General features: G+C 39.5%; 1 protein-coding gene across 2 annotated transcripts; it reads right to left on the bottom strand.

Annotated features, from left to right (window-relative positions):
- Window positions 1-18,966: 18,966 nt before the first annotated feature.
- Window positions 18,967-54,292, bottom strand: LOC101867710 (SAM domain-containing protein SAMSN-1). Of its 2 annotated transcripts, none has more exons than XM_005151621.3 (8): window positions 54,112-54,292; window positions 36,476-36,547; window positions 35,765-35,920; window positions 33,173-33,293; window positions 31,597-31,748; window positions 29,596-29,802; window positions 28,474-28,624; window positions 18,967-20,122 (listed from the first exon to the last, which is right to left on the bottom strand). In XM_005151621.3, the coding sequence occupies exons 1-8, from the start codon at window positions 54,166-54,168 to the stop codon at window positions 19,920-19,922; spliced, it is 1,119 nt and encodes a 372-aa protein (XP_005151678.1). In that variant the 5' UTR covers window positions 54,169-54,292; the 3' UTR covers window positions 18,967-19,919. The 2 variants fall into 2 exon arrangements, with proteins under 2 accessions (XP_005151678.1, XP_030907195.2); XM_031051335.2 differs by lacking the exon at window positions 54,112-54,292 and adding an exon at window positions 50,630-50,685.
- Between the last annotated feature and the right edge of the window lie 17,797 nt (window positions 54,293-72,089).

Genomic DNA, 72,089 nt, shown 5'->3' with positions numbered 1-72,089 from the left:
AAACAATATTGAGAAAGTCTGGATTGGGGATAAAACTGCTTGTGATGAAAGAAAAAGGCTGCATTTGTTGAATAGTGGATTAACCAGCTGAACTGTGATTCAACTCTAACCCACCACCTTTGTGCCTTTCCACGTCTATTTTCCACCTCCTTTTTTTTTAAATATAGAACAAATGTTCTGTCTGCTATTAAATTTAAGTTATTCTATGTGACTGTAACATTCTGCTTTTCTATTTGATCAGGCTCTGTTCCATCTGAATGGCAAAATGAATAGAGGATTGAAGTAGTTAGAGAAGGAACAGCCGTATTAGACCGGAGTCCATCATCCTGTAAGAGTATGATATAATACTGTGACAGAGGCCATATCAGATGTTAAATTGATGTAATACAGAAATGTTTTACACTATCTGAAATTATAATGAGAGAGAGCACCCTAGGAGTGGGTTTCTTGTCAGTGCAATATCCAGGTTATCTGGAAAGCAAGAGGTAATGCACAGACTATTACAACAAACAGGTTAGTTTGTGCCATAAAGTCCTCTCCAGCATCAGCCCTGTATGTTTGGCACTATGAGGTCCAAAGTGACATGCTCTTGCACGGCCATGCTGTGATCTGTTGGCTCTCACTAGCCAAGTGGGAAGGGGCTGATTCAGTCTTTATGGCTTGAAACACAGTCCATCAAAGGCAAGTGGAGTTTTGCCTGTGATTTTGGAGCAAAGTGCTGCCAGGCTCAGCGCAGTGCTGGAGGGAAGGATGGGGCTCTGTGCCGCGGTAGGTGGCACTCTGTCCCCAGTCAGCCCCTTCATGCTGCCTCCCAAGAGGCCCTGGGCAGCTGGAGATGCTAGGTTTTTGCTTAGCATCTGAAGGCAACTCGTCTTGCTGGAGGTGAAAAATCCCGTGGTATATTTGCAGAAGAAGAGATAAAAACCTTTTGGCATCCTGGCTGGACCCAAAATTAAATGGATCTATTCTGCCTAATTTCTCCTGCATTTTAATTGATGCAGCCTAATTTCTCCTTCATTTTAACTGATGCATTGCTTCTCCCAGGCTGAAGCAGGCTTTGAAAGAACCCTTTAAATGTATATTCCCTCATCTCCCACCACCGAAGGTGACGTAAACTAGCATTTAACAATACTTATTAAGTTTGTACTGCACATTAATACAGTTGTGGAAGCTAGCACTGTAAAAATACACTGTTTCAAAACTATTTTCTGTAGAGTTTCTTCACCAGAATATGAAATGATGGAATAGAAATGTGTTTTACACTCTTCTGCTGCTAGAGATATAATTGTGAGACAAGGAATATCTTTAGTTCAGTGCTTCAAACTCACAACAGTTTTTCTCTCTCAGAATACTTGTAACAAAAATACATTGCACCAGGTGCCCTGGTTTCATTTCTGCATGCTTTTTTCTCAGAGGTTTCACATAGCTCAGAAACGGAAAGTCAAACTACACAGTATGCATTTGCTGCTGATGGGCATATACACAGGGGTAGACTAATGAAAATACCACATTTCTTCTCAGTATAGTGTACATTTCTAGTGCTGAGTAAATACTTAACACAATGGCTGAAAGATCTTGTTACTAAGGCAACCAGCTCCCATGTTCTCTTTAAATATATGCATGCTACTAAAAAAAACCCTTATCAAGATTTTGTAAACTGAATACTTGAAGAGATCTGTCTTATAAAAGGATAAATGTTGTGTCCAGACTCAGGCTGGACTTTTGGGTTGACAGTAAGGGTAGGAACAGAAATTGATGGAAAGGGTAATGATTTTCAAGTTGCAGAGTATTGGCTGACTTGTACAATATAGATGTTAGGAGAGAACTTTTCTAAGGCCTGTATATGCCATAAGTGCCTTCAGAGATCTAATATATGTAAATATTTCACAGTGCCTCCTTCTGAGGCAGCTGTTTTCACTTGCTATATTAGGCAGACCAATATATTCCTCTAGTATGATAATTCTTGTTACTACTGAGCCTAAGCAAAGCAGTGCCCAGCAGCATAGAGTATGGTGTGTAGTCTCTACATCCTGCTATTAGTAATTATTTCTGTATAAATATCTTCAGTATTAGAACACATCATGTACTGTAGCATGCAAGTGTGCATAACTTGGTGCTGCTCCAAGAGAGGGAAGAGGGCAGCTGAGGCACTACTTGCACAGTAGTTCTCATCCAGCTGTCTTGGCTACGACTGACTGCTTTTGCTATAAATGTTTATTTTGAGGGCCACTCAGCTGTACTTTATACCCAATGAAAAAAGAAGAGTTCCCTCAGTGGGGGTTTAGTGCTTATGCTGATGCAGTGTCAGTTTAATTCAGCCTTTCCTCATCAGAGAGGTGCTGCAGTCCCAGGCCATCTTCATAGCTCTCTGCTGGACTCTCTCCAGTAGTTCCTTGTCTTCTTGAACTGGGGTGCCCAAAGCTGGACACAGTACTCACCAGATCAAAGGGGAAATATAACCTCTGGTGACCTGCTGGCCACACTCTTCTGCTTGAGTGGACCTCAGACTGGACAAGTTTACAACTTCTTACAAATCACCGTGCTTTCAGCAAAGTACTGCAGGTAATTATAAGGTCTCTATATTCAGGTTTTTAGAAGTTGGCTTGTTCATTTGTTTATTTTTAAGAATATTTAAATAACTCCAGCTTAGTGCCCTATCCCAGCAACAAGGGACACTAAATGAAGTTATATTTGAAGGTGTAATTCAGCCCCACATACTCACTGGCAGTGAATGTCTATGGAAAGCCCATTATCGGCAGGTATAAAAGGTGTCACAGAATAAGCTTAAGAAACAGACAAATAGTATTAGCTGAGAATTCCTCCTCCAAGTGAAGTCTTAACCCCGGTCCATCTCTCACAGCTGCTAGTACTGAGGCAATTCACAAATACTTTTTCCATCTTCTGTGTTATGTCTAAAACATTATTGTCCAGAATTGGGGAAATTCACCTGTGGGCACAAAGATGCCTCACTGCCTTTTTTTAGCTTTTAACCCTGAGGAAAGTGTCTCTCCCATCTTCTCAGATCGTGTAATAGGGCTAGGAGGTCCTTATCCACATCCCTCAGCTAGGTTATTCTCTTTCCATGGCTTGGGTCCAAGTACTTTCAGCTCATTTCCAACGCCTCAAGAAGTGACACCATTCTGTTCCCACTTTTAGAAAATACCAGTGACACACTGAGGCTGAGAAAAATCATTGCTCTTAAATAAACTGCTCTGGAAGAAACTTTTCTTGTCTCATTTCTTTCCCAGCCTTTTCAGAGGTTTCACTCGTGTGGTCTTAAAGACAGTGCTTGTAATTAGGGAAGCTCTTCATGCCAAGCACAATGAATACAGTCCTTTTGCCAATTATCTCCCAGCAGGGATAATAGTATTTTATTATCCTTAAATCCAGAATTTAAATGTATTTTAACCAAAGTGCCCAAACCCAATGCTTAACAGCAATGTAAATGAGGTCTGTCCCATACATAGTTTTCCTGGCTCACCAGCAGACACTTGAGGAAAGCACCTTCCCCTTGGAGGCCTCCATCCATCTGGAGTTCCAAGCAGCCCTTAGGCTGCGCTTCTTCGTTTTCATCAACAATAAGCTCTTGCTCTCAAAACCTTCAGGGAACGTGGATTACACATGCATTGAAATGGGATTTTTAGTAACAAGTGGCCAAGTGTTCAGACATCTCCTCTAAAGTCATTTGTACTTCTAGTGAAAAAAGAGCCTAATCCCAATAAGGAATCTATTTCTAAATTAATAATAATTTTAAAACCCCCTCAAGTCTAAGATACATTAAAATACAAGGTGACATTTGAATATGTACTGTGGGTCAGACTCTGATGCTCTAAGGCACATTGAGTACTGTATTACTTGCAAGTAGTTCCATTAATTTCTGTGACCCAGTTATGGAGTTAGACACCACTTAGCAAGAGAAAAGATGTTAAAAATCTGCCCACAGTATTTGATGCTAATTTGATTTCTGTACTGCCTCCCAGATCCAGGCACCCCATTCTGCTTTCACCACAGTGCAGTATCTCTTTCATAGATGCTGACATCTCTAGACGGCTGTCAGACTTTGTGACAAAGAATATTCAAATAACATTGTAGCTGTGTCAATAAAGCAGATATGCATCCATTCATGAGGAGGCTATTTTTTCAGTGATTCTTGTAAAATTCCTTGGATTTTTTGTAACTTTGGTACTCAGGTTTCTGTGACTATGGTAACTTCTGTGCATTTGCATATTGTAGGCTGTGCAGCCACAAAACTGCATTGGAGATAATTGATTTTCTCCCCTAAGTAATTTGGTGCTCTTCACTTCAGAGATCATCCTTTGGATTATCGACTCCTCATTATTAGTCATTTGCAAAATTATTGCTATGACTGTGAGGTTCACAGCCCTGTCACACTTTTGGCTTCTTTTCCTCAGGGTTTGCTTCCTGACCAGGAGGGTTTTAATCTTTTTGTACTTGTGAAAAAACCCAAAAAGCCGGCTAACTGTGCTGGCACCTTCTCCCACAAGGCTGACATTTCAAATCAGTTCTTTATCAACACATGCTTCTTGCTTTTACGATAGCCTCAAAAAATGTTACAAAGAGCATGGTCAGTGATGATAACCTCTGCAGAGCACTGACCTGCAACAAGGAGAGGAGTGTTTCCAGATTACTACATCATATTAGCAAATAAGTAGTTTTGCTTGCACTTGACTACATTGTCACCCTTTTCAGTGTTTCACAGTTGGATTAACAATTTGCTTATGATAGCTTTAGACCATTTTTTTCTGTTTCAAATGAATTTATAACTTCATCATAAAACCTTGCTCTCACCTAAATGGTGCATAAACTGTCTGCCTGCAATTAACTGTATTATTTAGTCCAGAATTTTCAGAATTGTCCGAATAGCCATCACAGATTCAGAGCAGGTGAGGCTTGGGTTGGATATTCTTTCAATGACAAAAGGTGAAATTCATGTTTTAGAAAATAATCACCAAATGTATCGAGTGCTGTTGCTTATGCTGATTTTCAAGGCATTTAGGAATTCACAGAAGTGCTGTTGATAATCTAAATATAAGGAAATGTTTGAATTTCAGATACTGCTGCTTCTCTGTTTGTGCTCTGTTTTCATAGCAAGAAAGGGACATTTGTCAGGCTCTGCAGCGTTCAAACACTGCAGGTAGTAGTAGGAGTAACTCAGTGCTTTCATTACCATCTGTGGTTCCCCGCTTGCTCCTTTGATGATTTCTGGCTTGCAGTTAAGGTAATCATTGAGTAGGAAGGACCTGGTTTTAGTTGTGCAGTTATATCTGAACTAGGCAAAGGGGTTAATATGATGCTAATAACTTCCACGTTATCTTTTCTTTTGGTTGTACGTCAAGCTCAGTGAACTTCCTGCTGAGATCATCATCCTGTGGGTAGAAGCATGCAGAACTGGGGCCCAAAACTATATACAGTTTTACTGATGTCCCAGTCATGGCTTCTGTAGTGCTGGAGAAAGATTGATGTGGAGGCACGGCATTTTGGCTCAAAACATGGGATATCAGTAAAGGCTGTGACTACTGATAACATTTCTTCCATTGCATATTGTTAATTTCAGCGGTATTCATATACAAGCACATGCATGTGTGTATACGACCTTTCATTTTCCTCTGCGCTGTTAGCTTTCTGCTTGTTAGAAGTCCTCATTGTCTGCCTGTTAGGGGCTCAGGAATATTGCCATGTGCTGGAGGATTCTGAATTTCATAAGCCATAGCCTAGCCCTGACAGACAAGTCTCTAATGTCAGGCACACATTTCACTGGTTAGAGTGATTCCACAAATTTCTTTGTAAACTTGTTCCGTTGCCTAACTTCTCCAATAGTTATAACATTTGCCTAACATTAAAACTAAATCTCCCCTTGATGCATCTTAATCCCATCACTTCTTGTTCTGTCCTTATTCTCTAATGAGAATAATTGGTCTACATCCTCTCCATAACAGCCCTTTGCATATTTGAAGGCAGTAATGCTTCCCCTCAGTCCTCTTTCCTTCAGACTGAGCAGGCCCTGTTCTCGTAACCTTTTCTCAGAGGTCTTATTTACTAACTCGTTAATCATTTTTGTTGCTCTCATCTGAACTCTCTCCAATTTGTCTGTCTGTTTTAAAATGCAGTGCCCCCATATGAATGCCATTCTCTGAAGGAGGCCTAGCTGATGCTAAGTAGAGCAGAATAAATATCTGGCTTGTTTAACATGAGATATTCCTCAGTGTGGCTCTTGCCTTGTCTGCCAGAGCTCGGTCCTCTGGCCTCTCCATCCATTTGTTATCCTTTATAACACCACAGAAAACAGGAGCTTTCTAATGCATTGTTTTCAGGGCAAAGACAAACAAAATCCCACTTTCCAAATGGGAGGCACTCTCCTCCCTGTCTGCTTATAACACAGAGGACCTGGTGGCTGAGCTGTCAGGTCTTGGAGAGGTCCAGGAGGCTCTGAGGTCACTCATCCCACCCCACAGGTGCTCCTCGCCACAGGCCACCATCCTATGGCCTTGTGCTCCCTTTCCCCTTGCCTGGCCAGGGGCTGTGACCTCCCATGCCTTCCCCTCACCTGTGCTAGTCACAGTGGCCCTAACCCAGCCAGGGCATTTTCTCTGTGTGCCACTAATGGAGACCAGTGCTGCTGTGACCAGGGCTTGAAAGCCCCAAGCCCCTGGGAGGCTTTGTTTGGGGAGGTGGTTTCTGCTTGTCTGTCTCACACAGGCATGAGGCTGGAAATTTCACCAGTGTCTCCCTACATTGTGCAGTTTGACGTTATTTCTTTGGTAAATCCAAGTTCTGAGCCCAGGATGGCTGCATCAAGCCCATATCATGGGGTGGTGAGTGAACAGCACTGACTGAGGGACCACGTCTGGGTGAGATGCACCCCATCATTTGCAGCAGAGGATTCTCCCTTGTCCTTTTGGGCTGCCAGGAGTCAAGCCTTGCAACTTGGCCATTGAGTTCTCCCTGTCCACTGCAGCTCTGGAGACCTGCACAGTAAGCCTTGCATGGATTGGAAAGATGGGTCTGGCGAAGAGGGTATGGCTGCCACCTGTACGCTGGAGACAGAAGTATCAAGGTCAGAGAAGGAAGAACACATTTATTTTCCGGTCACACCCAGCAAGCGAAAGATGTATTTATCTTAGTTCAGAAACAGATATTGATGCAAGGATTTTTATTGTGGTTTTGTGGCCACACCATGAACAGTTTGCTTGAGCATCATTCCTGATACTTGGGCACTTGGTATGGAAGATTTGAGGGGTGAGGCCCCTTTGCAAGGGCTGCCTGGCAGCATGGGAACCTCACAGCTGGTGTCTTGCTGCTCATGGCAGGTGGGTACTGTTTTGAATCTGCCTTGCAGGCGGCAGCTAAGAGGTTGTTTTCCAAATTTTGTGCCAGCTTACACCAGTGGGATGTGAGGTGCTGATATCCTCAGAGGTACATGACCCAGGGAGAGCACAGAGAAACACTACTTTGCTTAGGAGCCTTTGCAAACCATGGGTCTCTTTGTGTTGCAATTTATGCCCATAATACAGGGACAGCAGTACTTCCCAAGGAGTGCCATCTCACATACTTAAAACGACTTGACAGGCTTTGGAGCTGAATCCAGAGCCCTCTCTTTCAAACATCCGCTTTGACTTTGCAGAGCTTGGAGTCGGCCCTGGAGACACTCCGACTGGAAGCGCTGCTGAAGATGATTACTTCTTTCAGAGAGCAAGACAATACCTGCTGACACACTGTTTTGCCTGCAAAGAATTAAAAACTCAGCAAATGAATTCTGCATAAATGTTCCAGTCTCATACTTTGAGGGGGGAATGCAAGCGGTAAAAATACATCCCAGGCTCTGTGTTCAGCAAAGGCGCTGGGCTAGAGCTTCAGCTTTGCTGAGTCCACGTTTTTTGAAGCTGAGTGAGGAAATGGTTATGGCTTCTTAACTCGTTGACTGGCTGCCAGCCCACAGCCAGGTTGGAGCAGCCAGGGAGTTGCTGTGACATGTAGCATCCAGTGGCATCTCCAAGGCCTTAGATGCAATGAATACGGATGGGCAGTGATAGAACCTGGGTGCACCCCCCATGCCCTTCTTTCTTTTTCCCATCTTCACCACCCCTGCTGACATGCCTCTTGGAGCAAAGGAGGCAGAGGAGCAGCAGCATGCTCTGAGGGAACATTTGAGTGCTGGCAATCAATCATGCATGCAGGTAGCACAGCTTCTCTCTTTTACCTCTGCACCTCTTAAGCGATGCAGAGAATGTGCCCACAATTTACGAGGCTCGTGCTGAATGCAGCCAGCGTCATTGACTGCTACATTTTTCCAGACCGGTGCACCAGTATGCTGCTTAATAGCTCTGGCATAATGTGCAACAGTACCGAGCTCTATACCTTAGAGCTAAATGAGGAGACAGGAAGAGATGAACAGCATAGTTGTTTTTCATGCTGCACACAGTGAAATTACACAGGAAGTAAGTCACCTCTTGAAGAGACTAGACAAAAGAGGAGTTATTTTTCTTGGTTAAATTAAAAAGAATGGTTAAATGCCAGATAGCTACAGCCTGTATGGCAGATACTGCACCAGCACTTTTCTTGCTAAGTGACCATATAAATGGTCTGACTTTAAAGCAACTAAGAAAGTGTAGTTGTAAAATTCACTACTGCTAATTTGCCTTCTGGCAGGAGAAGGAGAAACCAGCTTTAGTTGGGCATTTCACTTTGTACAGTATTAAAATACTGTGGCTTGTAAAGAGTGTCTGAACACGTGAGGACATGGTGTCTGGTTGCTCCATGCTTGGCTGATGAACTTGCATGGCCGTCACAAAAGCTTCACATACTGAGCAAAGAACTGCGAAACCCAAACCCAGTTGGCTATGTAGTCTGCTGTCTCTGGGCTTTGCAAAGGTATGGAACGCTGGATTCACATAAGCGCACTGAAGGAATGAACACTGAAGCAAGTTCTCCTTAAACCCTTTCTGAAATCTGGCATCTCTTTGGCATTTCTAGTTAGCCACAGACAATATGCCTGCTAGAGGAAATTCCTTTCCTGGGGAATTTCTCTTACTGTCCCAGCTCTAACCCTGTTCTGCCTCAATCACAGCAGGTAAGATAGACCAGAGTGGTACCTCCAAAGTGTTTTGAGCACAGCCTACGTAGGAAATACCTCTATATCATACCTTGTACCCAAGGAAAGATTTATTTTCCACCTTTCTGTTTTTGCCTCTTTCACTTCTCACTAACTGGCACAAAAGTAATATTTAAGGGAAAAATACAATTAATTTTAAAGGCTGTCTCACTTTGTATAAAAACCTTTCCATTCATCTCAGCAAACATTGGCAAGTTGTAAAGTACTAAGGGACAATTCTGTAGGAAGAGGTACTCATCCCATCTCTAAACTCTGATTCTGGAGTTCTGCAATTTTATCTTGTGAAGATTTACCTCCTTCAGGAAATACATGCATGGGTGTTGTAATTGTTTGGGGCTTAGTTGGAACTGACCTCCAGTACAAAACCTTACCCCACAACCCTAGTTTCTTTATAAAGAGGAAAGAATTGCTGTATTAGAGCAGAATAAATTTGTCTGCACAGAGATCTGATGCAGTATTACTACCCCACATGGGCTATTTCATGCAATCAAGGCTTAAGACCAAACACCTTAGGGCCTTCCAGCCTGTGGGAAGTTTGGGGGAATTTCTTTGTAGACTTCTGTTCTTTCAAACTCCCGTCAATACCATAAAGTCTCTGGAACAGTTATTAAAAATATAAGAGAGGGTGTGTGAACTCATCTCTCAGGTGCCATAGGACAGAGAAGCAGAAAATCTTTACTATTCAGATCAGCATGTATAAACTCAGTTCTTTCCTGCTTTTCTTTGGTTACTTCTCTAATTGCAGTCTGAGGGCAATAGGCAGAGAGCACCACAACTTAACACTTCCAGTTCATATCAAAAGCTAACCAAGACAACTTAACCTCTTTCTTCCCCACCTTTATAAATGATAGTGATAACTTTTCTAGGTTAGGATTGGAATGGATCAAACAGATGTTATTATACCTTGCTCCTTTGAAATATATGCTTCCTGTTGCCCATACTACTTTGCTACTCAACTCCTAACAGTGTGATAGCCTACCTATAACCTTTTATTTAAATAATCTTTAATGGAGGAATGGGACAGGAAGCCCCTATATCTTACAGCTGTAAAAAGCAGATTAGTTCGAAATCCAGCTATGCCAGTTAATAGGGCCTGGTGCAGGCACTACATCTACTATCCCAGACCTTAGAAGATAATTTATAGCAGAACTTTGAATATTTCCTGGCTCAATGCATTTTTCAATATACTGGATCATTTGCATCAGTGTCTCTGTTCACCTTATAATTCATGAATAAGTAAATTGTGGAAGGTTAACCTTTTCTATAAAAAAACAGGACTTTATATGGAAGTCAATATTGGCACAGTCTGTAGAAGAACTGTGTCTTAGCTGTCTGGGTGAATGTTTTGTCTGGCCTTCATTGCAATTCTTTTGGTCTTACTGGGTCTTTTTAATTTTTATTTCTTTTTTTTAATTGTTTTTAATTTTTTTCCCCTGAAGCTAAGGAAAAAATTTTAATAAACTAACATAAGTATAAAGTTCTTTAAATTGTCAAGTCATGCGCTGGCTAGCTTTCTGCCTATATAGTACTTTGTGCCATGGTGAACATTTATGCTTGCAGCACAGCCCTTCTTGAGTAATTTATAACATTTAAAAGCTTAGATGGTCTTGTGGGCTTCTTGGTTCCTTGGTGCTTAAGTGGGCTGTTGGCTCTGTAGCAGCCATTCCAGATCTAGCAGGCATCAGTGTGCCACCGCAGTGCTTGATTGCTACCATACTCATCCAAGGACATAACTAGCAGTATGAAAGATTTCTCCAAAGACTGATGCACACAATTAACTGAATTACTTCAACAGGGTGTAGATAGGATAGATTTAAAGTGGAACCTGTTACTGTGCCAGTGGCTGGATGAGGATCCTGCTGTGCCAGTCAAGGGGGAAGAAAATCCTTCTTTGCCAGTTCTCAATGAAGAAGTTCTTGCTGTGACAGCAGATCTAGCTCGCATGTATGATTTAATGCCCCCAATTACCATATCTTTGTAATTATCATCCATGTCTGATAACTCTTGTGGAAACTATCAGGTCTTGAGTAGAGGAGCTAGGAGTCTTGTAAGAATATTATGTCTTGAATTGATCTTTCTGTTTAATGTTTCATCACTCTGCTACCGATTGATCATTCTTTGAATAAAATGATAGCATAGCTGTATGCCAACACTTGTGATTCATTTTCACTTAGCTAATCAAAATGTTGTTTCACAAGACCCTGATGATGTTCAGGATGCCTTTTAGGAGGTATTACCTTACTTCAAGCTGGCTGACTCAGGTGGTCTATTTCTTATAATGTTACCAGACCAAACTCCATGATTTATGAGGCATGCTTTCCTTTAGCAAATAGGTCTTATGGAGGTACAAAACTGTTTCACTGCGATGTTTTTCAACTAGTAAGAAATCGTGGTAAATATTGCTTTTCAGTTGAAGGAACTGCAGCATCTTAGTATATCCCGGATCAGTAACAGCAAATTTTTTTTCTTTCTACATGAAAGTTGGGGATTAGAAGAAGATTTCTAGCCTTGTCTGTACAGACCAACCATCCATTGTTAGCTAGCCAAGCCAAGCATCTCTTTTCACTCTATCTCATGCTGAAACCATAATGCCAAGATTCAGACACTGTCTTGTTTTTAGGAGAGCTTCTTTTAGCAATGTGAAAAATGAAAACAAATTTTTTTCCACTTCTGTAGTCATGAACCATGTTCATGTTTGCAGCTGAATTTCAAAAGCACATGCCCGTCAGCCAGGGATGTGCCTCTTCCTCTTTTATGAATACTAGTTGCTCTTCTTACTGATGTAAAGTTAAATGAGTAATGGAGTTTGATGCTTGCAATAGCGATGAAATAGTAAGTAAAGATCACCCTTATGAAGGCTTAAGCACTGAAGTAGGATGAAGCAGTGAGTCGGGATACTCTAATGTAGTTAAGAGACTCTGTAGTTAGAGTCTGTGTTGCAGTTAAACAAGTGCTTCATAGGCCTGAAGGACATGGGTGAATTTTACTCAGAAAATTAAATATTTTCCTACAGTTTTGTGCAACCAGTATAATAATGTTCTCAAGTTTTACCATTTACCATAAGTCTAAGTAACAGTAGTATGGGAAAAATGGTTGCATTGTAGCACTGAACGTTGTCTGCCTTCAGCAAAGATGAAGTTCATAAAGGACACAGAAAGCACAAAGCCCCTGTTAACCTCTGGTGAATGAAGGTTTGTTAGTACACACCAAGAAAGCAATCTTTTTTTCCCCTAGGTCTTTGTACAGTACTATATATTTTTTTTTCTAGAGAGTGAAGACACCACTGCAGTAATTTTATAACCATATCCAGCTTCAAGAAGACTGCAGAAGCATCTGGTAGGGGCAGAATTGTGATTCATTATGTCAGCCACTGACTTTTCTGTTACTTTTTAAGAAGTGAGTTAAACCATCTCTCAAAATGCTGACAGGTTGGATTTAACCCTGTTTCAATGGCTGGTGTGGTCAGCAGCTAGAATGGCCACTGGATGATGGCCCACCGAGTGATCAATAATCCATATTGGGTTTTGGTTTGTGGTTTTTTCTTTTATTTTTAATTAGCAATGTAATTATTACCATCTGGGAAAAAAATGTTTCTCTAAGTCCAGTGATTCAGCTGTATTTTCCAAGTGTGATTACAAACATTTGCATGTAAAATATTGCAAATATGCCTTTTCACAGACCGATATGTCAGACTTCTAACCACTTGCCTTTGCTTTCTGCAACAGTCCTTTGAGTTAGTGGTGCTTGTGCAACTCCAGATGAGAGCTCCCAGTGCTCACGTGGTACCACTTCTTCCCGATGAAGCAGAACAAGTGAGCACCTGATTGACTTTTGCTATAAATGCTGACATTCTGCAGCCAAAGGGGAGAGGGGAAAAAAAAGAAGAAGAAATCTTTGGTACTGTTTAAAGCACACAGCCCATTTTCAGCAAGGATTTCCATTTCAAGAGATTTGTTAGTATAGTCTTGGATTAGCGTGTGCATTGAAAGCTTTACTCAGGAAGATTTTCATCCTTTGAGGCACACGCATACCAAAGCTCTTTGTTGTTCCAAATCCATGTTTCTATGCTGAATAATGATATTTTTAAAAGCCTTATGCAGCCCCACTGTGGCACATCATCAGTTTCAGCCCATCTCACTGTCTCTCTTTCCCCCCTTTTTTTTTGTTGTCATTTCCTAACCTAAAACTTTTAGCAAAGACTTTTAGTAATTTAGAAGTTCTTCAGTGCCAGGCAGCTGAATTGCTGAGATGCTGATTTAAAAAAGAAAGGTATCTTATGCTGATTTTGTTTTAGAACAAGCTGACTAGCTGCAATTGAGGTTAATTGACCTTTATAATGGATACACAGGACAGTACTAAAGCTGTATATAGAAACTGCAAGTTTATTTGAAAGCAAATTGTGTTAATTGACATTCATTGTGCATCTTTCTGTTGTTTATTGCTAGTTGCTCATGTGAATACTTTGTTGATATTATATATAGGGCAAACATTTGTTTCAGATAAATAGGATTTTCAGTTGAATAGGTTTTAATTAAATGATCCTCTGTACTCCATTTGGAAACTGTGAAGTACTGTACAGTGTGAAGCTAATCCTGTTATCTAGGATCTTATATTGTTGAATCATGTCTCGCACAAATTTGTTTATTTTTGGCAAATAATGTGCAAATTCTCTGCCACTTGTGCAAGATTTAGGTCTTTCTCCAGAGTAAAACATTAAATTATGGTGCTGCAGAGACTGAGTTTATGTAGGAATTATAGCTGGTTGATCTGTCTCACAGGGAAAAAAAACAGTGTTATAGTAAATACACATCCAGTGTTACATTAAAAGTGTAAGTGCAGCTTCTCTCCTAAACATGTCCTGTTCTGCCAGACACTCAGCCATCGTCTTTCTTTTCACAGACCTCACTAACCACTTCTAGCACCAGTCCTATACAGCCATAGTCTTCGTGCTTTTCACAACATACAATATTTTTGATCCCCTAACTTTCACACATGTCTACAAATTCAGCCCAAACCAGTCAATGTTCCCATATTTTTTCTCTGCTGAATGGAAACCATATCTGACAAAGTCACTGGTCACTCAACCACTTCCACTAATGATGGCTTTCCCTTCACTCCGGAAGCTAAATCCAAAAAAGCAACCCCCCCAGTGCCCCAGATGGAAGCCTTTTCTGGGTTACAAAGCATGTTTTGCTTAACAAAGTTAGAATGAGCAAAGATTGCTAATACATTGTCTAAAAATAAAGCAGAACTAAAAAGACAGGTAGATGTCCTGTAGGCATGTTCATAGCATTAACTGAGTGGCACAGAGCTATCAGTTACGCTAATAATCTTTTAGCTCCTTCTGATACTTCACTGCTGTCTTTAAATAGCCCTGTAGCTAGACAGATAGGCGAGGAAGTAAAATAAGTATTTACTGTGTATTTTTACCACAAAGGTATTTAAAGACAAATAACTGTTCTTCCAGTGAGTTACATTTTATTCTAATATGCTGATGTAAAGAATAATTCTAGTCATTCACCTCTTATGTTACAGATGAGAGCAAACTTAGGAGGCAAAGGAGTTACGTAATAAACAGAGAGATTTCTTTGAAAGCATGTAAGTTCCTCAGCTTTGCTGTATTCATTTTTCTCTAAGGTGCATTTTCTCCACATGAGTGGCTTTCTCTTATTTCTTTTACATTTGCACTCTGTAAAAGTGTAAGGTTATTGCTGGTAGTACTTTAAGAAGTGCTTTCCCTGGAGGATGCTTTTTTGATAGCCAACAAGGGACTGCTCTCAAATATGATGGTAAACATTTTAGAGAGATTTGTGATATAAATGTGCAACACAGGCACAACTTACAAGTACCTCTCTTCTTTTCACACAAAAGTGGCAAAAAGCTGTGGCCTGATTTTCAGCTCTGGCTAAGCTAGCCGGTTCCATGAACAGTCACTGGGACCTGCAGAGTACTGGGCATCCAAGCAAAGCAGGGCAGGAGCATCCAGAGAAGGATACTTCAGAAACTGAGAGCAGAAGCAGCAGAGGCTATGGCAGCAGCATATATACTGCTGTATTCAAACCCAGTCCCAAGACATCAAGTAACTCTTAATACTTGTATGTTAGTTTGCGTTCAGAGTAGCAATGATTCACACAGTTTGGCTGCTTCTGTGGAAAAGCTAACGCTTGGGAATGATTCAGGTGGAAGTCCCCCAGTGGCCTTCCTTGGCCTTATGGACATGACTGGTAGTCAAACAGTGTCAATGAGCTTGCCTGCAGTCTGTCAAAACTACCCTATGGCCCTGCATGCTCTTGACCTGTCTCTTGTGTCCTAATGCTGAGTTGCACAACATGTCTACATGGCACACAAAGGAGTTATTTTGTATTTGAATATAGAATAACTTCAGAAACCATGACTGAAGAACAGACAGGCATTCTGGAAAACCTTGGTTGCACAGCTTCTAATAACGGGAAAGCAATGGAACATTAAGAAGGGGGCATCTAATCCTCACTCACTGTGAGCACAGGGAAGCCATGGAGATTCAAACTTAAAAATCTGAGATCCCTGAATGTGGATTATTTGAGTAAACCAAGGGTTTGCCCACAGCCCAACTTCAGAGCACCACTGAGTAGGGTGGGTATTATGTAGTTAGTTGGTATGGGTAATGGGCCTTAGGAGGTTAGGACATGTGGGGTCTGCCCAGGGAGTACATGCTTTGTGAGACACTGCCAGGTTTAAATTAAGCAGCCAAGGTATGTGAACCGTTAAGCAACACCACTTGCCCTCCAGCCCTCTTGTCCCTCCTTTGTACAGGACATCCTGGCACAGGCAGATTTTCTGAGCTCTTGCTGTCAGCAGACAGATGTCCTGCCCAGCAGACTGCTAGGCATGTCAGACCAAAATCTGCCTAGCCCCAAAAAAATAACATGATCATCTTAGATCCCCCTCGCCTATCATGGACCTCCCACTTTTTAATTCCTTCTAAAGAATATATATTTCCGAAGAAATTCAGGTTCATGGCAATGACTGCTGCTTATTATGCATAAATGAAGTGACTGTAGTTTTAACAGCTCTGTTTCCCTGAGTGTACTATAGCCCCCCCCCTCCCAGTCCCTTCTGCTATATGTTTTCTAGTGGCATTGCTTGGCCTTTCCTTGACAGGAGAACCACTTTTGATGGTCATGCAGTGAACAGGCAAGACTTTTTTCTAGGGGTAAGTAAAACACAGGGTTTGACAGAATCACTGGTTGGTTTTCAGTCTGTGGTGAGGATGCTAGCTAGTGCCAACCCTCTGGCCAGCCCTCAGGACTTGGAGACAGCTAAGGAGCTACAGACTGATGGGTTCATTAGGTAAGACAAAGCAGAATGCAGTACTGCAGGTGGGGACTCATGAGAGTGGAGTAGAGGGGGAGAATCCCCTCCCTTGACCTTCTGATCACACTCCTTTTGATGCAGCTAAGCACACAGTTGGCTTTGTGGGCACACTGCTGCTCATGTTGAGCTTCTTGTCAGCCAAAATAGAAATTTGGAAAAAAAACCCAAAACTTTTATTATAAACCCTGGAGAGCAGGATGCTGACTCCTGGGATCTGCAGGCCAGTCAAATGGATCGTAGGGCTGCAGTCTGTGCTACCCTCCTTGATGGTAAAGCAGCTCTCCTCTAATGTGATGCCAGCTGTGGACAGCAGTCAAATGGGGCTGAGCATGAAGCAACACTTCTGAAAGCGGCATTAACTCAGAGCTGGCTCTTCCCTGGGGATGCGGGTGCCTGCCATCACCTGAATTTTGATTTGCATCCCCTCTGCCTTTCTGTGCTGCCAGCTCTGTGCCAGCAGCCAGCGCCATAGCCCTGGGGGGAAGTCTGCTGCACCGGCACCGAAGCCAATGTGGCCGGGCAAAACCCCACTGCTGGAAGGCGAGCAGGGCCTTCCTCATGAGCTTCCCCTCTGCTAGGGCTGGCTGTGCTTGCATCTTTTTGTATGCTCTGTAGCTGCAGGGAGCAGTGGGCTCTCAGTTATCTCCAAATGAGAGACCTACAAACCTTACAGGCCCTAGTCATGGAGGAGGGCTAGTAAAATGAAATGGACATGACACCACTGAGCATGTGGCAGAGAGGAGCAGAACCTCTGCTGCTTGCTTCTCTTCCCTGTCTCATGGACGTTTTAAAGAGTCCTCAAGAGTACCTCAGATCTCCACCAGACTTTCTCCAACATTCCCCAGAATTACCTTTTATTCAGATTACCCAGCACTAAAGCTGGTTGGAGAACTGTTGATGCCAATACGAACAGTTTAGTCCATGATCAGTGTGATTAATGAAACCACTGAGAGATGAAAAAAGGTTGCTCATGTAGGAAACACTCATTTTTTTTTTGTTGTGTTACAGAATTTCCTCTTTCCTATTTCTCAGAATAGCTCAAAAGAGACCGGAAGTTTCTCAGTTTGAGATCTAATCTGCTCTGCCTTAGCAGGAAGTTACAAATGTCTTGAAGAAGCTTTCAGCTGACACATTTTTTCTGGACAAGAAGCTGTTCGGACAAAGCTTTACTGATTAGAGACAGGAGTGGTTAAATCAACAGCTCAATGCCCGTAGTTACCATTTAGTTAACTTTACACCTTTATCATCTTGCCACCTGCCCAAGTTATTCAGGGTTTGATTCCTGTGAAAGAATAGCAGCTGATGGGGATTTTCGTCTGTTGAAAGCCTTGCCTGTCACTGTAACTAGTTACAGAGGCCTATTTACATTTGCAAACATATGCAAATAAACATTTCTCAGAGCATTTTATCAAGCTGCATCTCTGGTGTCTGTGGCTGTTAGTCCTTGACCCAGCTAATTTAGCTGTTTCTTGACAGTCATAATTATATATAAAACCACCTCAACATTCTTTTACAGGCTCAGCAATTTTACAGCTGTCTAGATTCAAGCAACCTGAAGACTAAGTGCCTCTGCCACAATTGCCAAAAGATAAGCTCCACTTAGAGGAATTCAGGCTGATTTTAATCCTTGTCTAGAATGAGGTGATGCTAGAAAACAATCTGAATGCATTATTTCAGAAGTTATTGAAGTCATATGAAGTAAAATCAGTACTTCGTGTCATGACACAATACTGGTTAGAAAAACATTAAGAAGCAAATATAGCTGCTTGATACAAGCTCTCATATACTTCATCCCATCAAGGGATTCTGCATCTCCACCGTACCTGGGGTCAGATTCCCAAAAGATGACAGTTGTTGCCAGTATAAGAAGTAAGTTAAAACCAGAAACAAATCTTAGCATCTTCCATTCCTATTTGTTTTTCTAAACAAAGTCTATTTACTCCAAAACTTTGAAATCTAGTTAATGCAGTTTTCTGAAAATAGCTATTTTTATACTATAGCCTTCAAAGCACATCTGTGTGTTAGGAGTCTGACAGCAGTTGTTTGAAGGGTCATGAAATCTACGGAAAACATTTCCATTTGGGGGGGAGGTGTGGGTGTGGGAAGAAAAGTTTTCCATTTGTTTATGGCTTCTTCAGAAATACCCCTTTTGGGGTGGAACTTTCTGCCTTTCATCTTTCTGCCATCATCTGAAGGTGATTTTCTTTTAAGCTGTCAGCAATATGTGGAAAATTTTTAACGTAAATGCAAAACGCCTTAAATTATGAAAATCTTGTGACTAATTAGTGAGCAAAACATTTCTCTATGGATTTGATACACAGATTATTATACATGATAAAGGTGCTCAGAGGAGCTGCCATTTACTGTGTTAGTCTTAGAACAGAGCAGTCTTTTAAATGTAATGACCACATTAAAAACCAAGTAGTTTTTAAAAGGCTCAAACACTGTTACTTTTATTATTAAATGAAGTACTCTAAAAGAAGACAGGCAATTAAAATGTGTATTCCAGTGCAAAATATACTGGGAAGTGACAATAAAATCTCATAGGAAAGACAACAGTGCACAATATTAGCTTCTTTTGTATGCAAACAAATACTCTATTAACAAAGTTCACTCCACATACAAAAGGCGAGAGCTTCACAAAAGATGATCATAAAAGGATAATATTGATACTGACTTTTTTTGGCTCCAAGCTTGCATTTTCTGTATAATGCTTGGGAAGAATGAGAACAGGTGTGAAAATAACAATAAAGAAATTGCATAAGCCAGTCAGATGGCTATGTTCTCTAAAAGATAATGAACACAGAGAGCTTGATTCTGATTCACACTACAGTTCATTTGTACCTCCAGGATAAAATGTAGGAGGTAATAGTCTACTTTAGAGCCCATTTTGGAGAAGAATGGTATGAAACAGCTTTAATATTAATGAGAATTAGCTTGGTACTTTTCAAAGTAGGATGCGAATGTATCCACCTTTTTATTATGATGATATATCAGTGAAAATACATTCTGTACAAATATCAGCAAAGCACATCTGAAAATAGAGTGTGATTAATCCGTATATTTTTTAAAATAGATATGTACAATATTTACATTTTGGACAATTCCAGAAATGAACATGTCCAGACTGTGTACCACTACCTCAACCAATTCTCTATTATTCTTATAGAAAATGCATTTGCTGTACAAATATTTATAAATACATATGTATAAAATTTTTTGTTGAAATGTCTGTGAATTCACTGAAAAGAAAAGCATGAGAGATTATCAGCTAACATTTAGCTATCAAATGTCCACATATCACACAGTGTAGAGCATCATACATCAGCCAGAAGTATATTTTCACTGTTGAGGATATTTTGTGTTCTGCTTCTGTGCCGTTGTACTGGCAAATCTGTTTTTTTCTGAAAATCTGCAGAAAAGCAGCAGGACTGAATCAGTTTGACTCCGTGATTGTTATTGACTGCACCATGTCAGACAGGGTTTCTGGGTCTCCTTCTTCTTTACCATTATCTGAATTTTCTGATGAGATGTAGCAGCCAGAATCTCTGGGGCAGTCATTTAACTGTGATTTATCAAAGCTGTGGTGAGGGCTTAGGCTCCGTGTCTCCTGACTACCCTCGCTTTTCTGCTGTTCAACTAGAAAGAACAGGAAAAAAAAAGAAAAAAGTCAAATTAAGTATCCTGGGAAAGAGTTTGTGATAGCAACGTGACTGATCTTGAAACAGAAACAGAGCTGCTAATACACACATGACTAGATCAGTATCTTTTGTCTATCAGAAGCAGAAACCTCAGCAGCAAAGAACTAGAAATATGATTAGATGAGTATAATGACATCTAAGTTGGTGTTAAGGTTGGCTTTGATCCTGCAGTATGTTTGTCAGAGATGAGGCTTTGGCCTCACTGTTTTGGCTGAGGTCCTTTAGGCTGTCCAGAAGTGCCACACTCACCATGCTTGGTCAGCATGCCCACGATAGAGATGGCAGCTTTTCCCCTTCCATGCTTGTGTATTCCAGAGCCTGTTCATGCAATTAATCATGTAGCCTACTGCACCTTGTTTATAATATATGCCCCACCATTTTACCTACTCTGGGCACTGTGGAGTGAGATACAATGCACTGGTTTTCTGAAGTGCTTGGCATGAAGTTGTGGTAATCAGGTTTTCTAAAGCACTGGGACTAGGTGGCTGATGGAAACTTCCTAAGCTTAGCTTGGTATCCAAAAGGTCATTTTCCAGAGCACAAAGACCTCAGAGAAAGCTAATGTACTTCAGTCCTGCCACATGGTTTTGGAATTCTGTTCCAAAACTGAGTAGAAACAAATGATCTTGCAAATAATTTCTCCATGTTTAGCTGCTGTATGACTAATTTGCTCAAACTCAAAAATCTGCCAATCAGTGAGAGTATTGGGAGATCTCAAAAAAAGCTCAGCAAGCTGGTGCCTTGCACACAGGATATACACATATATCATGACTCTAACGTAGCTTGTGGTTAAAGTTTGTATTTGTATTTTCTGGCTGTGAAATACATGACGTTTGTGACCAAATACCTTGTGGAAACAAGGTATAAGATAGCAAATCTTCATATTTTTTTTTCTGTTATCACCCTCTTCTCACGTATTTTTACTTTAAACTGTGGCTTGCTTTCCAAACAAATTATAAAAACCAAATCTTACAGGAAACAGATGATTTTACCCCAGCTTTTAGCATTGCAGAAAAATGGTACTTTTTTTTGCATTTGCAAAGAAGTTTTCTTTATTTCACTTCACTTGTTACTCCATAATTAAATAGCTAGCTTTGAATCTGTAGTTAGATTTAAGCTGTCTCAATTCAAGCCCAGGCAGAATGCAAGTCCCAATATGGGAAGTATTTTATCCTTCACCAAAATCTAAATCTAGTTCGGTTGCCAGAATTACAACATTTCTACAAGGAAAATTCATCCTGACATTTGTTTAAATTGTTGGAAGTTACAAGATTTGGTAAGATGTGATAAATCTAATATTATTTTTTTAAATTTTGGTTTTTACTGTATAATAAAGAATAAATTAGAAATAAAAAATTTCAATGTTTCATTCTGAATGAAAATATTGAAATGGAACAGAAGAAGAGTCAGTACTTTTCTTCATTGTGTGAGATATCAATGAACTTTTATTTCACAAACCATTTTGATATATTGACAAACATATTTAGATCTTGATGGAAACTTGTATATTTGCTTGGACTGATTAAATCTGTTTAACACTTTCTAACTTTCAGTTGTCTAATTAAGTCAATAAACTAATCTGATTTTTGAAGAAAAAATTCAAGGTCTTAACTTATTTTTACATTAAGGTTATAGGCATAACTTGATGTATTACAGAAAAAAAGATTACTTTATATACTTGCTCCCAAATAAATTAATGGTTAATTGCACTTGCATGAAAGAGTACACCATTCAGCAGATTTAATTGCTATCTGTAACAGTTCGATCTCCTGACAGAACACAGTTTATCATGTCAAATGTTATCTTTCTTTGCAGGGAAAATATTTGACCATGTAAGGTCCAATTGATTTCTGATTTAAGTCAGGAAAGAATTACAAAAGGCATTACACCAGTGAAGGTATTACTGCTGCTATTAGTAGCAACAGAAGTAGTTTAGCACCAATAACAGCAGCTGCCCCAGTAAAGCCTTGTCTAAACTGTGTCCTCAGCTCCTCGCACCCATCCCACTGGCGCCAAGATGAAACAGGTCTCGCTTGCTGTGGGCTGACAGCTCAGCCAGTGTCTGAGTGAAGTCCCCTGGTATAGCTGCGGGCAGGGCTCCCCTGCCCTCCACTGTAATCCCCTCATCTGCCTAATGCTGCTTGCTGGTACTTTTATCAGCTTCTCCAGCATCATCTGCTGCCCTGGCAAGCAGTGACCTAAAAAGTGTTAATCCTGTTTACATTTTCAAGGTCAAAGAGGAACCTCCATTCACTTTGTTTGTTTTACAAAGAAAAGAAGACCAAGTAGCTAGTGGATGACAAAGAAAATGCATGTTCAGTCAGTGTATTAGTGCCCTGTAACTAGTTACGATAATCTGAGTAGTTCCTATGTAAAAAAAAGATCCTAAATGCTTTTGTAGGGATTTCCTTGCCTTGCATGTTTTAGGGAAAAAGATGTGGACAAGTATGGAACTGAGATTTATTTAAAATTTGAATTTAGGTCCCCTAGGAGAATAAGAAATTTCTGTTTTGGAAACCTGCAGAAATGTAAAGCTTCTGTCTCTTCCCATTACATTACAGGATTTTTACAGTAAAAAATGGAAAAAATATTTGAGTGTGTGAGACAGTAACAATTTTTTATTTTCTATTTTTCATTCTGAGCAGAAAAAGTTGAAGAACAGCCCCCCTCCCTCCCCTCCCCCCCATTTAAAAAGACAAAACTGAAAGCAAACTCTGACTTTTTCCTCTCTTTAAAGGAGACTTAAATATTATGCAGTAACAACTAAACCATGTGAACAGGATACTGAGTATTATAAATATCTGTAGTGTGCAGCTTTAGAAGTTGCTTCTCAAGAAAAGAAACTAAGGGGTTTTTTTTACCCCTTTTTCTTTTCAGCTTTTGGCTCTTACACCCAGTTCTACTTAGTTTCTTCTTTTAAGACATACATGTTCAAGTTCCAAGTATATTTGCTGTCTTATTTTTTTTGACATCAGAAGAAAGATACAATGCACAGGAAACAGGAACTGATAAAATTAAAGTGCCGTTAGATATTGCAGAATCATCAGAAATAACTATCTTATCAACTTATGGAAGTCCTATCATTTTTCTATAGTAAAGCAGTTTCACATAAGATAAATAGCTTTCAGTCACCATTGTCTGTGATATGTCCAGAGAAGCCCAAGACATGCATCATTTTGACACATATATTCTAATACTACTTTAGTAGTATTAGGTGATAGGATTATATCCAGACATCTGAAAAAATGTGAGGCCTTTACCCTTGTTGATAGATGTGTGATGCATCTTCCTCCCTATTTAGATCTTGTAAATGAATTTTTGTTATTCATTGACATAGATGTGCATGACATGCACGGATAGATCTCTTTTTTCCTCCACCATTTTTTTTCCCCTTTTTTAATGAATTTAAAGTCCTGATTAGGAAAGCACTTTAAGCTTAGGTTTAAGGCAATTCAGTTCAAGAATGCACAGAGGTCCTGCTGGTTCCTGTGCGGTTATGTCAGTTCAAACCAGATGAGTGTTAGGAGGCTTGGATTTTGTCTTGGACAAAAAGAAGCTCACCCAGCTGCCAGCCATACTTCACTAGTGTGCTGTCTGAGAGTTTGCCTTCATGAGTTTTCCTCAGAAGGAGAACTGGGCTAGGAGCATGATGCTTTAGGCTGAGTCACTTGTGTGGCTTCCTGGAAGGTGCAGCGGTGACGTGCATGGTACAGTAGCTAACTAGAGCAAAGTGCATCTTCATGGCTGAAGTTAGACCCAGCTACATATGGAGGCTATGGGTCAGCTGCAGTGCCTGTACCAGTTAGACCACCTAAGTGTTAAAATTAAATGAAAACTCGCAAAGCACCAATCTCAGAAAGGATCACTTTGAAGCAGCAAATGGTGATACTTCTTGAAAAAGAAGCAGAGAAACCTGCAGTGGTTCTGAATGCACATGCAATACTCTGGGGACTCAAAGGTGTAAACTTTGTGGATATTTACAGACATGCAGCTTAAAAAAATTGCACTTGCTGAAGAAAGTGGCATAGCTTTTATGGGAGGATTACTGAACTGGTGTGAGAAGAGAGTCTATGGTGAAGACAGAAATGAGAAGTTTCTTTTTTCTCTAAAATTTGGAAGCAAATAGATGTGCCTGAAAAAAAAGGTGGAAAAATGCTAATACTCATGCAAGGATGAGCTTCCTTGAGAAACCTGAAAGTATTATGTCCAGGTAGCCTTTGAGCACTATTTGACCTTGACATGACACTGTGTAATCCCATGTACATAAAGGGACTGCTCAGTGTAAAATGGTACTCCTGATGTTATGTCCTCGCATAAGCAATACAACTGAGAACTGAAAGTCATGTCCTCACCTACATACTATCTTGCTATCCAAGTAACATAAACAAGGAACAAACCTTATTTGGTACTGGCAGTGGGATTAAGAATATAATATGGCCTTTAAGTATGAAAAGTAACGTAAGGAAGTGGAATTTGGGAGATAAGCATAAAATATTATACCCCAATTTGCACATATGCACCTTTTTTTTTTTTTAAAAAAATATAAAATGAACTGTATCCAGTGAAGCCTAATTCTTCTTGAACTCAGCTTAGCTTCAAACTAATATAATCCACTGGACTTCAGGAATAAACCTCTTGCCTTACATCATCAAAGTGAGAAGAGAATCAAGGCTATTTTGCACATACAAAAACGTGTATCCTGGGAAACTGTCAACAAAAAAGTTCCAAACTTCTTTTATTACTTTATTCATTAACCATCCAGAAACCGCTTCACTTTAAAAATAGCATTCTACAAAAGCACAGACATCCATCTCCTGTCTAGAAGCCATCTGGGAGAAGAATGGAAAGCTATTAAGAAATACTTTATGAAAAAGAGCTTTTTTTTCCTCCTCAGCCATGAATTCATGGAAACCAATCATTTTGTCCCCAGTATATGGGTCTCATCAACTTACAGAAAATCTAAAAAGAGATCTGGGAAGATCAGGGAGAAGGTCATGAGGAACTTACAAGACCTTGCAGTTCTGGGATAGCCTTGCTATGTGAAGTGCTTGAAGATGGTGAATTTGGCCTGGACTCCCAGGAAGGGTAGAAGGGAGATAGTGCAGTATCAGGAAGCAAAATCTGCTTAATAACACCGTGTAGTAGTATTTGCTAAATAAAACTTTTTAATTTCTAGTATAAAATGGGTTAGATTTTTTCCTTTCAAAATTAATTAAATTAAATGCAAGATGAAAAAATTGTCACTGCCAGAAATCCTAGATTTTGGACATCTTTAAGAAGCATGTAATGTGGAAACTATGGCTGCAGGTCTTTTGGTTAGAAAGCTCAGTATCTGTTTATTCTGAAACATGAATTAGATAGTCACGAGTATGCAGCATGAAGAACTCAATTCATATAACATCCAATATACGGCAAGAAAAAGCCAAGGGAAGAAAAAGAAATTAAAAGCCCTGCAAAAACAACTAGACATTTCACAATATCAGATATCACATTAAAGGAACATTAAATCTTGTTTTACTACATTTACAATAGAATCTTTTTCATTCTACTAGATGTTCCAACATGCTTGGCTGTTCTGAATAATAGCAGAGTCACAAAAACTCAGAAACCCTTGTATTTCAACTCTGGCCCATACCCGAGACTCTGTGCATTAATCAAACATGTGCTTCATGGAAGCACAAATGTAATGCAAAGACATGGAAGTCTTCCAAACTTTGTGAGAAAGATGGGCTTAGAACGGTAAATGTGATCTATGGACTTAGTGTATTTTTTCACAGAACTTATAAAAAGAGTGAATTTTTACCTGGAAAAGTGCTGAATTTATATCTATAATACTCCTGGCCAGTAAGCAGACTACCCTGTAGCTGTGGGTAATTCTGCTGCTCACTTATAAGCAATGCAGAAAATCAATTTTAATTAAAAAATCATTTATGCTGGACTGAGTCATGTCCATTTAAGAAAAAACCCCAAAACTCTGACCTAGGAAAGTTCAGATGTAGAATTCACTTTCAAAGTTGCACCCAGATCTTTCAGCCCAATTTTCCAATTGTATTGGTAGAAGGACAGAGGTCAAATGATTGGGATGAAGTCAAACTCATGCTGAGCTTATCCCCAAGATCATCTTGACTCCCTGCCTTTCATTGTAATGCCTCAACAGACAGCTTCTATCAATTTTAGTCTTTAGTATCTTCGTTTTTAGAGGAGTTGTTAAATTCTGTTCTGTCCCTACTAGTCATGTGACAAATGCTATGAACCTTTGACAACCAGACAAGGCAAGGATTTGAATTAGTCCTGATTCAAGACAGTATCCCAAACCAGGAAAGCATTTATATTTGGCTTACCTTAAAATATACATGAGTCCTATGAAACTCCATTAGACTTAAATGAATGCTTACAGTTAGCATGCTATATAAAGTTGTCTTGCTTATAGTTGGCATGGTACATAAAGATGCCTTGGTTCTGCTTCCTGTGAGTATTCATAAATTCTGGGAGTACAATTTTATTGAATTTGAATACTGTAAAGATTGGCTACACCTAATACCTATCTAAGGTGGATGTGAAGCAAACACTAATTTAATCTCTCGATCTAAGAGTACATGTCACCACTGATTTTGAAGCAGGGTCCATTTCATAAAATTTAATGTTATTATATCCAGATCCATTATAAGAATTTAAACTATTGGACTATCACACAGAAAATATCAGGGACATTGTTTTGCCTGGAAAAATGTTTCAGGGCAAATTAGAGAAACAAACATATTTTCAGCTGAATTCCAGCCACATCCCTGCAATACAATTCTTTAAATATGTAACCTTTTTTTCCCTGTATTCACTCTTTCAACCACTACTGCTACATAGACAGCCCTTCTAGAGGTCTTTTCTAGCCTGTCATCTCACAAAGCTATAGACCAGAAAGAACAACTGAACCTAGTGGGTGAAAAAAACCATTTTTTAAAGTCTCTCCAACATGTTTGCAAGAATCTTATCTTCCCTGGAAGCTGACTAAGAACAGGAAAGACTGCAGGTACAAATGGTGTCCCGAAAAAGCACAAATATACAGTAAAAAACAAGGTCAGCAAAGGCATGAAGAGAAATATTAGAGAACATCTGCAGGAAAAGCTGAATGGATGAGGCAGCAAAAGGCATGCTTAGAAACCTGGATATATTTCTGTACTGAAGCACATCGGTATATATATGCATGCAGGTATGTGCAGGCATACATATGCACATGTGCTGAAGGCAGAACTGGAAAGCTATCCCCTACTGAGGAGACAAAAAGTGGAAACCTGACAAGAACTGGTATTAAAATATCTCAGGAAGACTTTGCTTTTCCAGCTCTCCTTTTCTTTCTTTCAGATGCTTCTCAGTTGCTAGTGCTCACTTGATGAAATGACTGCTCAGCATATGCACAGATATTAATAAAGAAAAAAACAATTCCTTTTTTTGGCTGAGTGTCTAATTAAGTAGATGCTTAGCTGTAGGTTCTAGGAATTTGACATAAATTATTTAAAATTGGAACTCAGGCTGGAAGTATCATTCAGATACCATGAGAACAGTATTTTCTATTCTGTATCCTAGCTTTTCCACTCCCAGTGAAAGCAAAAAGTGAAGAAAACACAATAGTGATCAATACACATATGTACAGACACGCTGTGTGATCAGCTTTCGGAAGCTCACCAAAACTGGAGTCACAGTCATTTTAAGAAAAGAATGCAAACCATCTATTAGTATATGATTTTGTCTGTGGGGTTTTTTTTTCTAATTTTCAATCTTTCCTACAAAAGAAACTGATTTGGATAAGGATTTAAGTGTGGGAAGAACTGGGGGAAAGAAAAACTATTTTTTCTGCAGAATATTGTTTAGAAAAATTAAAGAAAACTCTACCACAGCTACTTGAAATAAGCGCTATTTTGGTTAAGATACTGGCACAGGCTTTGGGAAGTTTTGTTTTCTACTCTTGCACAGATCTTGTGACTTTCAAGAAGTCACTTACCCTCTCTGGGGGTTGGGTCCCCAGCTATAAATAAGGTTGCTCTTAAGCAATAGTTGCTACCCATCTCTAGTGTAGGTCATATAAATAAGAAATTTTAGATCATTCATGTGTTACTAGTATAGTAATCATAAACATATCTAGAAGAGATATACAGTTTGCTATCTGAATACATAAGAAAACTGTCTGACCCCACGTACCATATTTAAGAGAAAAATAATTTAACAGATTAGTGTGAGAATCACTATTTCTTTAAACATGTTTCTTCAGTTAAAACTTGCACATGCTTCAACACTTACTGTCATGGTCCTGTAGATTTTCAATTGCCAATAACAGTCTTGCTCTGTCTTCTGGGTTTGAAATATTTAATTCAATCAGGTGGCTCTCCTGTAGGTACTTTAAGTCCTCCAGAGTTTCATAGCCATTTAGCAAGAGAGTCGAGGCATATTCCTACAAAAAACAAGCAAATCTTCTCATATAAATAAGCACTATGTTTAGTAGAGGAATAGGCACAATTTCTCTTTTACTTTTTTGTCAGGTTGAAATGTACTCCATTCTGCAGTTTGATTGACCACCTTCGGCATAAAACCAGAGCTGGAGATCAAGAGGATAAGAGGTGGAAATACCTGGGGGCAGCATCCCAGCATCTGTGCCTGAGTTGTCAAGCAGAGTCCAGCAGCAAATTGGACCAGGACAGAGCTCTGACAGAAATTATTTAATCTTTTGAGTGTCTGGACCTTTGTGAAATCACCCCCTGAGTGCCTCCCATGCTGAGTCCAGGAGGGCATCTGAGGAGGGGTGTGCTGTGCCTCTACACAGAAGGAGCTCCTTGATATAAGCAAGAGTGAGAAGCTGAGGAGCCCTCAGCCATGCTGTATCACACATGGTCCCCCTTGAGCTGGGTGTCGATGCAGTATGAAACTCCAGGAAAGACGTGTTTGCATCAGCACCGAAATAATAACCAGTATTAAAAATGTTACCTGTAAACCTTGACACTCAGTCAAGAACTAGGGTTGCAGAGAGAGAGAGAGGTGCAACATGAACATAGTACAAAAGGACTGTTGCTCCCTAAAGATCATGAGGAATTAGAAACCCACATTCTAAATGTTGGCACTGGAGTCAGACTGCAGTCCTGTCCCTGAGGTTTCCGCAGTCACACACTTAGGCACACAACTGCAGTCAGGTTATGGTGACTCGTCAGGTCACCACCGTGTGCAGTTTCTTAGCCCAACCAAATGATGTGGTAAATGATGTGGCAGTTCTAAAAGCCACTCACATCACATAAAAGACAGACATGAAGCTGCTTTGCTGACATCAAAACTGCTGAACCTGTCTTTCTACTTCTGCCTGTAAATGACATCCAAACCCAAGTGCACAAAAATGAAATGTTTCAAATACAGCTGGGAAACACATTGGCTGACCTGCAGGTGGACACAATCCAGGAGCTCCTGCAGTGTTTTAGGCTTGTTCCTTTTGCTTCCTCTATGTGGCTTTATCTTTCTGGGAGCTGCTTCCTCTTCCAAGATAATATCCACGTAAATGAACTTGAAGTTTCCTACTTTGTTGTTCAGCATGCCCGTCCATATACCCATGGGGGTTTTACAGATGATATCTATAATATCTCCTTTCTAGAACAATAAAAAAAAGCACACCACTGCTTACACATCTGGTTTGTTAGATGTAGCTTTTCCTCTCTGGACCAGAACCAGCACAGACAGCACAGAATCTTAACTAGGCAGTACAAAGTAACTTTTAAAAATTACCTAGATTTAGATCATTTTCTTTCATAAAATCACAGTAAAATAACTATAGAAAATGGACTTAGTCCTTATCTCCAAACCTTTGTGGAGGAGAGTTGAGCATAAGCAGCCCCTCTAACCATTTTTGTGTTCCACTTGGTCCCTGAAAAGGGATAGGGTTGCATTAGCAATCAACTTTTGCCATGGATAGTGGGCATAGCTTTGGCAAAATACAAGGGAACAATGTGAGGTTAATTTTCAGTATGTGCCAAACCATTTACACAATAATCTTATTTTCCAGCATCTCAAATATCTTCAGAAACTGATAGGTGAGCAATGTGAAAAGTGGACTCTTACCCATTTTACAGTAAAAACCACTGGCTGCATTTCTCAAAGGCAATAAAGAACATTTAACTCCCTTAATATTTTCCTGACTGTCCTTACCAAACGACTGACAAATTTTTCCACTATTATTAACACAATTAACTGAGACAATGGAAGGTGCCTTAGCAGGCAGGTTTAAAGGCTCCAGCTCTCCACACTTGTGCGTTCACCTACAAATGTGAATGTGAAAAAGGGTGACAACACAGCTACTTCAAGAGGGCTATTTGGTAAAGGTGTTCACAGCCATGCTGTGGGAACCAATATCTCAGGTCAGCAAAACAGCTGCTCTGAGTAATTCTCACAGTAAAAAAGCTCACTTGTAAAGGGTAACCCCTACACATCTTACTTCCATGATCTCAGAATCGCATCCTGTCTTCTGGGCAGGCACCCCAGAACTTATGAAAGTGTGAGAAGTCTTTAAATAATTACCCAACAAATCCCCACATACACACTTCATTTGGCGTTCTGCTACAGAGTCAAACTCAGATTGCAAAAAATATCTGTCAACAAGTCCAAGACTTTAAAATCTTTTCTGGTCTGGTCAAGAAACTGCAAGTAAAGTGGTCACTCTAGTTTTGGTACAAACCCAAGTACGAAGTTCACTGTGTTCCTGTGACCTGGTTCTCTTAGCATATGGAACTCAGAGCTATGAGCTTTACAAGCGCACATATTATTCTACACACTCATGGAGGCTCAGAAACTTCAGATGTGAATGCAGATCAGGATTAAGGCAGTGGCTCTCAGTCAGGCTGCAGATGCACTTTGAATTCAGATTCAGGGTACTGAAATTTTGTAAGATAAATTTAGGGGATTTCAACCCTAAGTAATAGGGGTATAACTCTAAAATATACAGCCCAGTGACTAATAAAGGAGTCTATGTGAAGCAGCAGACATTTGCCATTTCATGACCAGTTAAACTGTTTTGAAATAAATGCCCTAGGTGTGGGTGGAAGTGGAGGGCAAGAAGTGAAGACTGCAGGTACTAGCAGAGCAATGGCTGTAACATAGGCCACAGAGGAGGAGAGGAAGACTACAGATAATGATTTTGACAAGAAGAGGCTATAAAGAAAAAGAAAAATCCTGAAGCGTGAATATAATCTGGATATGAATGTGTGTACAAAGAAGGAAAACAAGTCTAATTATACTCCTGAGTAGTATGATGTATGATGACTTGTCTTGCTTTTAGAATGTTACATGTGCTTTACAGTTAAAAATGTGTTAGTAAACATATTCTTCATGTGTAAGGAATGCCCCCTTCCATTCTTACTGGGAAAAAAGAAATCCTGGTGGTTGTCTTACCTTGATTTTCAGAGAGTCGGTGTCATAAGGACTTGGTGTGAAGTCGGTGTGAACTTTGGCTCGACCACAGAAGGGCCCACTGTAAGGGACTTCGTCATCAAACCGGAGGCTGTCCCTATTGCTCGTTCCATCTGAGCAGCTTGTCACCCCACCTTAAAGAGAATGGATTTTAGTTATCTCCTGCAGCACATGCCCAGACATGCAGTTCTGCACAGCAGCTGAGAGTGTTCAAAAGCACAGAATTAGAGAGTGTTGTATGTGTGGGTTTGACACATTCCAGGAAAAATACGTTCAATAAAATCATACTACAAGAGACTGAAGAAAACAGGCAGGAGATCTTTATTAATATATTCCTTACAATAGTCTTTTTCTGGTGATGATACTAATAGACTACACATTTTACTTACAGACTTTTTGAAATATCACCTCTGCAGATTAATAAAATGTACTCTAAAAGTGCAATTTAGGGAATTAATTCTGCTGAACTTCTCCTGTTTGTTCAGAAAAATGAAAACAAGTACTGTAGAAGTTATTTTATTTCATTACAGAGCTAGCTGAAACATCAAAGGAACCTGCATTGCAGAGGGAAATTTTAATCTTATCAACATTTCTGCCTGTCATTTTATCCAAGTTGAGCAATAAAATATCAGCAGAGTAATTCAAGCAAATTTGAGCAAGCTCTGCAATATCCCATCCAAATATGTTTTTAGATAAGAGCAGCAGAGTGTTGGAAGTAAACTCCTATATACAATTTTCACAAATCACATCACAGAAAATGATCATAAAAATGGTTTTGTTTGAGGTGATTGCTTAAGTGCACAGCTCCATCTCAGGGCCAGATTAACTACTAAGTGCAAACAGTCTGGACTGCAGCTCGAGTACTCCCTTACTTAAGGCTGATATGATGCCGGCAGTGATGGCCCAGCAATGTCACCATGGACAGCTATGGCCTGCTGCCCAGCAAATGTCCACAGCAGAGCAGTGGATAGAGAAGTGGAGGCAAACTCCATTTCCCATCAAAGATCCATCTGCCCTCTGACTGAGATGACCCTGTTGGGGGAGGGTTTTCAGTGGGCTTGTGGGGAAGCAGGCTGTGTCTCTGCATCATAACCTGAAGCTGCCAGGTCAGGCCCCCATCATGCACCATCTCAGGGAAACCTCTCACTCTGCCTGCCTCACATCTGCAGGGCAAAGGATGAACTCACAGCCACTGCTCCCAGAGAGGATGTTTGTGTGGCTGCTCCTCGTGACTGGGAGCCAGCACTATAGCAGTGATAACCCCCCAGAATTTATGGCGTACATACCAGCAATGTACCCTGTAATACATGTTATTTATTTAGTTAGTTATTTTTTTTTACTTCAGTTAATATTTCAATTCTTAAAAACACTCAGCTTATTTCTGGAGGTTGGCAATCTACCCTACCTGCCACCCATTTAATCAAATCATGCTTTTGTCTGCCAGACTGAAGAGCTCTCTACCATTACATTTTTAATCACCAGTTCTGATAACTCAGTCTTAAACAATAACAGTATTGATCCAGTGGCTGAATAAGAAGTATGGATATCTTGTACTTACTAGATGAGCTCTGGCCACTGTTCAGACTATAGAGACTTTCCATAGAGTCACTGGTTTTTAGGGAGACCTTCTCAGTGTGTATTCCACCACCAGGATCACTGTCATCTTTTCCTTCTTCATTCTTTAACACAAAAATCATAAGTTCACCATCAAGAGATATATTTTAGGGAAATATTTGGCTTTTTCTTTTTAATCGTCATTGGAGATTAACTCATCATTACACTTTATTAAGAACCACTCTACGAGTAAAAGCATTTTAGAAGTTGATGCATCCTTGGTACTAAGGATTCCCAGCACCACCTCCAGCTCTTTATGACCTTAGAGAAATCACCTGCCCCCCCTTTTCCCCTCTCACTTCATTCCACTCTCACACAGCTAAACTGACTCTTTGTCTCAGAAGACTCCAATATACCACAGCAGAAACAAAAGCTGTCTGTGAAAGGGAAATTCACAGGTAATCAGATAAGGTGTTTTTTCTGATTGGAGACAGAGGAGGAAATATAAAGTTTAAGTCTGAAAGCAGATGGTGAAGTGCTAGCTGATGTTGTGTGTTGAACTTCTGAAAATCAGTGGCTTTTGACAGTAGGCTGGCACCTCAGCCAGGGTGTTTCAGACACAGCTCACACACAGACAGCTTGCAGAGTAAGCCATTGGTGTGTTCTAGCACCATGCTCACCACGTTGCTCAACCTACACATTGGCTCCAAAATCTAGTGCATTTCAGAATTAACAGATGCATGTTTCTCCCACAAGATCTAATAGTGTAAGAGAATGGCCCCTTGAGCTTATAAAATTAAACCACGCCTCAGGAATCACAGCCTATTCAAAACAATAAGATCCATATTTTCAGTTGCAGGTAACTTAAGGGATGATGTAACAATGAAATGAAATAATAATGAGATTTCAAAGGAAGAATTTCTCAGTAGACTTCATCACACTGTCAGTATGTCTGATATCCTCATACAACTGAAACATTCTGCAGTACTTGAGATGTTATGTTAATCTTTTGGGAAATATTATTTACTCATCAGTTGGCTGATGAAATTGAGCAAAGATGGCAGTGCATGCATGAAATAGGCACCCATACAGGTACATCTAAGGCATAGCATTGAAATGAAAGACTATGTTGGTTTTCAACAAGGGCAGTGTTTGTTACACCAGTCAGCAGTGTAAGCCATAGATTAATCAGTGGGCCGGTATTGATTGTCATCATCTCCTGCAGGAATGAAGATCATGCTACATGTGTGTCCAACCAGACAATTTATTGACTTTCTGTCATGTGAATCGTTTTTTTAAATGTGCAGAAGGCAAATGTTGGAATTTTGATTTTTCTTAAAAAAATTGGATTGCAACTTCTTAAATTTTAGAAAAATAGTGGAAAGTAATGGAATAGGAGTCCTTGTCTTTGACCTCCAAAAACTGCTCAAATATATCCTGTGGAACACTATTTTCTACTTGTGAAGTTTCTATTTACTTTCCCAGTTTATTTGATATTGACATGTGTGCGAAATAGGATGCAGACTAGCTAGATTTTTTAGGATGATTAAGTATGACAAGTCCTTTTTCCTTCTGTTTTTCTAACATTTGGAACTCACTGACATGACATATTGAGAAAACAGGGTTTGCAGTGTGTGAAATATTTTTTTTATGTTTAATAAAAATAAGTTCACTAAGATTAGATAAGGTAAAAGCAGATAAGGCATATGAGTTGTCATGCTCTAGGATGCTAGCTGACCTCTACAAAATGGACTTTGGAAATAATTCTTGTATTGAAACATAAATTCTTCCAATGAAGCATTTTGTACAGGTTGAGGATCAGATTAACAGTGAGGTTCATTCATTATTCCCTTGTGTCCATATCATGAGATTTTTTTTTGTGATGCTTATAGAAGTGCTCCTTGATGAAAAAGCAGACTTAAATGATGTAAACCTCCTATGTTTATGTCCTCCTAACTCTATCTTGGTCCCTTACTGGGTGAAGTTGTAATTTTATATAGAATCATAGACTCACAGAATGTTTTGGGTTGGAAAGGACCTTAAGATCATGTAGTTCCAACCCCACTGCCATGGGCAGGGATGCCTCACACTAGACCAGGTTGCCCAAGGCTCTGTCCAATCTGGCTTTGAAAGCTGCCAGTGATGGGGCATTTACCACTGCTGTGGGGAAGCTGCTCCAGTGCCTCACCATACTCACAGTAAAGAACTTCTTCCTTATATCTAACCTGAACTTCCCCTGTTGAGGTTTTAAAACCATTACCCATTGTCCTATTGCTACAGTCCCTATTGCTATAGTCCCTCCCCAGCATCCCTATAGCCCCCCTTCAGATACTGAAAGGCTGCTATGAGGTCTCCATGCAGCCTTCTCTTCTCCAGGCTGAACAGCCCCAGCTTTATCAGCACATGTGTGTTTATATTAACAATCACATGAAAGAAAGAGTACATACCAGAAGCTGCTTTAATTCAGGATGTGTTACTATGTCCTTATGGATTGTCATAACTAATGACAATTGAAATGTGAATAGGAAAACATGCGTATAACATTTTTACTTCATAAACATTAGCATCAAACAGAAGATTCTTAAGCTGTATTTACCATCTCCTCAGAGAGTGCCTTGGTGTACTTTTTACCCATCTTTTTCTTCATGGTAAGGGAAATAGCTCTCATCTTCTTACCCAGACTTCCTCCATTATTTGCTGTTTTAGCTTGTACTCCTTCTCCAACGTCACTTATAGTCTCCAGCTCAGATATCTGATTTGAAAGGAAAAAGTAAGCAACAACTCATAATGAAAATGAAATTCAGTCTAGTAGAATAGGAATTACAGGGAAATATTGACAAAAGTTAGTCATAGCCATTTCCCTGGGGAATCAATGTGCCTAAACAGGTTTGTAACACACCACTGTATGTGTGAATGACAGAAAGAAAATACATTTTATGATAGAAGATGTTGTTTCCCATTGGTTATTTTCCTTAATCCAAATAACAATTGAAAGGATTTTTGCCCGGGTCTTGAAAACAGAAATGGCACATCTGTGGGTTTCATACACATGCCGGTTACCTTGGCCATCACCAACGTGAAGTGCACTTTTGTCTCTAAAAAATTGTTTCTAATCTTCACATTACAGTACCAAAGTTTAGGTGTGATTCTCTTGTTCATGTCAGCAAGAACATGATCACCCACACAGATCCAGGTGCACAAGCAAAGTTCTCACCAGCATAAAACTCACACAATAGTTCCCCTGTGGTTTTGCATAGCTGTCATGGAAAAGAGAACTGAAGAAAGTAAAACTTTGTTTTATACAGACCTCAGCTGAATCATCTGTCTTTGATATCGAGTGATGTCTGAAACGGTCAAAGCTGCCAAAGCTGCTTGTGCGCTGTGAAAGAAAAGAAACCTTGACTCACGGATGGTGTTTTGATGTGTTATAATACTTAAATACAACTGTCAAGTCACCTGTTTGTGTTAAAAATTCCTCCTAGGTCAGTGGACCATGGATAGCTACATCCAGCTAGAAACAGACTAGGAGGTGACTATGGGGGGGGGGGGGGGGGGGGGGGAAATGACTATATAGCCAGAAGTAATGAAAAGAATAAGAGAAATAGTACTGATTCTAAAACCAATTAGATACATTATGAGCTCTTCTACAACAGTTTCGCATTACTTACACACAGATATCTATGAGTTACTTCTAGGTAAGGCAGCTATTTATAAGCTCAGAAAAGAAAAAAAAAAGGTGTTTCCATAAATGTTATACAAGCTGTAGAGCTGGTAATGGTGGTTTAAACTGTGGCAATTTATACAGTTTACTTTCGCAGCTGGGGAGAGTGTTTATGGTTTTTTACCAATAGGAATCAGCAGGGACCGCCAAGGATTATGAATACGTTTATCCAAAGTGCATACATTGTGGAGCAAGTAAGTAACAGAATAATCAGGCAGGCCTCATGTTTTCCTTCCCAGTCCTCCAATTCAAAACCCTGATTTTTAAACATAAATTGATACAATTTTTCCCTGTGCCACAGCTTTGCTTAACATAAGAAAGGCTGCACCACCTGGGCTGTGCACTAAGAGACTGAATGTATTGCTTTTAACTCATTTTTTCCCTTTCTGCACATAGATAAGTGATACGGGAAGGAGGGAAGTGGCACAGCAGATTTTTTGTGAGAAAGATCACACAGAAATACCTGTCAGACATGTCCAGGCAGAGTTGTCTGACACTGCACTGGCCAGGGTGGAAAACTGCGTAACACTGGCATTGATGGCAAGTCGTAACTCCCTGTAAGCGTGGTCCTAATAATAGCCAGAATTTGAACATTTATCCACTCTACAGTGTCTTTAAGAGCTTGTTTCTGCATCTTCACCAATACCCAGAGCTAAATCCAAAGCAACTCCTTTTTAAAAAAAGTTTTTCACTCTTCCCTACGAAGTGAAATTCTATTAATGCAGTTTCAGAGTTCTTGAGCAGAGTTTACTATTATACAGTATGCAATATCATCACAGTAGACTTCTGAGTATTCAAAATCCCCGCTGGAAAAAACAACCCAGCTGAATTAAATAGAAAAGCACAAAATTAATACATCCTGAATGAGTTAATAAGTGATTTTGGACTACTTGACTACAGGTTTTCCTGTATTTATTCACCTATTTGCCTTGCCCACATGATTTTAGCCAAATCAGTTCCTTGTTCTATAGCTTTCTTCCCACACCACCCACCCACCCCCCTCACCCCAGCCGTGTGAGCCATCTTTTCATCTCCAGCTACCTCCTTTCACTCTCCATCTGGGAATGCCACAAGCCTCAAATGGCCCTGAAAGCTCCCGGCTCTGCGGCTTTCCAATCTTCTCCACCAGGCAAGAAGTTCCATGAGGTAGCCTCAGATGCAACTGAGGTACATCATCCTTTTAGGCAATAAAAGAGGAAGAGAAAATGACTGGTTTAATAGCCAGTCCCATTGCCTGCCTTTGCATTGCAAACACAATGCTGGCATGAGCCTGCTTCCAGAGAAGCTAAAGCAAAAACTCTCGGTGATGGTAAGACAAGCAGAACTGCCCAAATACCAAGCACTGCAGGGAACATGGCCCTTGCTGCACCCATCCTCCTGTTCCCTGCTCAGGTGGCAGGGTCAGTAATGCTGCTGGAGTGCTGTCCTCTGAACAGCTGGAAAACCAACGACCTGCTTGAGCCAAGACCTAAGTAATGATTTCAGCTGCTGGCAGGTTTCTGAGTGCTGGTGCAGCCCTGTGCCTGTTCTGCCCACAGCTACCAAACTGCTGGTGCTGCTTGGTCTCCTTAAGCTCTTCTTTCCTGGCAGCAGTTAGTTCTCTGTGGGGCTCATCAGTAAGTGTCAGGCTCCTGATGCTGCACAGGGTGGTGAGGTGGCATTCAGGCTTCACAACCATGATCTTAAGCAAGGAGTTCATCAAAATGATGCCAGCTATGCGAAGCACACACATTCCTCTCCTGTGTATTTCCACCCAGGAAGGACCCCATGTTATTCTGTCCCTGTTCACAAATCATGGGGTTTCTACCCATATTAGCGCCTTTATCTCTTACACACAGTCACTTTTAAACTAAAAACAGAGGAAAAAAACAATATGACAAAGAAAAGCTATGGGAAACCATGCGAAAATACTTCATCTTAAAATCTCCATTGGCAAAGAAAATGATCAGCCTCTGGCACAACTGAAAATAAAAGCTCCTTGCTGTTTCATTCCCCTGTTTTCTCACACTTATTTATTAACCAGGTCCTCCTCCCCAGAAAGAAAAAAAACTTAGTCTGAACAAAGCAGTGGGAGATGCCTGAGCACAGCTATGTGGAATAGGAAAGATGGAATTTTGGTCCATGTTCTAAGCACTGCAGTTGAAGAGAAAAAGAATTTTTATTTATTTTTATTTTTTTTTAAACTGCATTTTTAGGCATATCCAACCTGAAAAAAAAATTCTAGACAAAGGTTATTTGAAGAAGCTGGCCCAGATTTGTGAATATTTTTGGACAAGTAAAATGACATTTACTATCCACTGAGGGGAAGGGGGAGGGGAGGAAGAGAAGAGAAAAAATCACACAGCTCTCCTCTTAATTGATTGTAATCTCCCAGAAAATCTCTGTTGGCTAAACACTGTGGTTTGTTTGTTTGTTTTTACCTTGTGAAGCTGAAAAGGACAACTTGGATTGTGAACTTTATTTTATCTAAAATTCCCATAAAGAACTTTGCTATTAAGTAGATGAACAATATCCTGTGACAAGGGGTTCGCTCAATAGTATGATATAAAAACACAGCCCCAAGGATTATGGTTCTATTAGACAGGATTAACACCTTTCACTGGCTTGTCAACTCAGCCAAATGTGCCCTGCAGCATGGAGCGGGAGGGACAGAAAGAGCGAGGCTGGGATTCACAGCAATGTTAGGAAAGTATAAAACAGTCTCACACAGTGATCTCTAAACATACACTGACCTTTCTGTTGCATTCAATCACTTGAAGATGTCTATTAAGAATAGATGTATATTAAACTGCATATGTGCTGCAAATACTTTAAAAGGAACAAGAGGAAAAACGTTGCTTATTGTTGGTCTTACCTATAAACAGCTTGAGCACAGGGAATTCAGTTATTCTTTTTTGACCCTTGAAACAACCTTATATCCTACATGTGCAGAAGCCTTGGGCTATTTTGTAGTGTACTTCATTGTTGCTTCATCCCTATTAAATATTAATAAGGGTTACAGGATGATTTCCACTATTCTAGATAATGGTCTTGTTGCACTAGAGAGCACTAAATAGGGCTGCTTCAGCAATTCTCTATACTAACTTTTTCCATTAAGTAATCAATAGCTACCACCTTTTAAAAATGTATTCAACCCCATTATACTGATAACAAAAAGCAGATTTAGGAGCTTTGGGCTGCACAGTGAACAGGACTATTACTTTCTGTAGTGTCAGTCACTGCATTAGTGTCAGGGAACACCTACTTTGTGAAGATATGGACAGGCCTTATTTCCAGGTGAAGGGAAGCTTTTAAAGTAAATGCAAAGCTACTAAGAGAAAATATGCTATTGACTTTTGATACTGGGATTCAATGTCCTATAAAGTTAAGTGATTTTTCTGGCTGGATTCATGCAAGAGCTACCAATGGATACGTTAAGCAAATACAAATTTGCTCAGTAAAATATAATGGAAGCATGGGCAGGGAAGAAAGACTTCTATTTTCCCACACAAGGACTGATCAGATAATTACTAGAAATCAATGCATTAACTTTGATCCTTTCCCCTTTGGTATACCAAATTAGCATATAGAAAATGTCCTACATATTTTTCCAGCATTGTTTATATCCTTCTTCTATCTTTTTCTGTATCTTCAATTCCCCAAAATTCATGAACTTTAAATTATAATTTTCAAGTGGTAAGCACTATGTAATTGCTGTTGATTTTAATTTGGACAGTCTGTAGTTGGTGATATGGTTTGTCTTTAAATAGGCTATCATTTTCTCCAGAAAATGGTATGGCACGCAAGTAGAAAAATAACAAGCAGAGGTTCTGCAATCCTTGCCTTTCTATTATAAAACTTCCTTCTTTGTAGGGCATATCATAGAAGAAGTCAATTAGTTCCTACAATAAATTAGAGATTCTCCATGTCTAAAGACAATATTTGAGCCAAAGCTGACAGCAGTTAGCTTGCTAAATAATCATTATGGGTGATATTAATCTCATATTTTCCTGCTCAGAGATGTGGTTCCCTGCTGTGAGAAATTCTGGCCCATTATGTTTTGCTTCAAGTCCTATTCAAAACAGCTTTTAAGTCCAGCATGATGCAATGGCTTTGTACTGACCCTCTTGCACAAGTTAATCTCTTTAAATTCCTCTATGCATTCTCATTTTTAGCTTCCATTCATCCTTTGACTACCCAGACCATGTAAGCTTTGTAGAGGCAAATGTGGTCACTGGGAGTAGCAAAAAGGGAGCTCAGTGTGTTGCCCAATTTCCTTGCCTGCCACAGACACTTATTTTTCCCTCTCCCCTTGGAAGAAGCCACAGCAGCTCCCAAGATGACAGTCTGTGCTTGCTGCTTTGATCAATGGAGATAAATGGAGCTCAAGATTTGATTCATTTCTTCTATTCTCTGATGCTTCTACTTCCTTCAGACAGAGGAGACTACTCTGAGAATGAAGTAAAGAGCTACCAAAGTAGGGATGCATATTGTGAGTCTGGTAGCTTATCTTGCATGAATAATCAAAGAAATTGTCTCCTACTTTCCCAGAAGGCAAGATAGCAATTTCTACTTTTTGGATGATCCATGAAAAAACATAAACGACAAAGCCCCTCTCATTTCTGTATAAAGAATGAGAATTTGCATACTAGATTCAGTAACTCTCCAAAGGTTAATAAAAAAGCCAAAAAACCAGAAGTCATCATGACCTCTGTACCTCAGGGATTTTTTTCCTATTTACACATTAGTTATACATATAGAACTTCTGACCACTAACCAAGATATTAATATCATTTTACAGCCCACACGAAACATGGCCTAAAAACCTTGCACTTCGCCAGTCAAAAGCAATAAAAAAGATACAGCTTGTTCTTGCTAACTCAAATAGGGCAATCTACTGAAATGGCATTTTTAACTGGCTTAAAAATGACTCTATAAAAGACTGGTTGTTATCATGGTCTGCCATTCAGTAGCTACATGGAGGTGGGGAGAGAGGGGAGCAAAGTGGTCTTTGAACATAACTGCCACCATGAGCCTCAGAGCAAGCACCCTAATTTTAGTGATGGAAAATGACTGGAAAAGAAAAGCTGTGCAAAATAACGAGTTAATCGTGCTTAACACTTCTCCAGGTCAACAAACTTCACTCTCCAAAGTAAACACTAAGCAGCTGTTATATCAGTACCTCTACCTGGTATCAGGCTTGGTCTCTCAAGCCTGAAGCAACGCTGACACAGAGCACATAGTTCCCGATAACCCAGCTTGCACGTCAGAGTTTCCACTAGAAATTCAGTTCTTGACTGCTTTCAAAGGGCACCTCGCACAGGGTACACACCAACACAGCTGCTGAGAAGCAGGAAGCTACTGTTCATGAAGTTAAATGAGGGTGAGGTGGTCTGCAAGGTCTGTAAGTCTTCCTCAGGAAGGGGCAAGCCACATAGGAAGTCTGAGCAAAAAGGCAATTTCATCTGGCAAAAAATGTGCTGTGTTGATTAAAGAAGTTTGTGAAGAACTAAATAAAGAAGCAGTTTAAGAAGCGTAGATGTTAACATTAAGAAAGCATTTTAAAATGGAGTGGTGCAAAATGTGCAAAGGGGGAGGAAGCTGATTCCTTTTTCTTTAAATGCACATTGACCCTGACCATCATTTCTGCCCAGTTGCTGCGGAGCACTTTCAGTTTCCAGTGAGAAAAGTCACTCCAAGTGCTCTTCTGGCAGTCTGTCCAATTCTGGGAGTGTGCATGCAGGTATCTGCAATAATTATGTAATTAAGATTTTATTATTTATATGACATTTAATTAAAAGTGACTTTCAGTGGCACACAAAACCATGAGCAGAAAATGACTTTAAAAGAAGGTTAAGGATGTGTGACAAACTCAGAGGAGCTATGAACATGACAGTTAAGGACTTGGCATGATATGCACTTCTATCTCCCTTGTATTTTTTTTACCCTTCACTTACACATGGGCAGAAACTTCGAGGAACAAGCCTGGAAACCCACCCTGCACAGAACTGTAACTGCAGCAAAGGGGGATGCTGACTGAGTAAAGATTGGTTAAACACTATGTAAGCATTGAAGGTTTTGATCTTTAATCTCTTACATACCAGCATCTTTCCTCTCCTGAAACTTTCTCCTCTCCAAACGATGCATTCACAGAAGAATTCTCGTATTTTAAAAAAGAACCACCTTGTTTCAGTTTAAGTAATTTCCCTGATTCCTTATACAGCACAATTTTATTAATGCTGTGTGTTATCAAGGTTGCAAGGTGCAGCAGGATTTCTTGAGAAATTACTCACACATGTACTTGCAGGCTTTAAGTGAAAATAAATACATATATATGTCCAAAGTTGAGCTGAGAATCAAGTAGCTCCCAATGGGCTCAGTTTTTAAAGGGAACCCATGTCTGCCTAGCACACATGGAATGGGGCAGCTAGTGTACTCCCCCAGCAGAGGTGGGAATGTGATTACCATGAATGCTGCCATGCAAGAGCAGAACTGGTGATAACGGGCCTACTGCCTCATCGTGCTATACATAGGCTGAGCACAGAATAGTATGGGGACACACAACATGCCTGAGGGCTTTCCTGTTCCTTTCAGCAAGCCTGAGAAGTGGCCACAGCTGCCGACTGCAGCACACTTGCCTGCTTATTGCAGCAGGGGGTAGGCAGAAAATAGTCCTCCCTGGTGTGACAGTGGTTTTGCTTAGAGCCTCTGAGACTCAACCATTGTACCACAGCCATACAAGATCATTTACAGTGGTTATTTCAGTGGCAGCAAAAGCATCCTTGCCTATCTTCTGCTTCTTTCATGTGTGACATGGGAGATGGTCTTGCTCCCACTGAGTCACTGAGAATGAAAAGCAGCTTCTGCATTTCTTGCTACATTTTCAGTAGAAGGTGTTCCTTCAAATGACCTTCCAGAGGAAAACAAGATTGAAAAATATCCTTGAAGTCATGGCTAAATCTGACCGTCCAAAGGCTTATTTGGTTTTTCTGAAGAGTAAGCAAACTTTAGTAAACCCCTGTACAAGTTTTACTGTTGTCCTGCAGTCTTATCCTTGACAACAGGTAATGACCAACAATAAGCTAATTCTAAGAAACTTGGGGGAGGGGGAGAGAAAGAGAGTGAGTTTTTATTACTTTTAAATGAGTGTTTGATACATCATGTTGGTTCCCCTGATTAATGTTCACAGCAAACTCAGCCACTGGAGTTGTAATGTTTCTGCAAGCTTCCCTACAGCAAAGCTTAGCCATTAATTCAGTGGCATATGTCAGCTCAGCAGAGCAAGGTCACTCTTCTCTTTCAAGGGGAACCTTTTTAGAAATAATAAAACTGACAGAAAGTTCTTTTTTGCATGCTTTATGTCACCTGAGGTTGAGTGCTGCAGTTAATATCACACAGATTATAAACATTCCCATCTTCAGCAGTCTCCAACCCACCGGGCTCTTGGAACCTCAACTGTTTTTTTAAAGTAATATAGTGACATCTTTATGTGGGGCAGATATACAGTGTGTAATCCTAAATGAGTAAAACATGAGTAAAATAATGAACAAATCTTTTCTTAGGCTTTTTAGAGGAGAAATTTTGGAAGGCACTAAGAGACTGCTGAGCCTGCAGTATGCATTTAGGTTGTTAGTGCTTAGAGGAAAAGATGTAGGATTAGGGACTTTGTCTCCATGGATGCTTGAACCTTTAGCTAAAAGGAAGAACATTTTAAAATGCTGTTGATCCACCTTGTTTCCATTTCACTGTTAACTGTTCCTGCAGGCTGAGAATCTGTATAAGCTTGCAGCATAAAGAGAACACAAAGATAATTGATCTGTATTTATGGAGTAATTTTGAACTTGTAAGTAAATAAAGATGTGCTAGTCATCTGTTATGAAAACTAATTGTGACTGGAACTTACTTATTGGGATACAAATATTGCAGAGCATGGTAAACAAACTAACTAGCTGAAGAATAAGATCCAAACAATAGGCCAATTTTTCCCCCCTCATTATCTCCCTTCAGACATCCTGACTACACTTGATTAATGAATCCATAGTGAGATTAGCTGAAATTGCCTTAATGGAGACACACTACAGCAGAGAAGCAAAATTCAGTGCAGTATCTGTCATCAGTCACTGTGAATTTTCATGTTTCATCAAATATATATGTCAATTTTTAACATTATTTTTATATTGGAAAAAAACCCCACGACTATACTCATTACAGTGGTTTAACTTTTGAGTTCTTTAAAATGATGAGCAGTGACGCCATTTTTCCCCCCTCATGTACCCTCCCTTGTCAGAAGGCTGAGTTGCAGTGTTGTCTTACTGCCATCCATGGGCCAAAATTATCCTTATTGTCCAGCTGAAGAAAGCACACTGGTACTTTATTGCAGCCTCACAGGTTTAATAAACTGGGCATGCTTGCACAACATGTGCCTGGAAATCTAAAATATGCTCCTTGGAAATCTGGACTTATAAAATAAATTCAGTAAACTTTTCGTTTTGGACCAGTATGGAAGCTGAAAGAATGCTCCCAGCTCAGGATTTCCTTGTGATTTAGCACTGTGTGCTTCCTAGCGCAGAAATGGTGATGTGTTAGATTCTGCTTTTTCTTTGTAGCAGGATTTGTACAACTGTAATCCTAGGAAAAACATATCTACTTGTCTGAAGACAAAATAGCATCCTGATTCTGTTGTGGTCACTTTTATACCAGAAATGAATTAATATAATCAACAGCTCACTGGGAGTACTGGGCACAGCAAATGGTACCAGTCTGGTATGGGCATATCAATTCCCCCCTTTCTGTTTGATTATCTCTGTGGCATGGGTTTATTGTGATCACAGCTCAGTGGAAAACTACAGTTTCATCTCATGAAAAACAAATGCGCTAGATCCTTGAGCTGTGTTTTCATTCTGACACATGGCAAAATTGAGACTGAGCTTTTCACCCCTCTCCTGCTCTCACAGCCTCCATGAAAATCATGCGTAGTCGAGGCAGAGAGGCACAGACAGCAGTGAGGGCTTTGAGGTGTTCCTTGAACCCCAAATTCAAGTCCGTACTCCAAAATGTACTCAAATCCAGCCTATCACTACAAAGGGGATTGTGCCAGCTTCAAGGTTTTAAACTTTAATAAAGGTGTAGGAACATGTTGCCACTTCCCATTCCTTCAGATAGTAACTAAAATCACAAACACATACTTTTCAAACATTTTACCACAATTACCAAGAGACAACTAATCAAGCAAATATAAGCTCTGTTAATAGAGATAGGAATAAAATCATGATAATATCCCAATAGACAACATCAGAATAGCTTTGTACTTGTGACTAGAACTGAATGCCTACTCCACCATCATCAGTCATTTCATATACCCTCTATACAGGCTCTGAGGTGCTCATCCATCAGTGAGCCACGTCCCCTTTCCAGCTCTGTGAAGTGGTTTTTGAGCTTAACATCTGATCTTAAAAAAGGAGACTGATGGGCAGAACTGTAAGAGAAAAACAGACAAGTGAAAGCAACTCATGAGTGGTAAAGCTCAGCATCTGCTTTGCACAGGTGAAGGCAGCAGAGAGTCAAGCTGCATGAGCTCATTCAGCTGTCTTGGCCACTTTGTCATCTCATCTTCACACATATGCTTTTGGCTGTGCTGTTGCTAAGTGAAGCTGATTTTCTTTATCTCAGAGCTGCAGTCTGTCAGTGACAAAGCTCCATATCTATCTCAAACATAATGGTAGAGGGAAGGCATGAAACTGCACCATAGCTTCTCTGTGTTTTCTGGCTGAATAGCACTTCTCGAGTGCTTCTCTTCTCCCTGAAAAAGCCACGAGAAACACTGCAGAAAGACCTAACGCCAAGTACTCAAGTATTCCAGTAACCTTATGTCACACTTGCCTTTCAACACACCTTGAAGAACAGCAAACCTACCACACTTTCTGAATAAGGTCAACATAACGAAGTGGAGGAACTTCCCCCATTCAGCATCCAGTGGAAATCAAGTACAGGAGTGTGAGGTTACTTGGCTTTTCTTGTGAAGAATGAGATGAAGACATAAAGGAGTAGGAAAGGGACTAAAACTCCATCCAGAAGCCATATTGGTGCAAAACAGTAGGTGGATCACTAGGTCTTCCCAGAAAGTTCATCAGCCTTAGTGCTGGTGATGGTTGGTGGTGACAGACACTTTGCTGTGGACATTCAGCTTACCAGAAAGACGCCAGTAGATGTTTTGACTGGCAATTAAGCAGCCTGAAGACTGTGTGCAGAGGAATTTGTTACCCAGCTTTCTGTGTGTCTATGGAATAAACCAAAGAGGTATGGGGAAAAAAGTGGCAGTACAGCATATAATATGTGCAGTCAAATAAGCAGCTTCCCTGAAGCAGTTAAAAATCCCTAGATTTTTTCCTAGCATGGAATTTTAGCTTCAATTTTGGGAAGAAAAAAAGTAAGAACATGCTCTTGCATGCACTATAGGTGGAATAAGATATAAAAAGATAGAATGGTAAGAGCAGACAGGTACATAGGGTAGATTTCAGTTGGAAAAACATAGGTTTTTTAATCTTCCAGTGGAATATCAACATACGTACAACACACCTTCATCTGATACACAAAACAAAGTTTTTCATAAGAATGGCTTAAAGGACATATGACTTGCTAAATATTGAGAGCATATATAATGTGCAGCCTGGTGCCAAGCAGCAAAATGTCTAGCAAAAACACTGACATTGCTAATTTGTGGAAGGGAGTATAACTGTTTCTAACAACTGAAGTAACTCTGCTGTCTCTGTTGCAAGCTTTCAGAAGATAAAGGTTAAAGGATACTGTGATTACAGAGGCCCAGAAGACTTAATATTTTTCCTTTTCTGGAGTGGGTATTGCCAGGGGTTTCTGCCCACACATCAAGGGGATGATTCTTCTGGCTGAAGTGTTTGTAGCCACCCACAAATTGCTTATGTAAGGTTGCCAATGATGGCTTTATAACAACATCGTTCTGGATTTATGCTATGACACAAATTACTAGAAGAGTGTTGAAACTTACAGAAAACTGTAGGCCACATCCTCTGCCTTTTCTGCCCATACACAGTTATTGTTTTTTTCCAGCAATGACAGGGGTCATGGGCAACGTTTAGTTTGGGGTATTTTGGGTTTCCTAGAGACACAATATTGAAGGAAGTTAACTGGTCTATGAAACTAATTAAAGAATTAGAAGGCAACTAGTACTGATTTATGTCACCTTTGTAATTGTGCTACAGTATTTATCAGAGAGTACAGTTATAAATTATGTGCTTGATAGTCCGGTTTCTAAAAATGGCTGGATAAGGTGGCTGAGACTTACTTCTTGAAATGCTCCTGCTTGCTTAGGAACACAAACATAGAACCAAACCAGATTTGTTAGTCTAAGAAGAATTAATGGGAAAATATTCTGTTCAGGAAATTTGCTCTCAGTTGATTTTAAATGTTCTGCTATTATGAGCTTAAGCCTAGTGAAGGAAAACCAAGACAGGGAAGAAACAAGAAATTACTGAATTATGCACGAAGTTGGTGAAAATTTTAAATGGGCTGTGATCAAGGGAACACACAAAATAAGCCAGGACTGGACCAGGCCACAGGTGTTTTTTTCCTTTGGCACACAAGCTAGTGAAGAGTTGTATGAGCCCTCAGCGAGCCTGTGTGTGGACATGAACATCAGAACGTGGAGTCTGATCATCTTAACCAGCCTCCTGGAAAGTGGCAGGAGAGAAATGGCTGCTCTTTCCCCACAAAGACTCCAGATCCTTACTCTCTGGTGAGAAAACAAAATCCTTCATGTTTGAAGACCTTACTACAAGCGATATGTTAACATATATGGGAAGACACAAAGAACTTTCTAAAACTGCTTTTGAAAAAAAAATAAATTGTCTGATGATCAAGAAGCAAGGTAGTAATATAAATGAAGGAAAAAAAACCAAAACCACCAGAGGTAAGAGGAAAAGTAATACGATTGTAGAGCCTTCCACTCTCACAAAAAAAGTAACCCAAGGTTAACTCTAACCTTGTTCTAGTTTCTAGGTTTTTATGAAGCCTGGGGGAGACAGGGAGCACCTTCTGAAGTGTCACCTGCAATCCCCTTTTTCCCTGTCTACACATACATGGTTATTACAAGTATCATTTTTTCTTTCTCTGAACCCCTGATAAAGGCCCACAGGTATTTCAACTATAAACCAGATTCTTTAAACTACTTCCTAGATATTGTCATCCACTTTTGCTTATTTAACAGAGTTCAAATGAATTTTGACAAATGCCTTTCTTCAAGAGGCAATGCAGTAAAGACCTTTAATGACAGAACTATGTGTCATCTTTGCCTATAAGCATAAATTTGCACAGCGGGCAGTACGGTGAAAACAGCTTATCATCAACTCATCACATCTCATCATTGTTAGAATGAAATGCAAATGGAAATGAACATCACTTCAGTCATGGTTGTGAAAATTAGCATCTGTGATTTTAAGAGTGGTTCATTGATTATGCACTCAAAATTTCAGTGGGAAAGAAGAGAATATAAAACTTGCTATTTTCAGAACTCTACCAGTCTTTACCTTTGAAATAAAATGAAACCCCTCAGCTTTCCGTACTCAAAATTCTAGTTAATATCTATTAACACTGAGCAATCTCTTCACTGCAGATCTTGTCCTGCAGAAGATCTAATTATGTCTTGATTCTTTTTTTTTTTTGGTGTTTAGGTTTGCTTTACCTATTTTCTATTTCCTTTCCTTTTCTAAGTGTTCCCCATTGGAGAGTCACAAGCCACTGTTTAAGAAAAAAATTGCTTACAATATATGTCTGCATTACAGGCTCCAAAAAGTTAGGCAAGCAATAAACTTTACTCAGATGACAAATCACACTGAAGTCAAGGGGGTCACTGCTAATTAATTCATTTAAGTGTTTTCAGAATCAGGATCAGGCCTCCTGTGAAGAATATATAAAAGACGGAAATCCTGGCGTCAAGTCTATGGCAAAAAATGTGCATTGATGTACATGGAGGCAGGGTTTCATTTAAAGCTTATGAAAAGGAAAATGATTGGTATAAAATAGTACTAGAGAACAAAGTTGCACACTAAAATATTTCCTCCCATTGGATTTACCACTGTGTCCTCATAACCCTGAAAAGGAATAATAGTTTATCATCTAAGTAAGTGAATATTAATTAGAAGCCTGGACATATTTTTGCCTAAACAAAATGCACAGGCATTGACCCTGAGTTGTCTTACACACCAGAAGTAAGATGATTTTCAAGGACCAAGCACATTTGGAAGCAGAATAAGGAAACAGAAATGTCTCAAACCTTTAGCATAAACATAGATCAGCTGTCATATAGAATAATGACACAAGACTTCCTTCAGTCAAGCCAGAAAAAATGGCAAGAAGTTATCTTTGCTTCAGCTTGAAGTAAAGCCAAGAAACATCAAGCAGTTCTCAAGTCTGAGAGAGAGAGGAAGGAATAGACTCTACCCAGCACTTTACCTCCTGTGAAGTGGACAAGACAATGTGGTGATATTTTACAGATTATTTGCACCTTCCATTGTCATTTGCACCTGGTCAAATGTGTAAAACAGTACGAAGTGGAGTGGAGAATAGCTACAAAATGCTTTAAGGATGCTTCATTTGTGTGGTGCCAGGATATGGTGTTGCCTGAAGCATATACAGAAGAGAAGAATAGATACTGAGTAATTTCTTAGAATGCTTTTAATTTTTTTTTTTTTACCATCTTTGTAAATTTGCTTCATACCACTCCCCACATACACTTATCTGTAACATCATGAGGGCCAAAGGGGCTAACTTCCAGCTGATTTTAGGGGTCTTTCTTTTGTCCTCTGAGTCAACTGCTCTCCTCCCCAGCTGTCTTAAGGAGTGGTGGTGCAGACTGCACAAACTCATAGCTGAAACACATCTAGTAGAAGCATAATTCCCCCCACTTGCTATAGTACTCTCCTGCTGTGCAACTAAAACACCAGCAGTGCATGAGACACGTGCTCTCCCTGCAGTGAGCTGACTCCAGCCATCAGCATGATCGCAAACCTCAGGGTCAGGTGCAAGACCTGGTTTGCTTGACCTCACCTGCCCACAAATAACACTGCAGCTCAGAACAACCACACCATATAGACCAAGCCATGTCTAGTCTGACCTGAAATAAAAGGGGCAGTTGCAGACTGAAAGGAATCACTGAGAGAGAGCTGACTCTTGGAGGATGCCCTGATGGAAGGTGAACAGGGTCTGATGTGATAGAAAGTCACTTAAGGTCCTGGATAGACAGGTAGATTAGATTAGATAGGCTTGAAATAGAGAGGTTAACCTGTCACTTGGATGAATTTCTTCACTATTATGCACAGTATTTTTAAGCCTTAGGACTTTTCCTTTATAGTTCAGCCACCTGGGTCCTCAGCTGATGTACAAGATATAAATGTAGAGTTCCATGGCAGTACATGCAGCTATAGTAATAAACATTGGGAAAGGATCAGAATCTTTCCAGAAAGTTTTCTGAAAGCATTTATCCCACATTTCTCTCCCCATTTTGTCTGGGGTGACACTGGGTATAGATTTATATTTCCCAACAGTGAATGTTTATTTCCACAGTTTACATACAATGCTTTCAGTAGCTATATGCATATCCATGCATACACAACAGCTGCCAGATATGCTAAGAAGTTATTAGCATGACTGCAACACTACGGAAATCCTGCTATACAGCAATATTACTATTTCATAGCATAGTATCAACATTTTTGTATCAGATGCTGAGAGTTGTAAGATGCTACTTTTTGCCTGGGTAGCACCGAATGCATCTGCACAAGTTCCTTAAGCATCACAGTAAATAAAGTAAAATAAATGCATTGCACATAGAGAACTGGCAGTTAGATACTGAAAATCTGTATTACTCCTGCACTGGTCATTGATTTGCCCACCACTACTAGAGGCTTTATACAGGGAGAGTAAATTGCCTCATGAAGGGTTTTAACACCAGCCTTGCATTGTATTCCTTCATCTTTATCAAAAGGCATAACTGGATATTGATATTCTTCACATTAGAAAGTAATAAATCCAAAAGGATCAAAAAAGAATCTTGGTGAAACAGTTGAATTAATGCACAGAAGTTCATACAATAGTGATAAAGACAACTGGTCACTGTGGTTAAGAATCAGTTACTTAAACATATCTTTATGATGTTCTATTTGAGGGTCTAAAGTTACAAAACTGATTTTCACTTAACATGCCAGGCCACATAGCTCTCCCATAGGTCATGTGTCAGCCCTGTATGGATGTGTTGGAGACACTGAGCTATCTAAGGTGCCTAAAAGCAAGGTGAGGTAGCCCAAGACCTCCACAGTGACAATGGCATCCTGCTTTGCAAGTATGAGGAGGTACCTGTGCAGAGCAGGGGCAGCCAGGAAGTGATCTAGGGAAGTCACTTGTGAAATCCTGTAACTTCTGGTAGGAGGTAAGGGCCTGTGCCCCATGTTACCCCATTTTGTATTAAGCAACTTAAGTATTTGTGTTGCTTCCACGTTTCGAAATGTGCTACAACAAGCTACGATTTCTATTCTGTGCAACATGGGGCTGTCTCCCTCCATGCCCTTTTTGTGAATAGCATATTCAGCAAGAGCATTTTCATGGAAAGTTTACAAAATTTGTTGCAAAAGTGGGACTGCCGTAGGTGAATTATTTCAAAGCACATTAGTGAGGCAGAAAGACATCCTGAGCCACTTCACCAATGCCTTTCCAGTTTTGTGAGCAGTTACAATAAGATAAAGTCAGCACAGCAAAGTCAGTGGGTTTGACACTCAGTCAAGTGGTTGGACTTTTTATCTCTCCTTTACACGTATGGTGAATCAAATCCATTACATGATGTATACATATATATACACACACACATATGTATATTTGAGAAGCCACAATGCCGTAACATGGAGTGCATTCATGAATGAATAACTAACTGTGTAGAAAAAAATCTAAAAAATTAAAATCTGGCTGTTAAGGAATATAATATTTTGGAAGAAGAGAGTAACCAAAACTGGCCTTTCAAAATATTAAACAGACAGGAAAATAAGGCTCATCCACAGTGTCTCCTGGTCATTTCTTGCTTAACCTGTAGTGTAATTAGAGATGAATTATAGTCCTTCTTTGCCATTAAAAGGCAGTATTATGATCAAACAGAAGAAAATACATACCATAAAGACCAGTAAAATGATTAAGAAAAAATATGTGCAAAAACGGATTCAAAATTGTTTCAAATCCATGGAAAAATAATAATTTTAATTTTAGAATCTAAAACTACGAGTATAATGCACAGAGACCAATGCTGTGTAAAAACAGAAGACATTCCTGCTAGAATAGTGTCTGCAATAATCTTTGAGAATCCAGAAGTCACTAAGTGAGGTGTATTTCCAAACAATGAGAAGATGGGTCTGTAAATTAGGAGACCCTGAGTTAGTGAAAACAGAGATATACTACTGAAAACAGAGATATACTACAAAGCTTTCTAATCTCTTACTTAAATTTTTCACATTGATGAATTGAAGTAGAGGCAGATACTGAAGTGTTCATGTCTAGCAGTAGCCATTTCCCTTCAGGTTTGCAATACACTTACAAAAGTAATTTTGCACCCAATCCAGGGTCTGGAAATCAATTTCTAGCACAGGACACATCCTTATGCATCTTGCAAAACTCTCACTCTTTCTTCCAATTCCAGATTGTGGAAAGTGTCCAATGTAGCCCACTGGCAATTTATTCAGAATATTTCTTTCAGGCTAAAATTATAACCATTCCCAGAAAAGTCAAGATGACAAACACCAATTGCCAGGTACCCTCTCCTGCTTTGATTATGGTGATGCAAAAGCAAATTAATTACTATAAGGAACAAATTCAATAGTATTTATAATTCCTTACCAATTCTCACACTGTTACTTGGGACATCATCAGTTTATCATAGATGAAAGAGAGAGAGGGAATTTTTGTGAGCCCCTTTGTTAAAAGACTGCTGCAGAACACATGACAATAGAAAAAGTCCCGTACCAGGATTCTTTAGTACAGCTATAGTAATTTCACAGTGATGATTCCTTGAAATGGATCATTACTATTATAAAGTGAGTATATAGATGTAGATTCCTGATACTATAGCACTGAGGCACTTGCTAGAACATCAGAAAATCCTGAAGCTAGGATTTAAAAAGAAATCCTCCTTTAAAAACAGTTATTATTTATTGACAATAAGAACTCAGTATTCTTACCTTTGGCTTTTGACTTTTCTCCTTATCAGACACATTGGACGGTTTTCTCTTCAACATTTTTAGTTCACGTTTATCCAGCTGATATGCAAGTGCTACTACCTTGTAACCAAACTAAGTACAACAAAGCGTACTACACGAGCATACATTGGTTATACACTTCCTTATTCTATCAGGATGTGACTTCACGCAGCTGCTTTGCAGCATGGGTGAGCAAGCTGAAATCTTTGCTTGGGGAGAGAGTGAGGAAGGAAGGGAGGAAATGGCAGGGAAAAGAAAGACAGCGGTGCACTAAGGAGATGAATTGAAAATGAGGTCAGGGTTCAGAGCGAGAAATGCTTTAAAACTTATCTCCTTCTGATGACACCACCATGAGGCATCAGTAAGACTTTGGACAACCTCAAGAAAATTGTCCTCTTTTGCTCTCTCATTTTACCCCACTAAGCCTTGTGGCACTAACTGTACCCTTTGTTTCTACATGAGCTGGGACTTGAATGTGAAGGTGTGCTACTGTTCAGAGCACCAAAGGGTATTATTGCCCAGCATATTTGCACTGCACTATGGTACGTGGTCTCACTGGTCCCTGACACCTCCCTTTCTCTCTTAGCTTACAGTGATGCAATAAAACCAGTGAGGTTAAGGGTCACTCTTTGGTGAAGAAGGGAACTTTTCTAAAGCTATGTTTTGCATGGTGTAATATTTTTTTGCAGAATTTGGACTCCCTGAAACAGCACTTTGTGCTCTATTGTCCTTGATTTGGTGACAAAATCATGGAGAGAAAAAGCAAATCAAACAGAAGGCTTATAAGAAAGTGACAGAAGTCCTTTAAACCCTCTTGAAAAACAGCCCAGAGGCCAAATGCAAGTGGAGGTATTAAGACAGCTTTGAATTTCCACTTCATTTTGCTTGATATTATTTGCCAAAGTCAAACAAAAAAAGTCTTGAGCATCCTAAGTAAAACTTATTTGTTGTGGATCATAGCCCACGAAACCAAAAACGATGAACAATTCCCCATTTTTTGCTGAAAGTTGGAGGTAAATTCTCAATTTCAAATGCCAAGCTTTGAAGTCACCCACAGAGCTTCAATTAAACCTTAATTTACATTACACAAATGAAAAAAAATCTATTTCTAAGTAAATTGCAAGAAAATGTTCCAGAGTAAGTGTCAAAAAAACAATCTTGGTGAATTTTTTCATTTTGTTTTTTCAAAATTTTGGTAACATTTTTCAGAATTATTTTTCTTCAAGCAAATCTCTTCTAAGCAACTTTTGCTCCCAAGTTTTGCATAGATGAAAGCTCTTTCAAAAAAGGAAGCCACTGTGGAGATCTTTTGCACCAAATAAAAATCCCAAAGTCCTTGTGAATCCACATACTACACAGACCTTTCTTCCTCTATATCATTCCTTTAATGTTAGATGTGGCTGAACTCCAGGTTCAAGGAAAGCTAAAACAGGGAACCATCCAGACTGAAAACCAAAAGAACTGAAGGTTGATAGGTGGTAAGAAATGCACAGGTTTTATTTCCTACAATTGCCTTTCCCAGTCCCATAAACACTTCTAACTTTTTGAAGCATGCATGAGGATACAATGAGTGATAGGCAAGTAGTCTCTTGGCTGAACTGTTCTCACCTTCCTCTATCATAGAAATACTCCAGGTAGGGTTAAGACACTACTCATCAGATTGATTCCCCTTTCAATTTGCTATTTGTACTTTTATTTAAATGGTCAAGAAAAGTTTTGGAGGCCTACATGGAATCTGATGGATGGGTGACTGAATGGACTGAGACTCGTTGAAGAAAGGATAAATATTATATGCTAATGGTATAATGAGGTTTTCCTTTCCAGACCTTCTAAGGATTGGCTTGATAAGAAGGGGTGGAGAAACTGGGGTTAAGGTGCTGAAATTCTTTGAAATATAATGCAAGACTGTTCTGTAGGTTATTTAATTGGAGTGGAGAACATGTTGAACCTCAACCCTTTAACCAAGAGGTTTCGCTTCACATTTTAATGAGAAGTACACTCATCTAGAACAGAGCTGAATTTATTACTGGCATTATCAATAACAAAATAACAGAGTTCATAATAACTGTTTTATTAATAATAAAAATTAATTAATAATAATGGTGAACTCTGAGAGATACGTTTCTTTTCTATATCTCATAAAACCATCTGAAGTGTTCACTTAAGTTTCTAACCTTAAGGAGGTTTTACCATGGATATTTAATCAGTCTTAGCAATTCAGTAGGGCCATATGTTGCTATAAAAGTTATATGCATGTTTAATGGTAATTAAACCTGACTATTTATCTACATAGACGTACATAGCATTATATTGTTTTTCTTTTTAATTTGATCCAAACATATTAAATCAGACTCTGTGATGATTAGACTGTGATTTCCTGTCTCAGGCCATTGTTAAGATCTTTATGATTAATAAAATGGGAACTCATCTGAAGAGTAATATATGGGCTTCCTTTCTGTAGAATATTTATTGTTAAACAGGAAGAAAGAGGCTATTTCTCTTACATACAGAGATATAGTACCCACCCATATCTATTTCCTTTCCTCATCCACATATCAGAAAAATTATAGCAGCTTGAAAGCTGACCTGATTATGTTCTTGCCCTTGGAAGGCTGACCCACACTAGTTTTAAAAAGTAGCAAAGTGAAAAAAATCAAACATATATAACATTAAGTTAATTTAATTTAGTTAACCAATACATTTCAAAAAGAGCAGTTTTGAATTAGAAATTAATAAGAAGCTTGGTGCTTATATCCTCTGTATTTAAAGCTAACTTTTCAAAGGGGAATGAATATCCTCTGTGTTTAAAGCTAATTTTTCAAAGGGGAATGAATATCTATGTAAAATTAAAAGGAAAATTCTCATACTTAGTTTTCTGTTGGATATGACTGCAGGTGACTTATTCCCTTTCCTTGCTGGTCTTTGAACCTAATCCAAACCCCAGTGAAATCAATAGATGTTTTACAGGTGAATTTTATGGGGCTTGGGTTGACTCCTTCATCCTGAAATACCCAGGCAATGTCATTCTTCTCACTGAGAATTCTGATGGGGGAAAAGGCTATCCACTTAAAATTAATTAAGATAACCCCATGATAATGATTCTCCCATCATTATATTTATAAAAGGCAACATACTTTATAGCTTATTATTATTATTATTATTCAGTTTTAATTAAAGGACCCTGATGAATGGTCCTGGATATTCAATGACTTTATGCGCACCCTTTCCACATGATATGAGTGCCACAACAGTTCCATATCCCCTCAATGGCTCCATCTAGTTACCTTGCCTTGAAAGGGAAGATTATTTCCAGTCTAAATTGTAACTGTAAAAATGTCCTTTCAATAGTTGATTATTCTGATAAAACTAAAAAGTTGAGTTCAAAGTAGATTGAAGAGTTTAGTATACTGGCCACCTGTTAAAATGGCAGATTAAATGAGACTTTTTTCACATTAGTGAATAGTTTTCATTGTTCGACAGACAAATCTGGTCCAAGTTTAACTAGAGACCCAGGGATACCTTGGGGCCGCACATGGCTTTCCTAAATGCCAAACAATCCCAGAGTGTGTTAGTCTGATTATTTTAATTAATATAAGACTTGTATTTTGCACAAGAATGGAATCATGCGTCAGCCTCTGGTTTTATGGCCATGCCTTTCCTTGTATGATCCAGCTCCCTTAGATATTGCAGAAATCTCAGAATAGCAAGAGGAGCTGAATGAATGATTTGCAGTGAATAATTTATTTAACAAATTTAATCTGTGCTTCCTCAAGGAATGTTCACGAGCAGAAGACAATTTCCTCAGATGTATTAATTATGGGCCAGAACATAGCTAGATACTTCCTTCTCCTGGTCTAATCTAATCAAGGGCCAGCCACAGTTACAGTCACTGCTACTTCTCAGTAGAGCTCTCTCCATAAACTACAATGGCAAAGATTACAGAAACTAAAAATAACAAGTGTGAAAAAGTGAAGTTAAGCCATCCCTCCCCTGCCAAAAATCCATGGAAGAAACCAGATGTTGCAGGCTAAACTGTCTTTATAACTATTTAAACAAAACACTGGGTTTTAATTTTAGCTCCAAAGATCAAGGGTGTGGTTTTCCATTGGGATGTTGGAGAATAGAACGGGATACTAAGGTCTTATCTTCAAAACTCCCACACCACTTAGAGCATTCAGAACTTAGTACTGAAAACTGGTCCAAAATGCTTAGGGTCTTCATGTAAGTGTTGAATAGGATCCTAGGTGCTTTTCATCAACAATAAAAATAAAGAAGCTACAGAAACTCAGAGTCTTCAAGAGACAAAATGAGATTAAAGAATATTTTAAGGTTACACCCTTGATCTGGCAAGTGTATTGACCCTGTATCAAGAAGATTCCTATCCCATACAAAGTATAATTGTTATGAAACCTGCAGAAACTGGCTATTCAGCAAAGCTAATAGCTAACATCTGAAGTTGGCTTCAAAAACTTGATCTTTGCTAAATAATTTATATTGGGGGGACTTTTGATGCTGCACATCCACTGAAATAGCATGAGGGAGCAAGTGGAGTCTAAGCATGTTTAAGCAACTGTCAGGGTGCAGAGAGGCAGGAATAGCTTCATCATGCCAAATCCCAGGAATTCTGAATTTGGCCTTTCTCAGACAATTTGGCTTCCTTCTTATCCTGAAAAAATATATTTCTGATTTTTCCTTTTGTTATGCTCATCTTTTGCCACTAAGGTCAATGGAGTCACAAAGAAATATGGCAGGGACAGGTTATAGAGAAGTACTACTAGAGCTCCTACTGAATTTAAAGATATCTGGTACAAAAAGCCATTGCAATTCCATGAGTAAGAAAAAGCGTCTTATTGCCAGGCCCTCAGACTGTGTCCTTGGCATGCTTCCAACACTGCTTGGCAGAAAGGAAAATGAAGTACCAAGAACTTCTCTCAAACTTTGAACCCAGCACGTTCTCTTGAACATTAGGAATAGATGAACAGATCAGTCATACCTACACTATGTCAGGTTCACAGTAACACTAATAAAAATCTATACTATTGTGACAGAAGGATTCTCAAGGAGATTGGCTTTCACCTATTCAACAAATCCCTTTCTTATCACCTTGAAGAGTAAGAACCAAAGTTGTATCTGTATCTTCTAGATATTCCTGTTCCGAAAACTTAAAGTCAGCAAGGTTGGCGTCTTGTAAAACCCAGCCACAGGCCTATCCAGCATCCGTGTAATAATTTCCAACAGAAATATGTGCATCACTTGTGGTTTTCCTGTTCAGTTTATTGTAAGCAGAACACACTTCACTGTCTGTGATGAATAATAGAAAGTAACTAGCAGGACGATGCTGCTATGGGTTCAGGCATCTAAGTGAGCAACATGCAGTTTCTGAGAGTGAATGTTAAAATGCACCTCAAAGCTACATTGCAATGTTCATGCCTAGAACATCTCAATGGGTTCTGTTAGTGAACACCGCCATTACTAATCAGTTACAAGGACATTTTATCCTGTGCAATTTGCAGGTTTATATGACTGTTGTTTTATAGTTATCCAGCTGAAACAGCCTGCCAGAAATGCATTCATAGATAGAGACAGTTGCCTCTTGTGTCTATTCAGGAAGCTCAAAAACGAGATTTTCAATAAAGGGAGCTGATATAAAAATAAATTTAGGCTCTCTGTTTTAATCTCATACACAAAACATTACATGCTTCATTCAGCATTTAGAATACCACCTTAGTGCATAAGCACTGGCAGTGCAGCGGGGGTTTTTTTAAGGTGCGTACATGATGTCTGCCAGCCTATCTCTGATTAGAATCAAGATCAACAGAAGTAAATTCTGGTTAACTCTAATGTGCAGCCTGCTGTCAGGAAACTCTTTGTAGTTTGAACCATCTTTTACCGGTAAACATCTCCTGCTGAATTTCTTCACTGATGTCAGGGTGTCAAGTTGCTGTACCATCACAGCGGTAGGACTGCTGTACAAACACTAGCATAAAAAAGAATAAAGTGTGGTACACTGCATATTCCCTTTCAGAGCTTCAATTGCATTTTGCTTCTAGAGGAAAATGCTATTCTTTCTTTCTCCTTGAACATGGTTTCAAGCGGGTGGAAATCATAATTTGAGAGTGACAGAGAGGGACAAGATGGCCTTATTTGCAATTGGTTTTAAAACTCTACCCATCTAACTGATGTGATACTTGATTGACAACCAGAGAAAATGCAAAAATGCTTCATCATCAAGAATAGGCAACCAGTTTCAATCTTACATTTTCTTTTCTTTTCTTAAAACACTCTGTACCAGACCTGTGGGCTTATCTGTTGCAAAACTCAGATGCTAACATTCATGGCTATACCTTCAAAATCAAGCAGGATGTGTGTCAGTTTAGCTCCATCAGCAGTCCTGTCAAATAACACATGCTGGGAAAGAGAAGTTGATTTGGTCTCATGCTCCCTTCCAGGCCTGAACCTCACTGCAGAGAGGTCTGGCTCCTGCTCTGTACATCTGTCTGGTAGGTGTAGGTGGTTACCCCAATCCATCAGCCACTTGCTCCAGGGCAGAGGTGACAGAGGGTGGGCAAGCTGCAGCCATGCTGAGCTCCTCATAAAGAAGAGGAGGCACTTTTCCTGCTCGATTTCAGCATTGATTTCAACATTGAGGAGGACTGGCCAGATGATTGCTGTGCCCTGTGCTGATCATGGTTAATGCTAGGCTTGCCTCACTCAGGGTTTCATGGGATGCTTTGGCTGTGGCTGAACGGTCACAATTGAGTAAATTGCCCCCTGTCAGCTGATCCACACTAACATGGTGGGAATTTGCTCTTAGCCCATCAGCCAGATGAAGTAAAGCACAGTCACATAAATTTATTTCATTAAGAATTTAAGACAATGTGCTTTATCTCAGGCTGTGGGCTAAAAGCACTCACAGGGACAGTCATGGTATTCAGTAGGTATAAGGTAATTACTTATATGTCTGTAACTCTCAGTTTGGGGAGAGAGGAAAAGGGAAAGCAGAGGCTGTCTCCAAAACTGTGCTGTATGGAAAAAGAGATGGATGTTTTGCCTCTTCACAAATACCCCAATTTTCTTGCAGATTCCCACTACCAATCTTGATCTTCTTTTCATTGTGTTATTGAACTCCTTCCCCTCTCACTTTTCCACAGAGTGTATGAGGTTTTGATTCACACCATACATACCACTTCCCTAGAGAATCTTTTTTACCTCCTACCATCACCTATCTGATCCTTTTGCTTCTTTTATAACATGTATTATTTTGTGTGTTTTCTGTCTCCCTTGCCTTGCTGCTACCACAGAAAGCAAAGATTGGTGAAAAGGCAACAAAATTTTCCCTCCATGATCTGCTAGAAGTTCTACTGAGCTATAGATGGAGAGGAGTTTCACTCCAGGAGCAGCACAACCCTGAAAGCTCTGTGTAGGCCTGTTAGTTCACAGCAAGTAGGTTTTTTAATATATGTACAAACTGTGAAGAGAAATGTTAATAGTGTACTTCTCTAGTTTAGGAGGTGAGCGTTCACAAAAATCTTTGAAATATCTTTGGGTTCAAACACCCCTATAAACCAAAATAATAATACCTACACCCGTAAAAATTAGCACAATCACATACCATACACACACAAACTCATTAGATTAAGAAAACAATTTTTTAAAGCCAAAGGAATGCAGAATTAATACTATATGTGATACCTGAATTTCACCCTATATTTTATGATGCAGTTGTAGTAATGCAGCTCTAATATTTACCACTTTTATTGTATATGTCTCTCATTCAGTACAAAATATGAATCTGAATAGGGGTGTCAGAGCCTGTAAATAAACTCTTTGAACTTCTCATGCTCAAGCTGGTATGTGTATTTTTGCTTGTGCAACAACTGTCTGACATGTAAAATACCATACTATCCTATATTGCAAATGAAGCCTAAGGCAGACAAGTTAAGTGATTTGTCTAATATCACACAAGAGGTCTATAGAAGTGTAGGGAATCAAATCTGCATTATCTACATCCTTAATCACTGGATCATGATTCACAGAGCTAAGGAAGCCATGCTGCTATGAAGAACTGGAATAAGCATTTAGTTTGTCATCATATTTCAGTGAAAAGCCAAGAAATTGTCTTAAAACTTCTTTACTTTGCAGTTGATTCTTGACTGCACATAGTCAGCAGTTTCTGACCCTGTGGTTAGATGTGCAGAAAATTTGAGTGAATATAGCTGCAAGCAAAGTTTTGGGAGTTTGGCTTCAAGTCTTTCAGACTACAATTTCTGAATAATATCCTGCCTATCTTAAAATGGCCACCAGAGTTAACTGAGTTTGCTCTTTTCAACCTGTACACATCTTGTGAGCTGTTATCTGTACTTATTTGAGAACAAGAACTCTCTTGTGAGCTAGTGTTACAGCTAACACAGTAGCTCCCTATCGTAACTGATTAGTTTTTAGGGGAGTTATGTTGAAGTGATGATGATCTGTGAGGAAGGAAATCTAGGTATTAAAACACCCACATGATCCAGATCTAAATATAGAAACCATCAAAATATCTGCAAAAGTTTCTCTCTCATGATCTTAAACTATCTGAACTCTTGATTTTTCCCACTTCCCACGTACGGTTTGTCGTAATTTCTTGTGGTATGCTGTCAAATGTCAGTTGTAGGTAGAAGTGAATGAGAAGTTTCAAGTCATTTAACCTAATTAATTTGGTCCTTTCGCGAAAAATATTCAGCCAGGTTTCTTCAAATGGATTGGAGTGTAAGCACTTCCAGAAAGAATTATGTTCAAGTTTCCAATTTGCTTTGCTTATGTATTAGGGAAGGTGAACTTCTTCAATCAATTAAATGTCACGGAAAGTCAGTCCAAAAATTTCATTAGTATAGGTGAATTCCTTTGAAAATAAAAGAGAAGACTGAGATACAGATAATTGTCCCGTTCTTTTTGAAAAGCCCTAATCCTTGTCTTCTAATGACCTGTTCATATATCTGAAAGTTTTTAAACAGCAGAATTAGAGGTGTGTCCAACGTTTTTTACTCCCAGTCTTATTTTTCAGACCCTATTCTTGTTCATTTTGCCCACAATCACTTTTTCAAAGCTGGATGAAAACCTGATATTCAAATTAAATTTTCAGTTTCTAAAAACAGGTTTGAAATGATGTGAGACGTACCCTGCTTTTGGAGAATGTCACAACATAAGTACTTCTTTAACTGGGCTTTGAAACACCTTCATTATAATAATGCTGCAACCCTGGAAATTTTAATGCCTTTCTGGCACTGCAAATCCTCACTCTTCCATTTATGCCACTGCTGAGCACAGGTATCATGTGACTTTTCCTTCATTTCTGTGTGAGGGAGCTGTAAACAAACTAGTGTCTCCTGATTTATGGAAAGCTTATTTCACAAATAGGCTTTACAGGAACAACTTAAAGCATACCAAAAGGACTTACCAAAGAGAATAACTTGGTCAATCTACACTCACAAAACAAGCAAGCAAACATAATCAGCTCCTGAGCCAGCTCAGAATGTCCAGAAAATTAATGTTCCCCAGAAGAAAAGTCATTTGAATTAGCTAGGGAAGAAGACAAGGAATATCAGGCTTTATTGTATGCAGTGCTACCTACCACTTACGTATTCTTGTAACTTAAGGTCATTAAGGATCCCAGGGTCATTCTTAGGCTGTGGCTTCTTTACCAAAGCCTTAGCTTCAAAATCCTCATCAAATTAGTCATGTGGGTAGCACTTTAATTTCAGCTTCATCAGGGACACTGAAGAAATCTGAAGCTAAGCTTGCTTGTGTTCTTCTGAATAAAGATGAGCACACATAAAAGGTATACTGAGCTAATACAAGCACAGTGAAGATTAAACATTTTGACTACAAACAGGAAGCTTGTCACCAATAAGCACAAGATCAGGCTAAAGTTCAGGTTTCAAAAGTGAATCTATGCGGAAATAAAACTGCATTACTTTGTGTAAGGAGATAAATTGCACTTATAAAGTTGAAGGCTTGGACAGGAAGATCACAAGGCACCTGGTGCCTTCATTGGTCAAAATGCTCCTGTCAGCATCAGGATCTAATGCATTAGCACAACACAACCTGTATTAGCTGATTCATTCAACATGAGTGCTGCTCAAGCAGAGTAATGTATACCTTTTTTTTTCCTGCCTTTTACAGTGTATGGGAAGAAATGATAGCTTTTAAAAGGTAGGAGTTTTAATACAAAAATACAAGAAGAAAATTGTCAATTATAAAATACCGGACTGACAGTGAATTACAGAAGGATAATATCACAACATATGTATATAAAGCACCAGACAGACAATGCAATCTATTTCTTTTGGTATGCAAAAGTGCATAATTTTCGCAATTCTAAAGGATGCTAACAGGAAGTTATCCTTTCATCAGACAGTTTGTTATCAACAACTGCACTTAGTTTAATTATATTTTGGCTCTTAATCATGTTTCATGAAGCAGGTAGCATTCCTTTTTTCTATTAAGAATTCATATGCCATTTACAAATAATAAGCATATCAAATGCACAATTTTCCCTGCACTTTCAACAATTATATTCCGTTTCATACTACATTCATAACAGTAATCCAAAATAACATTTCATATCTCTCTTTCACGGTAGCTCTGTTGTACCTAAGAGCTATGTCAGGAGAAAACACATGAAATCTGGTGAGGTTAACTGAAATGTTCTTCTGCAGTTATCTGTAGCCATATTAAAGATGTTGCAGTATTTAAAAATATCTACTGCAAATAAATTCACCTAATTATCATTCTGCCTTACATACCCTAGCAAGTACTAGCAATCCAACTTTACAGAACACTGCAGCAATGTTTAGAGGGAAAAGCTTAGAATTGTTCAGCTTTTCAGTAGAGTTAGGTATACATACCTCTAAGATTAATGGAAAATATGGCATAATTTCCAATATAGAGAAGAAAATTCTAGTAAGGTATTAAAAACATGAAATAGGACGAGGTTTAAAAACAGCATCAGATTTTTCATGTTTTTTAAAACCTGCTTTGAGGCTACATGGTCAAAATCACCACAGATGAAGACATTAACTTTTTAACATTACTATACAAGAAGTAGCAAAAATCATTGTAGGGTGCAGAATGACTGTGGCAGATATTTGCTATCAGCACAGTGCAATGATACAGCTATATTAAGGCTGGACACTCTTGGGCTCCTGTCTTCTCAGCACAAAGCTTGAGAGATGATGTCTTACACTTTGAGAGATGATTTTCTCTCACTTTTTGTATTTAACTGAAGAAACCTACACAATATTTACTAACTTCCTGATGTAATAGTTAAATAAAGGTTCCTGTGACAGGAGCCAAAGTAAAACTCTACAGACATTGAAGCATCAGAAAAGTGATTGCACTTTAGTTCGCTAGCATATGTACCTTTTTGTCTGAGCCCAGATTTGCTTGATATTTCCAGGAAAAGTAAGCACTGAAAATTCAGTCATGGTTCTTGATTTTTCCCCCATTAAAATCAAAGCCATTCAAATTTCACCAGCGTTTGACTACAACAGACACACGTAAATACATCACAATTGCCACCCCCTTACGAGGCTTAAAATTCAAAATGAGCTTTCACAAGTTCTTGGAACAGACTGGGAAATAGTGGGTTTCCTTGAATTTAACCATGTGCTAGATCTAGTGGTAGCACTTTTCCTTTTTGTCTACCAGTTCACATATCTTTGAAGGTTCTGCAGTCTGGGAAACATGGGGGAGTTCCTGTCTATCTCTTTACCTTGCAAGAGAGATGCTGAGTACACATGGTGAAGGGCTGAGCTGGTGGACTGATGGGGAGAGGAGGCTAACAGCTTAAATTAGCTAGAACGTTATAAAAAGCAACAGGAAACCTGTCAGAGGGTTTACAAATGAAGATATGATAAGACAAGAGAAGCAGCTGGGGACAGTTTCATATCTTAGAAAACAAATCCTATTTTCATGTCTCAGCCACAGCTTATCACCTGAAAACCCATCATCACAGTCTTGACTGCACTGTTTACTGCCACTGTCTTGGCTGCTCTTCGGCTCTTCCCTGAGCAGACTCTGGGCCTCAGTTTGGATACCACTGCTCAGGACTTCCTAACACCAGTAAAATTTGATTTATACTTGTTGAGGATCTGGCTTCCTACCTTGCCACTGAAATAGGAATAAGTAAGAGTTAAAGCTTTTAAAAGGACCACTTATTACTGACACTGAAACAGACAGAGTGACCGGAGCAGTTGAAAATTGGTATCTCAGAAAAGCAATCTGGGGATTTCCAGGCATTCTTTTTAGTGCTATATTTGTGCCAAATGGGGATTCAGAATGTAATTGAGAAAGCTCTTCTAACACATGTTCATGTGTCTCTCAACAGAAAGACATTAGCTGAAGACAGAAAAAAATGCAGAAAATTGTCAAATTACTTAATAAAATTGAGCAGCCAGAAAGTCCATTAAAACCTACTGCATTCTACTGAGTCCCTTTAAGGCCACAACATTCTAGTGCACAGGAGAAACTGCTGGCTGAAATGAAACAGAAATCTCCCCGCAGCCATTCTCTGGGCTGTGCAAATGGCCAAATGCAACTTTCAGCTTTGAAGCACGTTTTGCTAGAGAAGAGCATTCACTGTTCTGTTTGTTACTGACTGTTCATGCTCTTTCTCCCCACTCTGCTGACTTAGAGAGCAATGATCAGTCACTTCTATAACAAGAGATCCAACAGCCTTCTTAAAGCTCAAGGCAATATATAGCACCTCTTTGGGAACCAAGATGATCAGGGGCAGCAGAGGCAGTACGGAGTACAGGGTAAGAGCAAAGAAGCAAGGCTGTTATGGGGCAAGCAGGAATCAGAACCATTTAAGTAGAATACATCAGGAAAAGTTGGGATAAGAAAATATCCAAAAAGAGCTGAAACTAAGGATTTCTTCATCAAATGAGTGTCATAGTAGACATGTCTACAAAGACGCAAAGGGAGATGCTGAGAAATGGCCTGTGTGGCAAGAAAGCAAGCCAGACCAGGAGGAAAGCAAAAAGCCACAAGGTTGCTGAAATGGCCATAATAGCTGGGCTAATATAACCATTAGGGTAACACTTTCCTGAGAGGAATATGGAGAGAATATATACAGGCATTGGCATAAAGTCACTTACAGCTTTCTGAGACTGATTTTTCATTCCCCCACAATGTAATGCATTCATATTGCATAGAAACCAATCTTTTGAAGCTTTCTACTCTCCTTTTAACCTGAAAATGTGAGAGAAAAGTAATCTTGCTCAGCAGCAGCCTTAGACTTTTTCTTTCTCCTCACAAAAATCCAGGTCTCCTCTAGCCTTGGGAAATACCTTCAGCTTTTCATTTTCACTGAATACCAAACACAGGTTGCAACAGGTAAATATTATTATTGTATAACTAAATTGTGTTCTGTTGAACCTAACTACGCTTCTAAGAAACTGTGAGAAACACACTTTCAGTATCTCTCTACTGATTTTTCAGCAGTAGAAAATGTCATCTTCTCTCCCTTTCCTCTAAAGGGTGCCTATGCTGTCCTACAATCACAGCTCCATATTGCACAATTACTGGAGACTGGATGGGTCAGCCAATGAAGTAGCCTGTGTTGAGGGAGAGGAGAAAAGGACTCACGAGCTTGTGTCTCTCTGTCTCAGGCTGTTCAAGACAGTCTGGAACCCCTTTGTGAAGAGCATCCTTCAGCTGTGACCCCACCATGTGCTCCACTCTGTGCCTGTTTCAGGGCCAGTGAAGCCCATCAAGCTGTTTTACTTTCTAGGCTTCTGACTGGAATGTCCATGATTTTGACTAGATTTTCCATGCCTTACATGAGGTTGCAAAAGCCTTACACAATTGCACAGGTTAAGAAAAACAACAGAAGGCTGAAATGACTTTTATGAAGTTATACGGACATGGCACTTCTAAGTATACTACTTTGTTTGGGTAGTAAAGATCTTAGCATATGAATAACAGAAGGGCAGCTTCCAGTAACCACAATTAAAACAAAAGAGAAAAAAAAAAAGCCTGAGCCAGACACCTGAACTGTCTGTGCAGGGCTAAGCTTGAGGAATAAAAAGAAGTATAAAAATAAATAACCTTTCACATTAAGGTCAAGCTGTTGTTAAAGTGGTGTCTGGACAATCTTCTTCCATCCGCTGCCTGATTTTTAGCTGATTCATAACATTACAAACACCAGGCTGGATCACTCATTTCTCTCCCCAGTATACTTTGTGGCAAGATGAAAATATGCAGTGTAGAAGTTTCTTTATCCAGGCATACATTTTTCTTTTTTGCTGAAGTATTCAGTATTTTTTAAAAATACATTCTTCCATTTTCTAAAGAAGAACTATTTACAGATCATATCTTTTTGGGGAAGAACATCAGTAACAATAATTTCACATGGCAATCTTGACACACCAAAAAAAGCAATGCCCTGTGTTGCCCCTGGCAACTTTTTTGACCAACCACTAATTATATTATAAACAGCTGAACAATGCAGAAAAATATGACCTGTGTCTAAGTTAACTTTGCACAAAGTTGCCAACAGTGGCACTGTAGCTATAAAATGGTAATGCAGCACACTCAGTTCTGTATTTAATTAAAAGACAGAAATGCAGAGTTCTAAAATGTTTTCATAATACATGAAGGTGGGCAGGATGGGCGAGGTGTGAAGTGCCTCCAGTGTCCTTGTGCTGGAGGCAGGCAGCTAACAGTTATTTATTGCGCACCTAACTGGGGGAGGCTGAAGCAAGTGTAGCTGGAGGAGTTTGGTGAGCCTTTTGTAGCTGAAGAAGGATGTGACTTTTGCAGTTTTTTCTTACGGTTCTTGTTTAGGTGACCAGTTTGGGTGAACTTCTCATTGTTTTAGGTGAAACAAACAACGGCAATTGGAAACACCATAAGGGAGGCTGTGTAAAGTGCTGAGGAGGAAAAAAGGAAGAGGAAGAAGGGATTCAAGGAAAAAAACTGTTAGAAGGGAGTTAGGATCACTCATATTTTGTCTCTCTAAACAGCAATCTATCGTGATGAGATCCAGGTCTTTTTTCTTGTGATTACGGGAGAGCACTACTTAATTTACTATCTGCAATTCAAACTTTAATTAAGGGTAGGCTAAACCAGCTTTGCCTATATTGCTGAGTCTGGATAATATGTAACCAACCTAGATATCTGTCTGTCTCCCAAAGCAGGTCAGACACAGTTCGTTGATGGAACAGCAGAGTCTTGGATCTTAGTTTTGCATCTACCAGTTTTGCTTGTTTGTCTCAATTCAGGACATACCACCTAGCATTTCAGTAGCACATCTCAGGCTATCTCCTCCACATCATGCTGCAGTAAAGATAATAGAGTAGTAGCCAAGCCAAGATCAACCAAGAAAATGAAATTATATTTTACTCATAGAATCAGAAAGAATATTATGTAATATATTTGGTTTACACTAATAAGTAAATCAACATCAGAAAAAACATCTGCATCACCCCCCAAAGTCTGATCCCCTCGTAAGAAAACCACCAGTGTCAGCTTGTTTGATTCTTAAAAAGCAGAACTGAAAATCCAGTCTTTGTAATCTTCAATTGAACCAGTTGGTGGAATGCAAATGCAAAGAATGAGATGTCTTGCCATTCCCTGTAATCTGAATCTAAAGACACTAAGCCCACAGAGATACATTAAAGTCAGGGAGCCCATCAGGAGAGCAGATGGCAAAATAAACAATAATGCAGAAAAAAACCCAGTAAACCTCTTGCTCGCACTTAATAGTAACATGGGTAGGACAAATCTCACCAGGATAGAGAACATTAACAGCCTGTTTGTGACAAAATGAAATAAAATTATTTGAATTGACACTTACACTCTCACAAATCTGACCGACACATCTATTATTACTATTTTGCCCTGGGACTTCAGCCTTAACTTGGAATGCTGGAAGTTACTTTCATTAGAAGCAGACATATGATGGAGCCCAGCATCCCTGACACAATTCAGTTTCTACAGAGTCCTATTTACAGGCAGACAGGAGGACACACCTGGCAGAGCACAGCCTATGTTCACAGCTCCCAGCCTATTTCTGCCAACAGTCTGCCCTGAAGGTCTGTCTCCAGGGGCTCTCCCTGGCAGTTTGCAGTGCTGAGGCTGTCCTGGGTTTCACTGCTGCACTTTTCGTAGCTTTTTATATGGGTAGTTTGCTTTCTCTCTCTTTTAATTACAATTCCATCAATTAAAGCTTTAGTCTTTCCTGTATTGAATCCCAGGAAAATCTTCTGAGCTACATTCAGCTAGATAAACCACACATTTCAGGTGGTGCCTGTTGTTAGGTGTCATTGGAAAGAAACTGAATTATTACCTCCATGTATTCTGAAATATGGCTGCTATATTGACCCACACACCTATGTGTGTGCATCTTTCCTCATCAAGTATGAGCATACATTAGAGGAAATGCTGTTTTCAGCAGGAGACCCTCTGAGCTAAGGTTATGTCTGCTCAGGTCTCCATTTGAACACTCAGCTGGCAGGTTTCAGTAGGTATCTTGCCTCCTGTGGTTTAGATGTACTTTCCTGGGAGCTGGCCCTGTTGCACAGTGACAACCAGCTCTGTTGCTTGGGCACTCTAGAGGGAATGGGCATAATGGGAAAAGAGGCTCTTTACTTCCTTTCTCAAATATTTCAGTCAACCAGCCATTCTCCATGTGCTTACCACTATGTGGAATGCCACAAGACATGCAGTGAAAAGATGGAGAAAAGCCTCATTGCAGTGTCCATATTTTGTATATCTCACCAAGTAAAGTTTTTCTCGGTTTTGTTTTTCCCATCTTATATAACCTTCTAAAAAAAAAAATCCAGCTATTAAAATAGAGAAGCCTCCTCCAGATAGCTATCTAGAGAGACACTTCCAGACCAACATTAAACTCTGCTCCTTTGTATCTGGCCCTAAAAACTTCTTGCTGCTAAAAGGGTAATTGCAGAAATAGGCTCCACCAGCTGAGCTGATCCAAGAAGGCAGAAACACCAACGCCTCTTAGACCTCTGACATTTGTCTAAATAACTTGTGCCCCTTACTAATAATACAGTGACCTCTAGGGGCCTGATCCAAGCCCACTGGCTTCATTGTCCCTCACTGACTTAGCCCAAACTTCCAGAAAGTTTTCTAAGCCTGGAAGGATGAATGCTTTACGTACAGATAAAAAAACCAACGTGTGATGAGAAACAGAATAGCCTAAAGCCTTCCATCTCAATGCTGCTGATGTCTGCATGGTTAAAAATGAGCTACCTAGGGCTATATGAACCCCTGGTGTTAGCCTGAACAATGCATTCACATCCATTTACCTGAAATCTTGATTCGGTTTATCGCACTTCATAACCACATGGAAGATGACAGCATCTCTTTAATGCTGAATCAGAGCAAAAAGTTTCCACTTTTTAAACACATCAGCACAAAAGAAACCACTTCCACTTACCCAGGAGTACTGTAGGTCCATATCAGTTAGGGAATATGTAAGATGTGGCTGATGAGAAGAGCAAGTACAGTTTTCCCATTCCTCTATTTTTGAAATCAAGAAGTCACAAGGACAGAGCTGATTATCAGGAAATGGCTTCCAGTCACTCCACAAGTGAAATTCAGTTTCTGAATGGATTGAAATAGTTCCTATATTATTAAGTCTGGAAGTGTATGAGTGGCCCAGTGATGCAGAAATAAAATCTGCCCTCGTCTCAGTCTCTTCTTTTCTCCTCATGTTGTCTTTCCATGTTTTCTTTTCCTGAGGTTTTGCCAGTTTCATGCAAGAAGTTAGTGCTTCTTCATCCTCTTCAGAGAGATAAGCATCTTCTACTGTGTCTTTAAAAACGCAGATACTTCTGTTATAATGTGTTGCATTTCATAGAGAAAATAGCACATATTTTTCTTAAATGCTTTCTGTTGTATTCTACATAATGAAAAAAGACAAGGACTCCATAAAAAACAAATAATAATGATAA

The sequence above is a fragment of the Melopsittacus undulatus genome, chromosome 2 (genome assembly GCF_012275295.1).
Source record: "Melopsittacus undulatus isolate bMelUnd1 chromosome 2, bMelUnd1.mat.Z, whole genome shotgun sequence".
Taxonomy (NCBI): domain Eukaryota; kingdom Metazoa; phylum Chordata; class Aves; order Psittaciformes; family Psittaculidae; genus Melopsittacus; species Melopsittacus undulatus.
The sequence above is the reverse complement of the archived record's forward strand: the minus strand, read 5'-3'. Positions and strand labels throughout refer to the sequence as shown.

Bases quoted from the DNA above. Each gene is read 5' to 3' on its own strand.
- LOC101867710 (XM_005151621.3), bottom strand. From the start codon at position 54,168: ATGTTGAAGAGAAAACCGTCCAATGTGTCTGATAAGGAGAAAAGTCAA. The intron at 35,921-36,475 runs GTCTGTATAAAA...CTTTCAAATCAG, and splicing joins AGACAGATGATTCAGCTGAG to ATATCTGAGCTGGAGACTAT. The intron at 33,294-35,764 runs GTAAATACAGCT...TTTGTGTTAAAG, and splicing joins AGGCACTCTCTGAGGAGATG to AATGAAGAAGGAAAAGATGA.